The 72,089-nt window shown below is 32.6% G+C and overlaps 5 protein-coding genes across 10 annotated transcripts; all 5 read right to left on the bottom strand.

Moving 5' to 3' along the window:
- Positions 1–5,944: 5,944 nt before the first annotated feature.
- Positions 5,945–6,430, bottom strand: LOC108458810 (zinc finger protein KNUCKLES-like). The gene has a single exon (XM_017758208.1). It carries the CDS (start codon positions 6,428–6,430, stop codon positions 5,945–5,947), a length of 486 nt encoding a protein of 161 aa, XP_017613697.1.
- A 16,109-nt stretch (positions 6,431–22,539) lies between these two features.
- LOC108460532 (uncharacterized) lies at positions 22,540–29,311 on the bottom strand. 4 transcript variants are annotated; one of them, XM_017760046.2, is made up of 7 exons: positions 29,139–29,311; positions 28,741–29,050; positions 26,288–28,009; positions 25,920–26,171; positions 25,439–25,519; positions 22,963–23,481; positions 22,540–22,854 (listed from the first exon to the last, which is right to left on the bottom strand). In XM_017760046.2, the coding sequence occupies exons 3-7, from the start codon at positions 27,578–27,580 to the stop codon at positions 22,798–22,800; spliced, it is 2,202 nt and encodes a 733-aa protein (XP_017615535.1). In that variant the 5' UTR covers positions 27,581–28,009; positions 28,741–29,050; positions 29,139–29,311; the 3' UTR covers positions 22,540–22,797. The 4 variants fall into 4 exon arrangements, with proteins under 4 accessions (XP_017615535.1, XP_017615536.1, XP_052883015.1 ...); XM_017760047.2 differs by having other exon boundaries at positions 28,320–29,050; XM_053027055.1 differs by lacking the exon at positions 28,741–29,050.
- Positions 29,312–31,064: 1,753 nt separating this feature from the next.
- Positions 31,065–33,653, bottom strand: LOC108458287 (probable inactive shikimate kinase like 1, chloroplastic). The gene is made up of 10 exons (XM_017757633.2): positions 33,401–33,653; positions 32,985–33,025; positions 32,657–32,711; positions 32,483–32,555; positions 32,303–32,390; positions 32,039–32,121; positions 31,810–31,936; positions 31,612–31,690; positions 31,462–31,526; positions 31,065–31,359 (listed from the first exon to the last, which is right to left on the bottom strand). The coding sequence occupies exons 1-10, from the start codon at positions 33,585–33,587 to the stop codon at positions 31,291–31,293; spliced, it is 867 nt and encodes a 288-aa protein (XP_017613122.1). The 5' UTR covers positions 33,588–33,653; the 3' UTR covers positions 31,065–31,290.
- A 2,027-nt stretch (positions 33,654–35,680) lies between these two features.
- Positions 35,681–41,495, bottom strand: LOC108460936 (uncharacterized protein At2g33490-like). Its single transcript, XM_017760643.2, has 11 exons — positions 41,021–41,495; positions 40,301–40,373; positions 39,808–39,882; positions 39,115–39,176; positions 38,928–38,996; positions 38,753–38,781; positions 38,468–38,675; positions 38,128–38,349; positions 37,657–37,710; positions 36,543–37,506; positions 35,681–36,295 (listed from the first exon to the last, which is right to left on the bottom strand). The coding sequence occupies exons 1-11, from the start codon at positions 41,132–41,134 to the stop codon at positions 36,285–36,287; spliced, it is 1,881 nt and encodes a 626-aa protein (XP_017616132.1). The 5' UTR covers positions 41,135–41,495; the 3' UTR covers positions 35,681–36,284.
- A 28,954-nt stretch (positions 41,496–70,449) lies between these two features.
- Positions 70,450–72,072, bottom strand: LOC128291679 (uncharacterized). 3 transcript variants are annotated; one of them, XM_053026876.1, is made up of 3 exons: positions 71,613–72,072; positions 71,340–71,383; positions 70,450–70,557 (listed from the first exon to the last, which is right to left on the bottom strand). In XM_053026876.1, the coding sequence occupies exons 1-3, from the start codon at positions 71,935–71,937 to the stop codon at positions 70,489–70,491; spliced, it is 438 nt and encodes a 145-aa protein (XP_052882836.1). In that variant the 5' UTR covers positions 71,938–72,072; the 3' UTR covers positions 70,450–70,488. The 3 variants fall into 3 exon arrangements, with proteins under 3 accessions (XP_052882836.1, XP_052882838.1, XP_052882837.1); XM_053026878.1 differs by having other exon boundaries at positions 70,515–70,557; positions 71,340–71,378; XM_053026877.1 differs by lacking the exon at positions 71,340–71,383 and having other exon boundaries at positions 70,515–70,557; positions 71,613–72,071.
- Between the last annotated feature and the right edge of the window lie 17 nt (positions 72,073–72,089).

The following is a 72,089-nucleotide window of genomic DNA, read 5'->3' on the forward strand; positions in this document are numbered from 1 at the left end:
TGAGATAACAGTAGGCCACCGCGAGATAGCCTAATGGGAGACCAATTACCAACATTAATGGCATTGCGGATACTATGACCTAACCACTCCATACAAAGAATAAATAAATAAGGAGATAAAGGACATCCCTGACGAACTCCTCTAGCTGGTCGAAATTTTTAGGTTGGGACGCCATTCCACAAGACCTGCATAGTAGAGCTAGAAATTGCAGACATAATAACATTACGTAAAAAAACAGGAATACTTACAGCTTGGAGCGACGCCTCAATGAAATCCCAACGTACTCTGTCAAAGGCTTTCTCCAAGTCAATTTTAATGGTCATCCATTTCTTGTTTTTCTGTGTACCCTCATTGAGTGAATGACTTCTTGGGCAATGATGATGTTATCAGTGATGTTCCTTCCTGTGACAAAATCAGCTTGCTCTGGAGCGAGAAGCCTCGAAAAGACCACTTTGAATCTATTGGCAATGATCTTCATGACTAGCTTATAAAAGACCGAACATAAGCTAATTGGTCAGAACTGAGAGAACTCCACAGGATTTTGGATTTTGGGAATAAGCACAATAAGAGAATTATTCAAATCTAAATCAATTGTTTTCCCTTTGAAGACCTCCTTAACCCATGTGTAAACCAAAGTGCTAACATGATCCCATTGACTCTGATAGAACAAGGCATGGAAACTGTCACTCCCTGGAGCCTTTAAGGGTGCCATATCAAAAAGAGCTACTTTAATTTCCTCATCCAAAACTGGTCTGTTAAGAAAATTAAAATCTTCATCTTTAAGGCACGGGAAGGTAACAGGTGGAAAAACTCTCCTAGGCCCAGGATTCTCGCCGTATAATTTGGAGAAGTTAACTGCTTCAAGCTTCAAATGATTATCGTCCATGACCCATTCTCCCAAGCTATTCTTCAAAGTAGTAATTTTATCCTGTTTGCGTCTCCTCAGCGTACGTGAGTGGAAGAATTTTTTGTTGCGGTCACCCAAAACTAACAAGTCACAACGCGCTTTTTACCTCCAAAGAATTTCTTCATGATGAAGCACATTTTCTAATTCCTTCTCTCACATCCATCTCTCTTTGCTTAAGAGACTCCGAGTTAGATCTATCCCGTTCAGACTCAATAAGTTCTAGTTTACGAGTCAAGAGCTTTTTACGAGTGAAGATGTGACCATAAACCTCTTTGTTCCAAATCTTAACCTGATCAGTAAATTCGGAATGAAGGGATGACATACTCATAGGCGTCTTCCAATTCTCTTTGACAACATTCGAAAATGATAGATGTTCAATCCAACCAGCTAAAAATTTGAACGGACGTCCTTTCAAAGAATGAACTTCAGGTAAAAGAGACAATTTAAGAGGCCTGTGATCAGATTTAAGTCGAGGTAAATGTGTCACCATTGAGTTCAAAAATTTCGTATTCCATGCAATATTACAAATATCTCTGTCCAATCTCTCAACAATCCCCTCTCTTTGCCAAGTGAACTGGGACCCTTGAAAACCCAGATCATAGAGTTGGGCGAAATCCATAAAATTACCAAAGAAATGACACATTTTGCCTATAACAGGTCCACCTTTTTTCTTACTAGGGGAAATGATGGCATTAAAGTCACCTATCGCCACCCACGGTGACCCATTCATAGGAATAAAATTTTGCAAAATCTCCCATAAATGCCTTCTCTTCTGACTATTAGGACTGCCATACACGAAGGAGATAAGAAAAGGCTGCCAAAGATATCCATCAGAAACTTTGGCTAAAACAAATTGGGGATGGCTTTGGAGCACCTCCACATTTACCGAATCGTTCCAACCAATCCAAATGCCTCCAGAAAAACCGACCACTTCCACACGGTGAGAATTATTAAAGCCAAACTTAACAATAACCAAATCCGCTTTCTCATCACTAACCCGAGTTTCTAGAAGACTTATCAAATCTGGTTTATGCTCTCGATTATATTCTCGAAAGACTCTAATAAATTTAGAACTTGTACAACCCTGACAATTCTAAGAAAAAATAGTAAAATTCATAAAAAATAAAAAGGGAGAAAGAACTAACCTCTTAAGGGCAACCGATAGCCTAGAGATTGTCAGATTTAACTTCTGGATTATCTGAAGAAATTCCAGCTTGCACACTAATGAGCTCTGCTATAGAACCCATAGCTTCAGGGAGAGAGACTCATGAATTACTGGTAGGTTTAAATTTCCCTCCACGTCCACGAATGGATTTAATAAGAGGTTTCCCACTATGACTATTTCCTTTCCTACTTTCACCAACATGTCTTTTAGGAATAATTTGAGGATTCACACGCACCTTTGGTTTAGATATAATATATAATTTCTCTTGAAAAGTGACAGCAGTGTGCTTTTTAGAATCAAGTGCATTAGAAATAGGCCCCACTTTTACCTCAAGATGATTATCGAAAGTGGGATTTACGTGAAGAGAGGTGCCCAAGTCCTTAGAAAAGGAAATAGAAGCCATTGGGTCTTTAAGCACAAAACCCGCTGCACCCTCCAAGCCCAAACTATTAGAAATTAAAGTCTGGCCCGAAGTCAGCTACTTTTCAAAGCACTCCAGCGAAAGCCCAGATTCTCTATGCGAATGGCCCGACCCCGGATTAGGCTCAAGGCTGCTAGGCGCCCGACTGCTATCCTTATGAGTATGGCCCAATGCCGAACTAGGCCTAACGCTACCAAACGCCTGGTCTACAGCCCGCGGTGAAGCGCAAGCCCCCACTCCTAACTTCTGACCCGTGCTACTATCTTTAATAAGCATGGATGTTAGACGTGGCTCAAAATTACCCACGTGGCCCCACAGGCTTTCACTCAAATTATCCTCAGCCACCTGTCCAGACCCAAGCTCCGTTTCTTTGCCTTTTAATTTTTTAAGGAAGTCCTCTTTTGAAAACCTAACTGTTCCAAGTTCCTTAGATGGCTCCCCTAAAATCGGCAAAATGGACTAAGAATCCATGGAAGATAAAGCTTCAAATCTGGTACTTTCCAAATTTCCTTCCACAAATCTTGTCTTGTTTGCGCCTTGACTTGTGCTCAACCACCATCCATGGGCCAAAGGGATCACCCACCGTCGGCAGAGCATCACCAGTCTTCGTCAGAGCAGATTCGTTATTCAGAGGGTCCTTATGATTTCCTTCTCCGTCATGACTGTTAGTACCTGCCAAAGAAGAAGGGCATAAATTTATAGGGTGTCTATATTTACCACACGAGAAGCATACCTCAAGTAAAGCCTCGAATTCCACACGTTGCAGTCGTCCATTAACAAGAACTTGGGAAGTGAGGGGTTTTCTTAAATCAACAAAGACAGCCATTCTGGCGAATTGTCCTCTTTCGCGGTTGTTGGTTTTGATGTCAAATTTCACAACTCTTCCGATCAAGCTACCAATCTCCTCTAAGATCTTCTTTTGATACAGGAACCCCGATAAGCCTGGGAATCGGATCCAAGCAAGCACACTGTAGGGAAAGGGTCTTGATAGGTCAAAATCCACTGTCCATGGTTGAACAGTGAGATAGTGTCCAAACACTATCCAAGGGCCTTGGGTCAGCACCGCGTCATAATCAACCCTACACTGAAATCGAACGAGGTAGTATCCGTTTGCAACATCCATTAGACGAAAAGGTTGTGCAGGCTTCCAGAGGCTAGTTATACGATTAAGTAGAGCCCCATAACCTATGTTGTGCCCAAGCAACTTGACCACCACAGTGAGTTCCATTCCTTTTATCAGAATTTTGTTGATGCGTTCCGAGAAGTCAATGGCAGGTATACCGTTAAGATTAGATCTACGAATATCACCATCAACAAACTCTAAATCCAAATTAGCGTCCCCATCAAAAGTGTTTGAGGTCGCCTCGTGCAAGAGTTTGTCCTTCCATGAAACTCCGTTCGCCGGAGACGAGTCAACCAACATATTAGTCACAGAGTCATCACTTCCATCTTTGAAACATACCTTTTTGGTAGTACAATCAGTGAGAGAGTCATCCCCTACGCTAGTCCGGACATCGGACAGAGATTCAACGTCATTCATCCTAATCCTATTTTGAAATTTATTACTTTTAAAAATTTGAATCTTTGACTTCTGTCAAAGATAGAGCTACTTAGCAAATATGGTTTAATGTGAAATGAATTGTTGAAATTATAAATAATAAATATATTCACTATCTATTATTATAATAAATAATATAATAATTATTATAATAATTAATTGGCTTGGTTATAAATTGTACCAGTAATAAATTACAAGTCAAAATAGAGTATTAGGGATCAATAATGCAAATACAAAAAAATGTGTTGACGGGTTATTTTAGGATGTTTACGGGAGCGAAGCTAGAAAATTTTTTTAGGGGGTGAAATTAAATTGTAATTTTTACAATAGTAAAAATGTAATTGTTAAAAGGATTAAATAAAAAATTTATCATTTTTAAGAGGGCCAAAGTGCAATTTTACCTTTACTAATTTAAAATTTTAAAATTTTTAAAAGGTCTAAATGAAAAATTTTCCATTTTAGGGGACTAGGCCCTGACCCTTTGAATTCATACTGGATGTTTAATAATTTAAATTTTGTAATTAAAGTAATAATACATTAATAATAATAAATCATATTTAAAGCTTAATTTTAAATACAATATATATTAAATATTAAATATAATTAAAAATATTTTACAACTTAAAAACTAATATAAAACTCTATGTTTATTAATTGAATGAGAGAAGTGATTGATACCAAACTAAAATGTGGAAACCAAAGTGCTCCATCAGAGGCTGAGATGCATGGCCTACCTAGTGAAAGCAAAAAAAAAAAAGGGGGATAACGATCCCTATATATAGAAATTATTATTAGTTAATGGAAACATATATAATAAATTAAGTTATCATTTCAAAGGCATTGGATGAAATAGTATATGATGTAGGGGTAATGTTAGTATGGAATTTATTTCATTACTTGTACCATGAACTGTGCAGATTTTAATAAACACCCCAAATGTATGTACCTCCAATTATGTACACCATCAATATGGATCATGTATGTCAGTCCATAACCAGTGTATTCCAACAAAATTTTCCCAATCGTTGTTAATTTCAATTGTAGCTTAAATTATAATTTGACCAACTTCCAATATAAACAAGTTTGGCTATACGTACATTTTTATATGTGCATGAATTGTGTTTAAAGTTTTCATATCCCACATTTGTCTCTTATACTGAAATCACTGATCTACGGATCCATCTCTCAATCTATCAAAATAAATACTAGTAATGTGGCAAAAACTATCCAACTCATCCATTTTCATGTTCGATCAAGACGTTCCATAACAATGATGATCGTGATTGATATATATGTATGCCAGCCTAAAATGAAAAGTAGTACAGTTGAAAATAAGGAGGGGCATAGCAGTCTCATTGTAAGAGCCTGCTGGATAGAGCTAGCAATGAAAATGGAAATTAATGGCAAAAATATACATAATTTACAAACTCGTGACAAACAGTTTGGAACTTTGGATGGGTCCTAATAACTCTACAGCCAGCAGATGAATCCAGAAATGAAAGATCTGGCAATTATGATGAAGCATGGCTGCATGGGATAGTAATTAACATGTAAGTGCTGCAAGTTTAAGTTACCATTAAAAGAGGACTAAAACATATCAACATCACAACTTAAAACTCAAGAAAACATGATTTAAAATATCCATTTAGCAAAATAGTACCAAAACTTAAACCAAAAAAACATTGAACATTGAACTCAACACCCCATAGAGCTAGAACTCTTAAAACCCTTCTAACCCTAACAAGCAACAACCCTCAAAACCCCTTTTTTGTTTCACCACGGGTGCTTACAACTAAATTAGCCTAGCTGGTCGATCATGAGAAATCAATCAACAGCTAACAGTGTCACCTGTTAAGAGATAAAAAAAAAAAAAAGAAGCAAGAAAGTAGCTCTTTATAAACGGAGAGTGAGGTCAACATCTACTGTAGAGTCATAAGCATCACTGGTGGGAGAAGAAGCAGCACTGAATCCCTGATGAGGAACGAAGCCGGCAGGGGGGAGGTGGGGCTGGAAGGGCTGGAGCCACTGGTCGAGGTATGGGCCTTGTTGTGCAGCCGGGTGGTGATCCATGGGTGGTTCAGTAGGGTAGGTGGAGAAAGCTGGGCTAATCTGATGATGATGATGATGATGATGGAGGGTGGTGCATTGTTGGGTCTGATCCTGATCAGTAGGGAACTTCCTACGAGAAGCGGCTCGTTCACGCTTGTGGGCATTTTGGTGGCCACCAAGAGCTTGTGAAGTGTAGAACTTTCTGGGACAGTAAAGGCATTGGAAAAGCCTAGGAGGAGCAGATGGGGAAGGTCTTTGGGGGTGTTTCTTGGTGGGCCTTGAAGCTGAAGAAGGCTGGTTGAAGAAGTTGTACATTGAGGGGTCTGCCATTGAAGTTTTTGAGAAAAATCTCAAAGAAAACAGAAGAATAGGATGAAAGAGGAGGTTATACCATCCATGAGTTTTAGGTTTTATACGGGGCTTTAACTTTTTTTTGTTCCTATTCATCTGTAAAAGGCTTGCAGGAATTTGATGATTGGTACTGAATTATAGGACAAATTTACCCCTCTGGTTACCTCATCATTTCTTGATGCATGCAAAACATACATTTTCAATAGTGCGAATTGTGTGCATACAATACACAATCTCTAAAGCCTTAGAAATTAACTATATGGTTCTGTTTCAAGTCCTCAACTCATTCCATAATTGTTAAAGATTTAGAACTCAATAGATGTGATGTGTGATATATTTGTTGATGGATATAACCTTTTACATCACTTGTTTTTGGCTTTTTTTCTCATCCTTGATTGATTGATTGCCTAACACCCCATAAACTAGAATCTAATGTGTTCCTTCTCTCACATTTAAGCATTAGTTAAAAAACCATCCTTATTTAGATATTTTGGGTATTATTCTATATATAAAAGTATTGGTCGAATACAAAGAACATATACTTTTGTTAAAAATATTTAGTAGGTCACATTTCCTTTACTACTAATATGATTTATACGTAGTAGATGTTATGGTTTTCAATCAAGTCAATAATACAATATAGTTAATGTTTCAGGCTTTCAGTTGGAGCTGCTACAATGCCACACTTCATTCCTCATCCTTTTGTCCAATCAATAACAACAACAAACAAGCAATATATGTATATAGTACCTGACCTCACTGTACCATTCCCATTCCCATGCCCATTTTTCATTTTTGAAAAGAAAAAAAAGGGAATATGGGCAGAATGGGAATAAAGGACAGCAAGGCGCCCCTCTCTCGCTCTCTCTCTCCAGCTCTTGTTATATGCATGTCAGGGGGCGACTGTCTGTTCTGTGACTGAATGCACTCCCGCGCTCTCTCTTGTTAGTTTCTGTAAACAGCTCAGCATATTAGGCAAAGGTGGGGGACACGTATCGAGGGTACATACGATTGGTGGAAACTCAATTACCCAATCATCAAACCGTGATAGAGAGGGATTGATTCCCTGAATTATGGGATTTTATTAATGGCCTTAGGCCTTAACCTCGAGTGAGTTATTAATGACACACTTTCAGAATATACGGGTTTAGGGGTAGTGATGATGACTGATGAGAGAGGCTGAGTGACCGATAAACTGAACCTCATCCATCACCAAATTAAGTACCCCCCCTCCCCCCGGCCAAGTAGGGTTAAAAGGGGACTGGGGTTTCCCTGAAAAGGGTTGGTTTAGGGGTAGCCTAGCTTCGTGAGTAAGTTAAAAGGTTATGATGTTGCTGGAGTTGTGTGTTACTTTAGAAAATTAATGATGGCACAGTGATGTCAGTTGAGTGATGATTATTGATCCTTTTAGTTTTTAATTCCATTTGTTAGTTTGTTTTGTTGCCACACCCATTTGGACTCGTCTCAAACTTCAACTACAACAATTTGAGAAAACCTTAACAAAAAGAAATCAAACAAACCCATAGAGTCCCCCAATTTTATTTCTAAAATATTAACTTAAGGTTGGATACATAACAATCCCTGAACATCATCTTGGAGAAAACTATGTAAACAAACATAAAAGTAAATCAAAAACAGAAAGTGCCTCTATAGGCAAAGATGACAGGTAATTACTAGGGGCAAGCATTCAATCAAATTGAGTGAAAAAATTTAAATTAATTGAGTTAACGAGTTTTATTTTATCATCCTAATTCGATTTGTATTTTTTTCAAATCAAGTCGAGTGAAATGAAATTCGAATCTAATCAAATTGAGTGAAATTGTTCAAGTTAAATTAAAAAATAGACATGTCAAATTAAAATCTTGTTACAATATAACCAATTCTATGTTAGAGCATATAAATTTAAAACTATATATATTTGAAAAAATTTTCAAAGCAAAATAATAAAAATAAGATATATTACTATAATAAACTTTAATAATTAATTAATTTATTTAGGTCCTCAAAATTATTGTTTTAGAACATTTTAAAATTTTAACTTTATTTATATATTATTTAGAATTTTTAAATTATTATAATTTTTAAAAATATAAATTTTGAATTTTTATAAATATTTTGAATTTTAAAATTATTTAGAACTTTTTTTTGTAATTTTTGTTGAGAGACAGACCAATTTGCTCATTTTCAAAATTGACAGGAACTAAAAGGGTATTTATACCAATTTTTTATTTGAATTATTGAATTGTAAAATTCAACTTGAATCGAATTCAAAACTCGAATATTCGATTAACTCAAAATTCTAATTTTTTTCGATTTTTTGAATCGAATCGAGTTTTGCTCATCCCTAAAAATTACTATCCAGATAAGCTAAAACATTCGCATACTTTTTCCCTTCCCGAAAGATATGTCTCCAATGACTAGAATTCATAGAAAATAGGAGTATTTTGCATTCATCTTAATTGTTAAGCCATAAATTTAAAATTTAAGAATTCGGAGAGAACCTAATTTATCTAAATTTGAAATTGACAAGAACGTATGAGGTATTTAAACAAATGAGAATCAAGTCTCAATTTATTTAGTTCTAAATTACAACAGGCATAAGGGATAATTGAACCAAAAAAACTTTTTTTTTTTTTTTTTTGTTTTTAGGGAGGGGGCTCTCAGCCTCCATTTAGTTACACTCTAAGTTCCATACAAATTTTGTCGCACAATTTTTTAATTGTCCAAATAGAGAATCCTAATTATGTACTGATTAAGATCCTCGATATCATTAGGAGTATTGATGGAGTTGAACTCGATATCAATTATTATCAAATTTGCATGTATTCATTTTTTTTTTCAATTCGTTGTAAACTTTAGCCTTAATAAATATTAAAAATAAATTTGACATCTGATGTCGAGTTTTTGTGTAGTTCATAGTCATAATTTTGTTACAGTTTACAATAAACCCAACTATAATAAATTTCACAGTTGTCGAGTTAGAGGTTTTATGCATTTTAACAATTTATCTACACCTACTTATAATAAATATAAATCGACATTGACCATCGATGACTTATAGCCAATTGAAATTTTTATTGAGCTTATAAATACTTCTCAAACCAAACCTCAAGTTGACTCCCATCATTGTTGACTTCTTAAGCCTGGAAATTACCCTCAAAACCTCTAGATTTTCAACTCGAAATTGATATATAATGGCTCTATTGAGAGAAGTGAACCATATAGTCCAAGTAGTTGTCAAAATGGCACTTTTTTAAAACTTTTTTTTGATAAAAAAATTTATAATTTACTACTCGAGTAATTATTTTTTTGTTAAAAATATGTCATAGGTCTCTATACTCTTCACAAATTTAGAATTTAGTTCTTGTACTGTTTAGTTCTAAGAATTTAGTCCCTCTACTTTACAAATTTCACAATTTAAGTCCTATTATTAATACTATTAAATTTGTTGGTATGACATTTTGAAATAATAAAAATTACTCACTTGACATTCATGTAACTAAGAAATATTATTGTAATGAATGTAAATTTAACAATAATTTTAATAGTTTTAACAGTTGAACTTGAATTTTGAAATCTAAAAATAAATGAACTAAACTTCTAGAATTAAAAGTATAGGAACTAAATTCCGAATTTACAAAGAGCACAAGGACTTGTAGCGTATTTTAACTTTATTTTTTATATTTAATTTTAGTTTTAGGGTATTTATGTTGAATTTAGAATTTTTTTAGTGATAGATATCTTTGCCTGCGTGCGAGGTTAAGGAAAGAGGACACTCGACTTAGGGCTTGTCTAGTAATAGCGGGATTTTTAAAGGTCACTAAAATACATCCTATTCTGTTGTGAACACTGTTGACCATATCATGGTGGAGAAGTGGAGACAGAAGACACTAAATTTCCACTTCTCATGCAATGAAGTGATGATCATGTTGGAAGATGTAGCCTTGATTATAGGCATTCCAATTGAAGGGTTCGTCGTCACTAAGGTGGTCAATTTTGAGATGGAGCCGAAAATGTGCTTTTTCGGTCATTAATCAAATGCCAAGAAAGATATTAACGTTGATTGATATCAAAGCGGTCCACAATAGATAGGTATGCTTCACCTCAAAAGTAAGATACCACAATTAAGGTAGAATACAAAGAAGTAATCCAAACAGCATTGCAACCTGAGGGTGGGGTGAAAATAGTAAAGACAAACCAAGATAAAAACGCCAAAGCGCGTGGACCTTTCTGGTAGGCTTGAGTAGATAGACCTCATGGGTAGAATATCAATGTATGCACCGAAATTATGGCGTGTTCATAAGCTAGGATGAAATCGAAAATAGTTAAGCATGGAAAGAGTTGGAAGAAGAAAGAATACAGAAGGAGAATTGAGAAAAGAATGGTGGGAATCCGCAAGGATGATAAATCAGTTAGAACCTACCAAAGGTAGCCAAAAGGGCCATAAGCCGACCAAGTAAAAATCGCCCAGCGATCACTCTGTCAATAAAGGCAGGCAAGCATTGAACTGAAGTCTGATATCCTAGGTAAACCAAGGTCGTAAAAATAAAATAGAGAGTATTATGTTAGTTCTTTTATATTTGAAACCCCCTGCAATATTGGGTATATTTTAGTGTAATGCAATACAAGAACTCACCAAGTTCATTGGACTTACTCAAGTGTTGACCAATGATTTACAGGATGCGTAGGACAAAGAACTCGATGAGGGACCAAGCCAAACCGTATTGGATCAAGGATCATTAACAGTAAAGTGTCATGCACACAAGAAGGGGTACCTTCAGATGCTTCACTTAAGGGTCAAATACATTGTATATAAGGAGTTCTTTAAAATCCAAAATTTTGAGATAGCCAACTTTTTATTTAAATTTAAGGTTTCTGTTGTAAAAATAATTATTGATAAGTAATAAAGTCTTTCTTGAACATAGTTAAGTTTAAAATTTGTGAATCAGAATGGGTTCATTTGTGGCACCCCATACCTAAATCTAATAATCAGGTCAGAACTCTAAAAGGGCCCCTGTGTCTTGGCCAAACCAACGGTAAGTTATAATGAAAAACACTAGATAAGTGTTTGAGATGTACCTTTTTCGTTGCATTTACTCGATCTGACAGGCCAATTTACATTACTACTTTGCGTCCAAAGTCTAATGCACAACTCACATCTCTCAAAGGTTATAGCCTCACTTATAAATCAACAAGTTTCATATCATTTCGTCGCCCCTCTAGCATTTCCAAAAGGAACCCTATATCACTCTGACCTACCGAGTCAATGTTTTTTCTACCATAAACACATTTGGCTAGCTGAATTACCGATAGTACCTTAGTTTCACCTTTCTTATCACGATTCACTAACACCACGCCTTGTAATTGATGAGTATCCAAGATATATATGTAATCGAAAAAGGAACCAACAAAGTATTAATCTGATCAAGAAAATTTAAACCAAACATGAAGTTGTTATCATCTAAATAAATTACCTCAAAATCTTCCTTGCCTTTTCATTTGTCGGTTTGTAGCTCTACTCCTTGTGCTACTCTCACAGTTAGGACCTCTTCAAATTTTACCTTCTTGATCCTCTTAGTCAATCTGCTAATTGAGAGACCAAGTTTACCCATAACCTTCTTCGATATGAATAGATCAAATGCCCTCGTATCAACAAGAGCACTTCTCATTAGGCTTGTGATGTTGATGGCCATAAACATCAAATCTTTCTGCTTGCAATCCCTCCTCATTTTAGAAAAAATTGAGTACCATTGATCCAAGATTTAAAGTCTCACTCTCTAACTTTGTTTCATCCTTTTTAGTGATTAGGACAACTTTGATGACTCTAACAGTCCCTCATCCTATACGTGTCACAACATAAAAAGCATTTCACAAGCTTTTTTCCTTTTTTTACCCCTCTTAGCTTCAATCTCACACATGATCAAACCAAGCTTCATGGGCATTTTTTCTTGTTCATCATCCCCTTTGATAGCAAAAAACATAGATCATTTCAGACAACCCCTTACCATATGCAAACCACCACATAAAAGCATCCTATCTTGCTCTTCTTTTCTTTCGGGTTGTTAGGTTCCCCTTCCCATTTCATAGTTTCTCATTGCCACCATTTTTTGTTGTCATACTCAACTTATTCTTCTCCATCTTCCCTACCATTTCTCGTTGTCACACCCCAAATCTGGCAGATCCAAGATTCAGACATGTAGTAGTGAAATAATCTGTTTGGTGAAATGTAATCTGCCCAATTATTTCCTTTGGTGAATGTGTGTAGACTTATAGTAATCGTCGTGTAAGTAAGTGAAGGTTTCTATTTCAAACTATTCTGATATTAACAGAGAAATATTTTACTAAGAAAAATGGTATTTATGGTATGAATTATAGCCAAATGTATAGCACACCCTGTTTGTCTTAGTATTGTGTTGGTTAGATTATAAAGTGGCCTTGTTAGGAACCAACTAGATTGACTAGTCTAATATCTATTATGTAGAATTCTCATTTATATTTCTCTCAGAATTTGTAGGCCATTAAGGAAGAAATTTTTTGAATTAAGTGACACTTTTTGAGTTCCACTAGACGGGGTTGGGTTATATATATATGAGTGAGAAGGGTTCTGAGAAAGGTTATTCTTTTTCTCCAAAATATTACTCTTTGATTCTTTTTCTTAAATCTTATTGTATCTCTTTCTCATTAAATTGGAAGTAAAGGTTCTTGGTTTAATCAGTGGTCATTCCATCTCCAAATAAGTATTACAACTCTGCATGCTAAGTTCTGAAAGGGCAAATCTATAAAGGTATATGAACAATAAGTTTTAAGTACAAGGCTTTGCATGTGGGTTGTCAATGATTGGGATAATAGTAATTTGTATGTGAATTAGTTTTAGTAGTGATCCTATGTTCTTGAAGCAATTGTTGTTGCTGGTTCGAGAAGGATGTTTGAGTCTAAAACTTTAATCTATAGTAGGTGAGTATCAGGTGAGTCTCTATCCTGACTCTTGTATGTGTACTATTCAAATAAAATAATATTTAAATGACGATGATATCTCTACTAATTGGTAAGTATAAGAAGTATAGTAAAAATGATTTATGTGTTATGATTATATGTATGAAGTTCTATTAGAATAGAATGTTGATGGGTAAGTATGTAGGTATAGGTTGATTAAGAAGTAGTATGAATCAATTAGATGTGTGAATGAATCCTGGTAAGTGAATGTTGTGTAAATGTCCCTCTATGATACCTCTAGTAGGGCAATTATATTGCTAACTAGATTAGCAACCACGATATGAAAACAAGTGTAAGACCATAAGGTTGAGACCCATAGCATCGTATGATATGAAAACACTCATGATGTATATGAAGATTGGACTGACAAGTCACAGTACATGGAAATGTGTAAATCCATGTGGCTGAGACCCATGGCAAGATATGACAATATGGATGTTTATGGTGTAGCCTTTAATGATGTGTAGATCGAACTGGCAATTCACGATACATAAAATTTTTGTATAAGTCAATGAGGGAGCAACCCATGACACCTTCTGTGAAAGTCTGTCGGGATAGCAAACATGTGAATTCTATATATTTCCCTTGTGGTGTATTCTGTTTGACCATTGTGGCATACTCTGCTAAGTCTATATAGTAGAATGTAATTATCTGCCCATATGGTAAGTTCTTAATAAATTCTGATGGTTTTGTGATAGATGCTGCTATGATAAGGTTATGATACATCCAAAGCTAATTTGGTTTATTAGATCTATGATATAATTGAATAAGCTTTAAGAGAAGTTCTTAAAAAAAAATGTGTATATGTATGTTTATAAAGGGTACCTATCATGGTAATATATGAATGTTAGCGTATTCATAGTCATGAAAGACATAAGAAATTGTCTATTTAAGTTCATTTACATTATATTTAGTGATAAAATATGAGTATTTGGTATTTTCTATATGAGAATAATATTATGTCTTACTCGGAATCTTATGGAATCTGAGTTGTTTAACATATTGAGTAGATTTTTATTTTGTAACAAAGATGTAAATAATCATTCTAAACAATCTAGATAATCCATTATCAGTATAAGCATGTATTGAGTTTGAATTAGAGAATGATTTGCGTTGGTAAACTGATGGTATTCAATTTTGCGTGGGAATCTACCAGTAAACTATGTCTTCGAACAATTATTTTAGAATATCAATGCAAGTTATCTGAATAGAGAAGAAGATGTAGAACTGTTTGGTAAGATCTGAAGTCAGTCAATGAGTTAAGTTAATGATGATTCATTAAGGATGGTAAGTAGCACATAGGTATATATGTGTGTGTGTGTGTGTTTGTGTGTCTGTCTGAAGATGTAAGGTGTCTGCCAAAAACAGATTAGGTAATCTAATTTAGAATAATGATGCAAGTTATCTGAATGGAGAAGAAGATGTAGAACTGTTTGGTAAGATCTGAAGTCAGCCAATGAGTTAAGTTAATGATGATTCATTAAGGATGGTAAGTATCACATAGGTATATATATGTGTGTATGTGTTTGTGTGTCTGTCCGAAGATGTAAGGTATCTGTCAAAGACAAATTAGGTAATCTAAATATCAGGATGAAGAGTTCAGCGTGAAAGGTTTAAAGGTATAGTATATTTCAAACTCATTAAGTTCATGTGACTTATAAGTGTTATGTTTATGTTGTAGAAATGATTTTCACTAGGAGGGACAAGCTAGGAGTACGCCAAGAGAGCGATGAATGAGGATATTATGCATACAGTGGACATCTTTAGATAGTGGCGTATTGTAGGCTTACGCCCTATTAGTCTATTCATTTAAAACTATATATATTGTAATAAGTTATTATAGATATGAGGTATTATTTTTAAATACATTTCTTGGTTTATTTAATAAATGAGATTTTTGATAAAATGATAAGAAATTTATTTTGAGTCAAGTGTATAAGAAAGTTGTTAAGAAATTGAGTGAAAAGTGTAGTAACACCCAAGTCTGAACCCTGTGAATCAAGACAAGTTGAGGGCATTAGACCCTTCTTCTTAGGATTGGAAGACTTGAACTTGTCTTTCTTCAAAACAAGCTCGATTAAGGACTCTGCCACAATCATAGCTTTGTACAATTCTTGGATCCCTTGAAGTTCCAATCCTATTTCACCCACGTCTTCAACCCATCCATGAATTAGAAAAATACTTCTTTCTCGCTCAGATCAGTGATTTGAAGCATCAGTTCACTAAACTCCTTCATATATTCTCAAATTGTGCCTTATTACGAAATCAATGCAACTTAGATCGAGCATCATTTTCATCATATTAGAGGTAAAATTAATTATTGAACTCTTTTGGAACTTCTTCCAAGTCCCAATTATGGCCTGACCAAGCCTTTCATCTGTGGACCTACACTTTCACCATAAAATTATACAATCAGTAAAATATCAAGAAACAATAATTACCTTAGCATTATCATCCTTGATGCCCATGGCACAAAAGTATTGCTCCATCTTCCACAAAAAGTTTCCCACTTCCCTTATGAACCTTGTCCCCTTAAAATTATTCGGTTTAGGGACATTTATATCGTGGTTCAATATTGCACCCAATACTCCTTTACCCAGGGTGGCTCAACACACAACAAGCTTTCCCTCGAGCTCCTCAATTATTGTGCTCAAAGCTCTCACCGTGGCTATTGTTTCCTCCTTCAAAGCCATCACCATGATCTTGAAAGTATCATCCCTCACTATCAGCTTATTCATAAGAAATTGAGCATCCCTTGCATCTCTTCCACATTGGAACCAAAAGACTCCAACACGTTTTCCCTAAGTTGCTCTTCCATTGAGTCCAACTCTACAGTGCATCCCTTGACTACCTTGAGTGTTTCCCTCATATTCCTCATGGATTCCTCAAGAATGACAACTCAATTTTCCATAGCCAGCAGCATGTCCCTCGATTGACTAGTTTTCCTGAACCTCCCGTAGGTCTCTATAAGCTCAATTTGTTTGTCTACTCCTTTCATCATCTCGATCAACAGCTTTGAAACCTTAGTTCGGATACCAATTGTCATAGGGCTAGAACTTTCGTCTCGCAATCCATGTGGCATATGGCCATTTCTTAGGTTCAAATCCGCCTGAGTCAACCTAACTTTCGCAAACTAAGGATTCTCAATAGAAATTCTCTCCAGGCAACAAAGCTAAAGTGGAAGTAACTCAAAATGAAAGAGCAATGAAAGGATAGAAAAGCCACAATAAAGCAAAAGCATGCCAAGTGTTTGAGTGAACGCGTTTAATAGTATTTAATTACTATGAATGATTATAATTGAATGATTACAAATGAGGGAGAATACCTTTATTTATAATTAAGTTCCCTAAAACCAACGGTACAGATTAAGTTACATCGATGGTCAAGATTATAGCTTATCTACAATTGATATTCTTAAGGGATTGACTCAACCATTTAATATTACAAAATCAAATCTTACCAAATTACGTATCTTTTAAGATTACTTTTCATTTTTACCAAGGTAGCCCTAATTTTTCTTAAGTGCTTTATTGGGCCACCAAGGCTTCAAGTAGACGGGTTTCTCTGCATGTTCTACGAATCGTGCCAATTCAAGTGGGTAAAATGAGCCCTATTTAATCAATTGACCTCCACAAGCTTTGATCCGCAGCCCATGACACTAGACTCTTAACAATGTGACTAATCAAAAAACAAAGTGATTAAACGATGTTGCACCCTCGTTCAAATGTGGTCATAGATATGGATGTCGTTTATAATAGCATTCCCCTCTGATCCATTTATATGCAATGCATGTACAAGTCTCAAGATTTATCTTTACACTATTGCCTTATAGAATTAAAAAAGTTGTAGATTTAGGGTGAATTTGGATAACACCACATTATCAAAACTTGACACTGATCCAAATCAATATTTGATAGATATGCAGTTGAAGAGGTTAGTTACTTAGCCGTTCAAATACTTAACAAATCTAGGTCATACAACCTCACTAGGATAATGTCTTGCCTAAACTTCCAATCAAGACAGATCCACACAATACTCAAAGGATATATCAGAAAGAGTTCCTAACACCACCAATCAATCCATCATGCCCTTGAACTAACAAAAGCCTTATTTAGTCCCTTCAAGTTGATTCCAACAGAACCACTTAGATAACATCTGCCACTCTACCACCTGCACTTGATTAGAAAACTCAATGGTTGAGACCCATGCCAAGCTAGCTCCCTTTATAAATACCCCTTTTCAAAATTGGGGTGTGCAAAATTCGAGTAAAATTGCAAAAATTCGTTTAATCGGCTGAATTCGGTTAATCGGTCGGTTAACCAAATTAATTTGATCAGCGGTCAATTAATAATTTTTTGGATTTTTGGTTAATAGTTAATTCGGTTTGAAACCGATCGGTTAACCAAATTTTTCCGTTTAACCGAAAAAATTAATAAATAAAATTATAATATATAAATAGCCCACAATCCACTTAAAACCAATATATTATAAACCCAATATAAACTCAATCTAATATATGTAAACCCAAGTACCCAACCTAACCCAATCGAACCCAACCTAATCATAAAAATTACAAATAATTTAATAAATAACAATAAAAATCCTAAAACTAAAACTAAAAGTCTAAACCTAAAACACACGATAGAAATAAAAAAAATCCCTAACTAAGACCCTAACCCTCAAAATTCAAAATCCCTAATTGAAATCTCCCAAAATCTCTCTATTGCCACTACCAGTCACCTTCGTGAACCGTCTAGCGTCTACTAGTCACACCTCCGGCGTCTACCAGGTCACCATCATCGGCGAGTTGAGGTAGGATTTTCCTTTCATGCTTGTAGTTGTTGTCAAGTTTGTAAGTCTGCTTAAGAAGAACATATCTCCTGGGTTACTCTATTATTTCCTAAAAAATAAAAAAGAGAGTTACAAGAGTAGAAGTGTGCCGGTGGGCGATGGTTGTTAATGATGGATTATGGGGACGGAGAATGAGTGAACCAGATTGACAGTAGAAGATGAGATAAGCTTTGGGGAGAAGAAAAAATAGCAAATGGGATGGTTTATGGAAAGCTGCTGGTTTTGGGAACTGCTGGATTATGAGAGTGCTTGAGTCATTTTTTTTTTACTAGTCAATGCTATTGTTCTTATTTCGACAAGGCCATGCTCAAGGATTCTACTCCATTGCCCACCCTTCTGTTTTGCATCAGGTGCTTGTTGAATTAAGTTTTGCCATGATAGGTACTATTTAAGAGTTTTTGAAGTTTGGATTTCTTCAGCCACTTATTCTTTGAGCATTTAAGGTTGGGTTATTTGTTCCAAAGATATGTTATATAGAGAACATCTACAGACTACACTAAATGTTATTTTTTGTTATTTTTGAAAGAATATTGTTTTAGAAAATTATTTTATTATTTTAAAATAAATTTTACTTCTTTTTTTAGTACAATTTTCATCATTTTCATATTATTAATATCAAGTTTTCCATATTTCACATAAAAATAATTCAAATAAAAATGTTTGTTTTTTCAAACAAAATTAAATTGATGAAATGTATTAATAAAGGTCATGGATAGAAATAAAATATTGATAAAATGTTAAAATGATAAATGTAAAATTTACGAGCAATGCATGAACATGAAATATAAATAAAGACAATGAATGGTTACTTCTACTTCAAAAAAAAAAAAAAGAAAAAAAGAAAGGTTCCTTAAAATAAAAAGAAAATGAATGGTTAATGCAATGGATGAAAATTAAACATTGATTGAAGAGTTATGGATCATTTACTTCTACTCAAGCATTAGTCCTCTTTTTAATAAAAAATTGTTCATCATTAGGTATTATTATTATTTTTCTAAAATTTTCTTATTATCAAGTATATTAATTTAGTTTATTATTCCACACCATGATTTTTCTTAAGTCCAACTTTTAAAGTTTGTCTAGTTAATCTACTTGTGCGAACGATGAATTAATCAACAAGAAGTTATTAGACATGGATAAAAGCATCTTTCAACTTGGAGATTTGATCAAGAAGCATGTAGGAAAATATTAGCACAAATGATTGTGATTGATGAATTACCTTTCAAGTTTGTTGAGAGTAAAGGCTTTAAGAAATTTATGTTCGTGACATGTCATAGGTTTCATATTCCTTCACAAACTACTATGACTAGGGATGTTTATCAATTGTATTTAGATGAAAGGGTCAAGATAAAACAACTTTTGAGAAGTTCTTGTTCTAGAGTTTGCTTAACTACTGACACATGGACTTCTTTACAAATAATAAACTATTTGTGTATCATTACTCACTTTATTGATAACGATTGGAAATTGAATAAAAAGATTTTAAACTTTTGTCCAATTTCTAGTCATAAGGGTGAGTACATTGGGATGGTGGTTGATAAATGCTTGTTGAATTGGGGGATTGATAAGTTATTTACTGTTATTGTTGATGATGCAAGTTCAAATGATGTTGCTATTGGTTATTTGGGAAAAAAATTTAACCCTTGAGGGGGTTTAGTTCAAAATGGTAAATATATTCATATGAGATGCATGACACACATTGTGAATTTGATTTTTGTTGAAAGTTTAAAGGAAATGAATAAATTTGTTGAACATGTTAGGGGGTTGTTAGATATGTGAGACAAATCTCAAGCTAGATTGCAAAAGTTTAAGGAATGTGTTGTGGTGGAAAAGATAAAGTGCAAAAAGATGTTGTGTCTTGATGTTTGTACTATATAGAACTCGACCTACTTAATGTTAGACACTGCTCAGAACTTTGAAAGAGCTTTTGAGAGATTTGAGGAGCAATATACAAACTTTAGTACTGAACTTGAAAATAGAGAGGGTTGGCCTAGTGTGGATGATTAGGCTAGGGTTTGAAACTTAAGAGATTTCTTGGAACACTTTTATGAAGTCACTTTGCATATAGCTGGCACTTCATATGTCACGTCTAATAATTTTTTTGACAAGCTTTCTGAAATTGATATTTTTTTGCGAGATGCTCAGTTAAATAGTAATGTTGATTTCAATGTTATGGCCATCAAGATGAAAGAGAAGTATGATAAGTATTGGGGGTGATATTGATAAGATGAATTGGCTTATGTTTGTTGCTTGTGTTTTAGATCCTATACAAAAAATAAAGTATCTTGAATTTGCACTAAGTGAAATGTTTAGTTCTGAAAAAACTTGTGAAATGATGCAAAAATTGAAGGAATTTTTGTATGAATTGTTTGACGAGTATAAGCCTAGACTTTATAGTACTTGTAGCCAATCGAGTGTGTCAACACATGTTCTCTCAGTGAACCACAACAAAAAATGAAAAGGCGAATGCAAGCTTTGTATAAAAAGCGTGAGTTGGAAAATAGTGGTGAGGATAAAACATCTGAATTGGATAAATATCTAGCTAAGGCTAATGAGGATTTTGTTGAAGATTTTGATATTTTATTGTGGTGAAAAGTGAATAGCCCTAGATTTCCCACTCTTTCAAAAATGGCCAAAGATGTGTTAGCTTTACCGATTTCTACGGTTGCTTCGAAGTTTGCATTTAGCACTGAGGGATATGTGATTGATCAATATAGGAGTTCTTTAACTCCTAAAACTGTACAAGCTCTTGTGTGTACTCAAGATTGGATTCAAAAATTATCATCACAAGAAGACATCAAAAAGATTGAAGAACAAATCCAAGAGCTTGACAAGATTGAAAGTGGTATATTTATTGTTTTATTTTAATAGTTTCAATTTTTTTACCATGTCACTCCTACTTATTTAATCGATTCAATGTTTAGACTTCTCTTGGAATGCATTAGAGCTTATTTTAAATTCATAAGCTTTCGTGAGTTAAAGGTATGCTCTTGTTAACTTACAACCTATTCATTTGTTTATATTATTTGATTTTTTTAAATGCATATATTTCTATTATATGCTTATTTTTTGCACATAATTTTTGTAGGTGTAATGCAAATGGAGATCTTTTGAAGAGAAGAAATGGATACAAATGGAGAATATTAAAGACTCACATTTCAATTATGTTTTAATTTCAAGACTTATGGAGTGTTTTTAATTATGTAGTGATTCAATACTTTAATTCGATTAATTTAGTTAAATTTTTATTCTTTTAACCAAAAACAAAAAAATATATAATTTTCGATTAATTCGGTTAACCGACTGAATTAACCGAAAAATTTCGGTCCAGTTAATGGTTAAGAGTTTTAAAGGGCCAATTAATTCGGTTAATAGTATTTCGGGTCGGTTAACCGGTTGAACACCCCTATTCAACATTAGGGTAGGCACAAGAGTGAAGTCAAGAATTTTGTTTTAAAAGGCCGAGTTAAAATTAAAAAATTTTGGAGGAGTCAAAGCTAAAAGTATAGTGCTAAAAATACTTAAATTAAATTATTTATTTTTAAAGGGCTAAAACTTGAATTTTTTATCTAATTAAAGACTTAAAATAAATTTTTACCTTTTGGAGAGCCTAAAATAACAATTATACCATTCAACTAAGGAATCCAAAACCCTTACTTGCCTCCTTAGCGATCCCCCCGGATAAGCATATAAAGAACACACCCAACCTACATGGGCAACTTTTGTTAAAACACATCCTCAACATTATTAACTCAATCTCCAGTGGCTCTCTACACAATACAGAATGTGAATTATCTTTATTATAATGACTCTTTACACCTTTCACAATATGTACCACCATGTTGTCCAACCATTACACCTTCCACGGTGTATACCACCATATTATCCAACCATTTACAAGTCAATTTCACGTTTAATCACAAATTAAATTTCACATTCCACATTTGAACAATGATAATCAATGAGACCAAATCCTGCAAAAACCTGTAATCAACGTCGTGAGGAATTACCAATGTAGCCACGTTTAGAATGATAAAATTGTTATATATTAACACTATATCCTTCTCCAAATTTGTAAAGATATCGGAGTTTCCCCTGGCTGGTTTGCACCAACTGGGTTCTTTTTTGGTTTATCCTTTCCAACTTATATCCAATGAATCCCATACACTTCTTTAACCCTTCAGATGTAAAAATTGGCTAAATAAGAAAGAATAAGCCCTGTTTCCCTATCAGCTTAAGCGGCATTGTTTCTTCAAAGACCTAAGGAACTTGGGATTTTTTTAATTCAGATAAAGGGAAACTTACCAAGTTTTGAACAGCGCTAAGAAGAGGCCACTTTAACAATGTTTAACCCATCAAATTATTACAGAATAAAGGGTATATACAGGTTGATGAGGGTTAGTGCCATTTCGAGGTGAGATGACTGAAATGAAACATACAGTAACTATTTATGTACAAAGTCAGCAAAAGAAAGCTTGCTTTTTGGGTGTAAATTAGATGATTCAGTTGCTGATATCGAAGTATCTTGGATCTTCTGGATAATGGTATTCCACGCTCAACTGCGATTACACAACAACCTTATTAGAACACATATGGCATAGTATAAACACACGTGAGTAGAGTTAAACGTGTATATATATACACGAACAAATGGTAGATTGCATTACCTTGCCCTCATCAGCATCTGAATGGCGTTGAGGGAACACAACCCTCAAGTCGTTGTATAAATAGAATCTCCGATCCCCATCCTTTTCAATGCCAGTCTTTTGAGGAACTGACCCCGGATCAGACTTACATCTCAGAAATGACTTGGGACCTTTTTTGGGAGAAGGGCATAGAAATCTGAGATGAAGAGCATATCGAAGTGAACCAACGCTATTGGTGTGTTCATTGACCTTAGCGCAACCATGGGAAAGTTTCCGGTCAGATTTCTGACATGCATCGGTGCAGGCGTAATCCTTGCATTGGTCATTGTTGCAACCAGTCAGTTGTGTTGATTCCAGTAATTCCAAGTCTTCACTGCCTTTAATTCCACTACTTTCCTTCTCGTGTCTGTTGTGGCATAAAGGAGAATTTTCGTGAGAGGTTAGTCTCACCTTATCTTGGACTTTCGTGTCAAAACTTGGTTTCAGCTCTGCAGAATTTGGAGCAGAAGATGCTAGAGTAATCTTCTGGCGCACAAATGTCTACAATGATTTGAACAAGCTCAAGAGCTTAAACTTAGAAACTTCATAAAACTAAAATGCACGTGCAAATGTGAAGGCAAAGGATTATAAGAATGACACCAAACTGCAGTGATTTGAGACACTTAAGGTTTTCATTTGGATAGCACTCAATTATGAAAGTGTGAGCAGAAAGAATGTGAAGGCAAAGGATAGGGATGAAAAAGTGAGCAAGGAGTTGGAAATAGCCATTGAATCTATCTCTGAAGGTGATTTTAGAGACTTAAAGAAAATGATGGATGAGGATGTGATTCAACATGGGAGCTGGGGAAAAGATTGGGCTGTGCGGCTAGTTTTTATGATGGTGAAGTGATCCAAAGAATTCAGGAAACTGAACGGCAGAGGTAACCTATCTTTTCTAGTTTGTACTTTTTTAATGCTGATTTAGTGTAGAAGATTGTGTTGTTGGCTCTCTGTGAGTGTTAAAATAGTCTGTAGGTGTTGAGTTTTTCATTTGGGGATTGGGTTTCCGTTCGGGAGTGGCTTGTTGTATTAGGTGCGGTGAGTTGGTTGTTTGATAATGAAGATTGTTTGCTGGAATGATAGTGGTTTATAAGGGGGTTCAAAACAATTAATGGTAAGGGAACTGATGCTTAAATTGAATGTTGGGATGCTAATTTTACATGAAGCTATAATGTAGTGCATTACGGAGATTTTTATTAAACAATTGTGGGGAATGGATGGTTTTAATTGGGAGTTTGCAGCAGCTACTGGGAAAGCTGGCGAGCCACTAGTATGGGATAGAAATTTCTCTCTGCTCAAATAGAATTGTAAAGAACAGAATTATATTTCTACAAGGGACTTTTATGATTTCGGGGTTTATGGTTGGTTTGGTTAGGTGCATTGATTTCTGAGGATTATGTTTATTTGGCAGCGTGAGAGTTGCGGTTTTGGAGCTGGATTGTGTGTCACATCTTTGCTCTTAGGCAACTAAGCATCGTTTAGCAAAAAAAAATTCCTCGAATTTTTGGGATTTCCTAGGGCTGGATGCTGGTTCAGAATCATGCATGTATTACGCTTAAGGGGAATTGAGTCATTGAGATAAGTTCATCCTGATGGTGGGGAATCTGTTGTGGAAATTTTAAGCAGGAATGTGAGTGGGTTAGGTAGTAGTTCAAAATGTGCTTTGTTAAAGAAGCTCATGCTTTAGCTAAATGAGGTGATAGTGTTGAGTTAACCTCATGGGTTGACATGTGTGGTCCCTGAGGTTGCTTAGGAATGGAATGGTGCCTAAAACCAACTCCTTGAATGCTGAGGAAGCCCTCTTCTTAGTGAAATTAACAGATCTGTAGTAAATCAAAGTTGCTTATGAATACGGTGATTTCTCATAGCATTTATGGGGATTGAATATTGGGAAGTGTACTGTGTTGAGCAATAGGCTACAAAAATCTTTTAAGATCAGTGGGAGGTGATGATGTCTTGAGATAAAAAGAAGATATGACAGACAACAAGGTGGATAAGAGTTACAAACTTTTTGCATGGTGCTATTTGTAGTCATTGGTTTTATGCATGATGCAATTTTCTGGTAGGTGTGTTGGTTTTGACTTAAGTGAGTTCATCTAGGATGATGAGATTTTTGTTTGTGTTATCAGTGTTCTGGTATGATCCCTGTTGCAGTCACTTGTAATGTCTTCAAGTTCTTTTATCATTAATGAAATCAACGATTTAGCAAAAAAAAAAGAAAAAGGAAGCATATGTCTAGAGAACAAATAGCCATCCCATTATAGCAACTTAATACCAAAAGTAAACCAAAACTCAATCTTTTCTTTTGCATTTTAGTCAACCATATTTAGAATTAAGATAATTACTGAAGTGCAAAGATATAGTAAGAAAGATTTTATGTCACTAGTGAAGCATTCAAAGCAAAGCAAGTCTCAAATGGCTAAAGAAAAACAGATGTGCAGATTACAATTAATATTACCTTGGTACCAGCTGGCATGTCACTCAGATCATAGTTGCAGAGAAAAGTGTGAAGAGGTGTTTTCTCTGGATTGCTAAGAACCTGTAGATGAATCCACCAAGAACAAATGAAATTCATTTCTGAGAATTCTAGACAGGATGAGGATCTCATAAAGATTCTAAAGCTAATTGCAGTTTAAGAAAAAACAAAGAGCAGGCCACTACATTAGCCAACTCCCTCATAGGATATCAACCTGCACTGAACAAGGTCCCACATATAAATCACAACTAGAGGGGAGCAAGAGCCTGAGACAAAAGGTTATAGAAGCGTGCTACAAAAGCTCAAACACAGACTACCAATCAGTAGAAAACTTTTTGTTAATTGGAATGATCATATTTAGGTTTAAAGAGATGGTATAATGTAATAGAACTCAAACAAAGCTTAATTGATAACATCAAGATACTTGGAAGAATCCAACCAGATTCTGGTAAGAAACATTTACCAACTGTATGCGCCCTTTCATAGGAATACGCAACCGGCTTCTTACAGGCTGCGAATCATCAATGCTAAGGCCTCTTTTCTGCTTCTGATCTCGGCACTTATTTGATGATGAATTCCTTGAAAGATCAATGGATGCATAATACAGTAAAAAACAATCTCCATCCACACTGGTTACAGAAAACGGAAGTTTCTGAGATTGTGGAGAGAAGGCCCCTCCAGTTATGCTCAGAACAGCTAGAAAACCATCAATCCTCTATGCATACAAGAAATAAGTAGCAAACAAATGAGTAATACAGACATCTGTGGACAAATAATTTCCTACAAAAACCCAGAATGGAACAGCATAATCAAACTCACTTTACAACTAACCTGATTGAGTTTTCCAGAAAAGAACCTTCCAGACAATAGTGACTCCTCAAATGAACCAACCAAGGACCTCCTAACAGGATGCCCACTAAAACCTTTGATAAATCTCTTATATGGAGATGTAGGGGCTGATTCTTGCCACAGAGGCCAGCTTAATCTAGCAGAACTTTCAAGAGAAGAAGTGGAAAATTCTTTGTGCAAAAAACTAGTATCTTCGAATGATCTGCTTGTAATTTCAAACTCCTCTTCTTCAGGGGCAAATATACTACCAGAGTCAAACCTTTCAACTGATTGTTCTATATCTTTTAGGGTTGAAGAACAATCATCCATTTCCTTTTTAAGATTCATCCATCCTCCTGCAGCTGTAATCCTTTCACTGAACTTTGGACCAAGTGGTGATAAAGTAACAGGAGGTGAGGTTGCCATTTGGGAAGATATAGATATTGCTCCAGTCTGGGACCGTAACAGACTTGGTTCTTGGAATTGATCAACCCCAGGTGAATACGAAAAAGTACAAGATAGGTGTGGTTCTTTGTTTCCCAGTAAAGGGCCATCCGTGAAAAATACAGATGCAGTTCCACCCTTTTCATATGGTATGTCTCCATGTCCTAAGCAGCTTGGCAAGGACCAGGATGATGCTGTGGATTTCATTTGGCTGCCAATATTTGCTTTTTTGTTGTCTTGTAAAACAGGAACCCTATGCTTGTCAGCTAAGGGAGATAAGTTTCCTTGATTGCTACTGTAGCTAATGTCCAAAGGGTCACTGCTAATTTGATCAGAGAAAAGCATGCTATTTAATGGTGACAACAATCGCTTCCTGACTAATGACCCGGCAGATTCCGTTTCATTATCTCTGACACCAAGAACAGAAGAAGAATGAACCTGATCACTAGAAATGCCCTCCACTAGCTTACTTGTTCCAAGTGATTCAAAACCCACAATCCTAGAAACAGCATTTTGGATTTTCTGCGCACTTTTAGGAGTTGCATACGGCCCAACCACGCTGGCAGAGCCAACCTTCAGCCCATGAACATTCGATGAGGCATTTGTTTCCCCGCCATGTTTAAAAGTTTCATCTGAAAACCTTGAAAGCTCCAAAGAAGTTTTCCTTTGAAAATCTCCCAGGGAAGGACAGAAAGAATTCCCAATAGTCTGGCCCAAACTTCCTTTCTGCATTCCATCTAAATCACAGGCGCTGCTACCTGCAAACCGCGGTGGGCTTCGCAAGAATGCAGCCCTGGATGCAGCTTCACCTTCCTCAGCACTATCATCTGAGGAAACTTGTGGCAACCCCATTGCTAAAATTGCAGAAAATGTTGTACTAAGTTATCCAAATGGGGCTAAATTACAAGCTACTCACCCTCTTCCTCTGTCACTCGTGTTTGCTTTTATTACTTTTACACAATTCGATATATTCTAATCAGTTCTAGTTGTTCAAATTCATCTAGATTATAACTGTGAATGGAATCCAATTCTCCTAATTCTAATGTCTCCTACTTCTAACAATGTTCCCGATGAGCAATGGAATGGTTCCAAGAAGTACTATGTGTCTACCAATGGCATCCACATTTCAGCTGCAATTCGCTTACAAGCCTCCATTGAGAAAGCCAAACACAAACTAACTATCCAACGATAATGACTAGCACAGATCTTCTGGCCTCCATACCAGCAAGCACCAAAGCACAGGGAGTTCATGTTGCTATCAAAAGTAATCACCGTGAATGCCTGCGGGAAAATTCCAATAAAGAAATTAGCTGAACCAGGGGAAATTAGAAAAAATATATATATCAGATTTCATCTCAAAAAGCATTGAGCATGGTGCTGACCAAGCTGGACTCCATCTAATGCCAAATCTAATCCACCATAGCCTAAATTCTTCGATTTAACAACAGAATTCCATAAAAAAGATATACAAGCCGATGCGTACTAAGAGATAAATACAAAGTCACTTTTTCCTTTAAAAGCTCCTTCAATCAACAAGAAACAAAACCATATTTTAAAAACCAGAATAAGAGCAAGACGGCAATGGAAGTACCTCAAAATCAAGGCAAATTCCTATCAACCATGGATCCAAAGGAGAAACGAACTTGAAAACGAAAACCCAGAATTCGTTTTCAACCAAAATATTAAAAACTAACAAATGAAAGACAAAAAAGAGCCCCTGATGGCCTATATTGTTCCTTGTAACAATCAAAAACACTAATACAAAGGCAAAAAAAGAGAGAGCGTACACCCTAAAAAGAGGTTGCTTTCACGGCACACATTCACCAGCCTCGGCCAGAAGCAAGGCTTATTAAGTTAAAACCATCAGCGTAGAGAGATGAATTCACCAAGTAAAATAAAGAAATAATTAATTAATTTTGAACAAAACCCAAGCTTGATCAGCATAATTAAGAATTAGAAAAAGGCAAAAGACACACAAACATTGAACAGATTAAAGTGATTAATGGACGCACCAGTAAAAGAAAGTTGGGATGAAATACGCTGCTAAACAAATCATTTGAATGATCGGCCCATAAATATATACGGCTATATCTACCAAATTACAATGGAAGGCTAAATAGGAAGATTGGATTCTCTATTATTATGATGATTAACAAAGATCGAAACTTTAAAGGTAAAATTAAATTTAAAAAAAAAAAAAGAAAAGGGAACTTAAATGTGAAAATTTTCTTCGTTTGCGTCTTTTAGGGGTAGGGAGAGAAAAGGAGAGAGAAGAAATGTTGAGAATGTGAGTGAGAGGATGGAAGACACTGATCCCTCTCCCTGTTTATAATTCCAAAAATATGAAAAAGTAAATAAAATATAAAAATGAAAATGAAAACAATGATCTTGAAAGTTAAATGGAAATTACCCTCATCCTCCTCTTTACGTATGCCGCCATTTTTGCTTTCTTGTTTTAGTATTTTTCCTTTGTTACTGCAAGTGAAATTAACCTCTCTTTGTTAAAGCATTTACAATTTACTCACCCTAGTTCAATGTTTTAAGAATTGGATACTGAGTGTTTCTGTTTGGAAAAATCAATTCTTGAATAGTTTTATTTTTTAATAATTTATTTAATTTAAACTAAAACTCAAAAATTGATGGCTCAATTAATGGTCCAATTCTAAAAAGATTGAATTTAATTCTTTTTTTTTAATTTAAAAATATAAATCAGATTGTTATCCCCATAAAAGTTTCCTATTAAATTTAAGTTTATTACTATATCATTTTACCTTTATTTCAAAATGCTATATCAATAGAATTTTTATTAAGAATTTCATATAAAATTTTAATATCGAAATTGAATGTATTTAAGTAGTAAATGGAAAGACAAAATCCCTGCGTAGCAAGTAAGAGTCTGAATTGGCATCTTTTTTATATTATTAAAATTGAAGTCGGATGTTTTTCCATTTTTTCAAATTTTAACCTTTCTTTTTCCTAGTCTATTTGGGAATTTCCCGTTTGTTTTTTCTTTCCTTTGTTACTTTGGCAATTTATAATTTTCTGTAACTTGTGGTAAAGTTTTGACTTCTTTGTGACAAAATAACAGAATAGCTTAGATATTGAAGCACAAATATGAGATTAGTACTTTTTTATATGTAGATTGAATTCAAGGTTGTTCAGCTGCGAAGGTGGGTGGGAGGTTCATCATAAAGCCAGTTGAAAGTTGTAAAAACCAAGTTGGCAATGGTAACATGAACTGAAAGCCAAAAGACCCAACAACCAGGTACCCAACCCTACCCACAACTCCATTATCAATTTTGACATCTCAATTTCCATAGCATGCCTGCTTCTACTCTACTTCGTCATCCCCTCTAACATTGGGTCCGCATGCATGTTTATATGTATGAATTTATCTTTTGTCTCTGGTTTTTTACCAAATACTATTACCACGTTGCACTGAGAAAAAAACAATAGAATTCTGTGTATAAAAGGTGCAGAGGCACATACACCAGACATCTGTCGTCAATGTCTGTGAGTTTTAGGTTAAAGGCTGTAGCAGAGGAGACAGGATGTCATTTGTTTATTAAATTAAAGTTAGTACATGTAATCCTAATATGCCATTTCTAACTCTAAATATTATATATCGCTAAAGGTACCATGGTGGCAAGTCAAATTATATTTTACCCCCTACACTCAAAAAAATAATAAATTAGTCCATGTACATTAGATTAAAGATTCACATGGCACAACACATGGCACTATCTAATTATTTTGTAGGCCATGTCAATTTTAAATAGTACAAATAAATGAAATTTTTAACAGAAAAGACTAATTTGCTCTTTGATCTAACGTGAGTGATTAATTTGCCTTTTTTTAAGTAGAGGGGGCAAAATGCAATCTAACTCCTAGTACAGGACCTCCATGATATATCTAATCAGAATAACAGATATTAAAAGTTGAGAAAAAAACAGGCTGCAAATAGTTGAGTGCTTATTGAGACTAAACTGATGCTTTTTAGGCATTCTCACATCGTGTAAACCTACCTAAAGCTTCATTACTCAATTCATTACTTTCTTATAAATTTATCATCTCACTAGAAATGAAAAGGATAGATAGTGAGAAAAGGGGTAAAGAGAAAAGACATTTAAAAAGAAGCATATGTAGACATTTATGGCACAGGTAGGTACCCATTATTTGGTAACAGGTAGGAACTGCGGAAGTCTAATGTTAATGCTAATGGTTCTAATGCATGCCCATCAACACTTGCAAAAGGTATTATGTTTATGACCATCATTTTGACTTCTTAAAACATCTTTTTCCATCTCTCTTCCAAAGATTAGCTTCAATCAAGTGGTAGCTCAGTAATGCAAAACATGCATTTCACCTTTTAATTACTCAATCTTGCTGCAATGTTCAGAATTCAGATACATCTATCATATTGAAAAGTGTGGTAAAGTGAATAGATCACCTTAGCGTCTTCTAAACTACTTTAAACAAGATAAAAAGTATATATGAAGAGTACCAAACCAAAGAAGAATACAGCAGCAATATCAGCATGGGCTAAACCTATTCCCTGTTGGCTAAAACGGTCTAGCTGCAGCCTCCATCATCTTTTTCACTCTTGTAAGTCTCTCTATTTCCTTGAGAACCTGAAAATATCATAGAGAATTCCTTTATTTGAACCTACAGAAATTTCCTATTTATTAATTCCAAATGAAGGGGAGACAAGTTTTGGAACTATGCTTCTCCACCTCCATAGTAATGTCTTCTGTTGTCACTGCATCCATGTCCTCGTAACCTAGCTGATATGCTACTTCTGCTTAAGAAGAAGCAATTTGAAGTTAAAACCAACAATATATGGTTTATTCTCGTAACAAGAAACAAAATTCATGTGGATGTACTTTGCAACGAAACGGTTGCATCAGCAGTGGCATATCCTCTTCTCATGTCTTCATAAAGAGCCATTAGCTGTGACAAAACCTATCATAAATTAAGAATTGTCAGATATCACCAAGATGAAGAGCAGACTCTTTTAAGTACAATTGCGAGAAAGAATGGGAAGGTGGTCATGCAATTAAAAATGAAATCAACAGCAATACCTCTGAATAAGATCCAGAGATAGTTATTTCTGATGACAAAAGGAGACTCTTGTTTCCAATTATTCCCTTGGCTACCATTTCCAAGGGCACATCAATCCATATCGAGATGCCATGCCTTAGGAGTGCCCTATTTATAAGCAAGATAAAGTTGGTTAAAACAGTGAGAGAGGCAGAGAACTAATACAAACTGAGAGAGACAACTGATTCAACTGGGCAAACATCACCATACAAATTTGTTGAATTTTGAACTGCACCATCCCCAGCACAAACTACTAATCTACCCATTGATGATAACTGTTTCAATACTTCAGTCTGCAACAATATTTAGACCGACTATAAGCAAGACAATTTATGTATTACTCAATGCTCTTGGGAATTGTACTAAAGAAAGACTCGGTAGATTTAAAAATTATGTACCGTTCTTATTAAATGACAAATTAGCATTGTTAATCAACATACAGTAATGCCAAAGAAGTAAAATAAATAAAAACACCTCAGACTCCCTGAATCCCTTCTCATCACTCTCCTTTAAGGATATGGCGGCAGATTCACCCCCAGCAGCTTCTGAGACCAAAGCATCACTATAGATAGAAGAACACAGAAACAAGCTAAGCCAATATATCTTGAACAATAAAAGCTATTCCTAAGACTCAGTGACATGAAAATACAATACCTGTCAAAGTAATAATATCGAAACAAATCTGCTAGCAACATCCCCAAACTGGATTTAACGGAGTTGTTCATCCCTTTTATGTCAAATAAACAATCACCAAACATGTATTAGAACCATATGGGAATTGATTAAGGAGTTCAAACTCATTCTCCGCATCGAGAAGAAGATGCTTACCCACAAGAAATATAGAAGTTCCTCTCAGATCAGCAGATACATCCGTTGCTTTCTTCTGAATTAGACTGAACAGTTAAAGTGAGAACTTCAAACCACAAGAAAATTATCATATTATATTTATATATTTTTTTTTAAAAATTCAAGCTTTGAACGTGAGCTACTAATTTGGTGCCATTCATACATGTCTTTTTTTCCTTGAAAGGAGTTGGCTTTTAGTTTTATCCAAGTTCCAACTCAATTTCGTTCAAAGTGAAGTGTAAGTGAAAGAAGAATGGCTACTTTCTTTAAATTACTTTCCCTGTCTTTCTTTAAATAAGTGAAATCTGACCTTCAAAGCGATGGAGAGATCGACACTAGCGACATTAGTTGCTGAAACACAAGACAGCCAAAAACAAAAAAATAAAAAAGTGACGACCAACGAAGTATGGAAATCTAATTCCATTTCATTACCAAAAGGCAACTATTCATATAGAATCTCACGTATATAACGGCAAATGAATAAGAACCAAATTAAAAATTAGTAAACAAAGTATCCAAATTGAAATTAACCCACAATCTAGCTCGAATTGTACCACACGAAGCTCAACTATTCATATGCAATCTCGCATCCAGCAATAGTTCCATAAACTTAACAAAAGCTACCGAAAGACAATAAAATTTCAAAACCAAGACAATTTATGGAAATGGGTTACTAAAAGGTAAAGTGAAAAGACAAATTTTCTTAATAGAGAAGATTGAACTCACAGGAAGTTGTGTCATCAGAGACAGAGCAGTTGGTGGGGAAAGATTTTGGAGGAAGAGAGGGAGAAAAGGATAGAGAAGTGCGGAGGCGGAATGGGGTCGAGAAAGATCGGGGGAATTTAGAAGGAGAGAGATGAGCGGTGAATGGGGGATTAGTGAAAGAAGAGCGAAGAATAGTTGTCATCTCCATGGAAGGAAGTTCAGTAATCTGCTCTGCCGTTTTTTGGAGCTTTATCCATTCACATAGACTCCTAATGATTTTCCCTTTTTAATTTAAAATAAAAATAATTTTTAAGGTAAAGTAACTAATTAGTCACTGAACTTTTTGCCTGTCTCTATTTTGGTTACCAAATTATGAAAATTTTCAATTTGATTACTAAACTATCCAAATTTGTTATTTTTAGCCATTGTGATGTTAAGTCTGCAACTCAAAGATAATGTGGCCATTATAAACTACATGAATGGTCACTCAACTATCGGAGCGCTTATATTTTGGTTACTCAACTATAAAAAAAATTCAATTTAGTCAATAAAATTTTCGAAATTAGATTTTTTTAATCACCATGTCATTAATTGATAACAAAGTTTGTTGTGAACTTTTTTTATTGGCTTAATTACAAATTTTACCACTCAATATTTATAAGTTATATCGATTTAATTCTAATTCTTAAAAAATCAATAAATATAGCCTTAAACATTCTTACTAATATTTGGTGCTAGAAAACTTTATAATAATATTTTATTTAACACCAGTAAGATTTGAGCTTTTTCAGCATCGAGAACGACTGATTAAAAATATATATAAAAAAAAGATTACAAAATAAAAGTTTTATGACGACTTATGATCCTTCTAGTGTCAAAAACTAAAAACTTTATTGTTTAATTTAAAGTGTTAAAAAAAATTATATTGACAACTTATGATCTTACTGGCATAGAAAATTGGAAACTTTTAAGTTTACATGCGCTAAATAATACCAGCTAAGAGCATAAAAGAATATACTGAGAGAGAGAGAGAGAAAAGGCTAATAATTAAGATTAAATTGACAACTTTTGTAAATATTTAAGGCTAAATTTATTTCATAAAATGTATGAATATTGAAGGCTAATTTTTTTATTAGACAAATAAAATGAAAGACCATGCCAAATTACTTAACAACATGGTGACCTAATTCTGACAACTTTAGTAACTAAATAAAAACTTTTTTTTTATTTGGGTCACCAAAACAGAAATTCTCATAGTTGAGTGACCATATGTAGCTTATAATGGACATGCCATTCAGTCTCGTACTTAATGACACAATGACTAAAAAAAATTCGGGTATTTAGAGATCAAATTGAAAAATTTCATAGTTCGGTAACCAAAATAGAAAGACGTTAAAAGTTAAATAACTAATTAGGTAGTTTACCCTTTTATTAAAAATTTATAAGGTTAAACTATGAAAATAGTTATTCATATTTGGTTTAAATGACGTTTTAGTTATTGAACTTTAATTTGTTACGAAATTCTCACTAATGTTATCTACTTGTAATATTTTGGTTAATAATAATGCAACAATAAGTTGACGTAACACGTTAAATTTGATTGTTTGAAACACTATTTGAAATTTTGAAACCCTGTTTGAAAATTTGATTTAAAATAAATTCGCTATAGAACGATGCCAAGTTAGAAACAATTAAATTACCAATTGCACAAGGTTATATATTTACAAATTTTTAAAATTCTTATATCCTTTTTGGTATATAAAAAAGGATTGGGTTAGATAAAAGGTAGCAGTTTTTATGAATATAAGAGTATGCCATACAAAAATTATAATTCAATATCATTAGATGCAAACTGAGTAAAACCATATAGAAAGCAAAGGAAAATGATAGAGCTAGGTGACATACCAAAAGAGAGGAAATACAAAGCCAACACACATAAAGTCCTAAGCATGTCACTCCATCGATGGTAGCACTGGAGGTGTAAATTGAGCCATAAGTCGAGCCCTCCAAGGCCATGATCCGGGGCATCATGTCAACATTTCCATAGTGGCAATGGCGTCAAGTAGTGTCGAGTGATCAATTTTTTTTTTATTACAACTTTCTATTTAGTTATAACCAATTAATTTTTCATAAAATTAATTTACTGAATGATCTCAAAGTTATTATATCTCTAAATTAAATATTAATTTTAACTGAAATCAAATGTAATTTTTTATAAAAGAAATTAAGTATATTTAATTTTATAACAATTTAAGATGAAATTAAATTTCATTATTTTGTAATTAAAAATAAAGAATTGAGTTAAATAGAGAACACATAGATAATAATAATGATATAGTTGTGTTCAAACAAATCCTAAAGAGAAACCTAAGAGGGGATATAGGAGGTATGTGTAATTTACCCTAGTTATTAAAAGGCTAAATCAGATGCTTAAAAACTCTATCCAAGCTCAAAGAAGTGAACTAAGCTTGAAGTTGGCAATGGCCATTTATGTATCAACTGAGTTGGCTCGGCTCCATTACATTCTAACTTCTAAACCTATATACACAATCCAAACACCAGTAGCTCCCAGTTTCCACTTACCAGGGCAAAATCCTTTTAACATCTTGGTCGTGGCAACGTATCAAATACAATCGCCAAATCCCTTTTCAACTTTTGAATTTTGATGCGTACATCAAAGTAAAAATGTACAAAAAATAAAGAAATCCTGATGTGAAGAATATACGTGATGATGCTACACAAATCTTCAGCCCTTCAGTTCCCATCATTTGCTGACAAAGTTTGAGATGTGAAACCAAACATACTACTAACGTCTTAATTTACAGCCGATCCCTACTTCAACTTTCTGGATGTCCAGACTTTGGAAAAATTCAACAAATGCGGATATGAATCAGATTCAGGTTTCTCAGCTCCCACCTGCATACAGTTGATGATGATTTCACTTCAATTTTGCAATTGCATCCACTAAGTCCATAGATAAACTGACATATTAGTAGAAGATGCTGATGGTCTCCATCAAGATAATATATATATATATAAAACCTTTTCCTAAATCCCACCCGAGCATAAAAGATGACAGATAATCTTTGATAGATATAATACTAAACAAAAACGGACAATATTGACAACTAGATAAAGAGTAATGGAAGGGAGCTCCAATCACCTCTCATTTGGCCACCATGAGATGGCACTTCAGAAACATCTTGTAGTGGCTTGATGTTTACAATGGAAATGGGCGTCAATGGAGGGGATGGAACTTGTGGAGCCTCCAAAAGCCTGGAAACGTGAATCGCCATTGCTCTTTGATTGCTAGAGGGTATAGAGAAACTTCGAGGGACAACCGAAGGTGGAGCTGGAAGAGGAGAAGCTCCACTTGATGCCAATGAAGGAATAGTACTTGCAGAATGCTCTTGATTTCTTAAGACTAGAGGAGCAGAGTGGCCAACCGAGGCAGAAGGTTTTGCAGGTTTAGCAGCTGAACTAACAGGAGGGGGCCTCGGAAGCTCATGAAGCTCATTTATTCTGGGTGAAGAAACAAGGGGAGGTGATGCACTTGGGGATACTTTTGGAGGTGATAATGGTTGAGGAACTGGCAAATGAGAAAATACTGCTGAAGCTATATGGGGAAGTTCAGCAGAAGGAATAGGCCTTGATGATGCTTGTTTACTGGTTAATGGACCGGATGCAGCTTTCTTTTTTATTCTTTTGGCTTCAGTGGAACTATCAGGATGGGCAGGTACTACTTGTCCTTCAGACAAAGGAGGGGGTAGTTGTGTAAAAGTATTACTATTATTACTCTCCTTCAGGACTGATTCAGATTTTTCTGATAGTTGACCATCACCAGACTCCAGTGGGGAAGAATGCCACAAATTATATGGACGTCCAGCTACATTTGTCGTTCTTGTGTGGGTAAATGAGCTAACTGTTCTTGCAGGGACTGCAGACTTGGAATCATTTGGTGTTGGAAGCACATAAGTGTTAGACTTCCTTGTAGACGACTGCAACATCTGTTTTACTCTTTCAGCAGGATCAAGCTTCCTTTCAGGAAATATGGGAGCTGAATGGCTACCCACTCTATGCTCCCTACTTGAGACCTGAATATCCCCATGATTTCTCTCTGGATTTACCTACAGGCAGCCAGTAACAAAACATATATTTTAAAAACTACATACTGCAAGCAGCCCAGCTAAAAAATAAATTAAGAAAATTCATAAAGCTAAGAGCATACGTTGTTTTACAAAATAGGGCCAAAAATCACAATGTGAACGGAGATTTACCTCTTCATTTTCCATGTAAGAAGTTTGGGGGAAAGAAAGACTTACTTCATCTTCCTGGAGAATAAACCACCATATTTAGGAACAAACAGGAGGCAACACACACAAACAGATCAGAGTAAAAGTTCAAATGTATAACTGTCACACAAATAATAAATTTTTTTTTGGTGAATTACAAATAATAATTATATTATCCCCTCTGTTGGAAGTAGAATGAATTTAACCATTAAACTGGACAAAACCAACTGTGGTTTGTTTGGAATTCTAGCAGAGAAAAACAATCTTACCAATAATTAAAAAATGGATTTTTTTTCTTTTTGAAAAAAAAGGCAGAAGTGAAATAAGAAAGGATCAAATCCATAAGTTTTGGACCTAATATGACCAAGCATAAATGTTTGAGGATCAACTCTCACTTACAAATTGACAATAACATTGAAATGAATTAAGAAATATAAAATGGCACAAAAATCTTACCTCTATTGATGACACAGAAGCAACATCAACCCCTTTCTCATTTGCTCTGTAGTCAAAACTTAATTCCCCTTCTTTGTTTGGGTCGTAAGCAATCTCACCATCTTCCTCATCATCATCTTCAAGGCCAGAGAACTCATAATCAATGTGTTGTTGTTCTGTAACCTGCCTAAGGTGAGGCTCAATTGCCTCAAGTGATTTAAGTCCTTTCTTAAAGAAATTCAACTGCAATCACAAGGGAAAGAAAAGGAGAAAGAAAGAAAAAAGGGAAGCAGCTTATAAGCATTGAACTTAAGGCAGAAGCCACTGACATTTGAAACATTCAGAAACTAATGAGGAAAACCTGTGCTGCATGGTGACGAGCAGCTTGTGTTAGAAGACTTCTAGATTGCCCTTGCTTCAGAGATTTCAATCGGAAAACACAAAGGGTTGCCACTTCATCATATTCATCCCGAGCTATTTGCAATTGCCGCAAACTGAAAGTTTCACCTTTCCCGCCTTTTGACCTTCCTTTTTCTTTTTGTTGTGTCACCATGTACTCATAGACACTTCTGAAGATCATGAACCAAATTCAGAAAAGGTTTACTGTAACCTAAGCAAAATAAGCATATAGAGAAAACTGATGGACCTTTTTTCATCACACTGCCGCTTCATATCCTGCACAGCAAACAAGAGAAATACCAATAAGCATTGACAGTTTTGAGGTAATATGTATGAAGGAAAAATAAATATCTTCACCATGTAGGAAATGATTAACTTCTATTTCTAGATTAGAAATAAAGGAGAAAACCAAATAAACAAACCTCGACAGTCCTAAGCTCATTGAGAAGTGACTCTGATGGGTTTGTAATTGTCAGCACTATATGCGAGCGCTGAAGCACAAAGAGAATCAAGAAAGGTTCAAATAAAGAACTATTCCGAAAACACAACATATAAAACAATGGTGGAAAAGTTTATGGTGTTCAATTTAAAAAAAAGATTGACACTCACATAGTTATCCACAAGTTTCTGGAGTTCAAACTGTAAGTTCCCCAACATTAACAAAATTCTACCTGCAAATAAATGCGATGTCATTACAGCACAACCCATCAAGTCACAATAACATGGACCAGGGACACCATCTTCAGACACTCCATTGCCATTCCACCAAAAAGAAAAAAGGTAACAGCTGATAGCCTAGTCTGTGAGCCAATATTTACTTGTTGACATCTTACACTAATGCACGAGAAGCATTTATTGAAGAAAAATCAAACATTAAAAACAATGAAATAGGAATGATAATTTTAACTTAAGTCACCTAGGTTAAGACATGGAATAAGGCACATCACTGTATGCAACCCCCAGTAAACGAATGCTAAGTTCAAGGAGAAAATCTCTCATGAATGTCTAGTCCACATGCAAGTTCGCCTAGCGTATCTAAAAATACAAGTACATAATAATTATCTCAAGGTGAGGCAAGAGCAAGAAATGACATAGCTTAAGTTGGCTAAGAAGTTACTTGAACCAATTGGCAGAGTTAAATTGCTAATGAATTCTGCAGCCTTACTCAAAATAGGAATATAACAGATGGACTAATAAAGTCAGTAATGTAGTTTAGCTTTCCAGGGCTTAAAATTCCAGGTTAGATCTTGCATGACATGCCTATTAATATCTAATAGTGCAAGAAACAAAGCCTCTACTTACGGCTTTCTTCATCATCAGGTAGCACTCTTTTTTCCCGCAGACAGGAGCCCATTTCTTGCAGTGACTCTGAGAATTCTGAAAGTAGAAATTTCATCGAAGTTAGATTTACATAAAGTTTAATTTTCTTTGATATTCACTGAAATCTAAGTCTAACACCTGAGCAAAGGCCCCCAAGTTAGTGCTAGAGCATATAAACAAGAAATTCTTAGTGAGATAATATGTGCCTATAGATTCATACTGATCCCACTTCCGCAAGCCTGAACATAACAGGAATCATAGATACACAAGCCAATTATGTAATATTCTTGATAAAAACCTAATCATGTTATTTCTGTGACCAGTAGTTTCTTCAAAAGCCACCAGCCGCTTAGGCTGGAAAAGCACCATACAACATGTGTTTGGCATATTGGTCCAAGTATTTAGAAATATCAGGGCAACGAAACACATTGATACCTAAAAATGGATATGACAATATAGCACACAGCATTTTTACCATAAGCACTGTTTGCCGTTGCTGCAGCTGCAGAAAGTAAGCTATCATAGCAAGTTCTCATATCTTGCATTTCCTGTAAATGCATTCAAATGAAGCAAAAGAAAAATAAATCCAATTATAATCTTTCAAACAGACCAAGACAGCCTCCAAGAAGCAGTGGTCACTGAGGAGGATGTCGTAAGCAGCTCAATATCAATATAAATGCACATGCAGAAAAAAGCTTATGAGTTTCTTTCACACCGGCATCTAGAATTCCATATTTCTTTCCACTAAATTATTGAAAATTATCATATTAAAACCATCTAATAAGTTCCCCATGAAATACTTAACCCCGATTTAGATCCTCTCCAATCCTCAAGCACTTCAAATTTCTAAACATTGGAATAAGCCTTTAGGTTCATTTGATATTTCCTAATGTGAATAAAGAATAAAAAAAAAATGAGAATTCAGAATCTCTCAAACCTAATGAACCAAAATAACTCCCATTCTCCCAAAGCAAAAGCTCTCCAAATATGTATTTCTATCAGAAACTACAGAATTAGAAACTCGTCCACTCAACTCAGCTAGGTCCAACCGATTCAACTACAGCTCGAATCATTGGAAATCATTTGTCCACTTAAAAATTGGAAACAAGAGAAGCGGATTCAATTTCCAATTAAATCAATCAGCATTTAATTAAAATCAAAGCTCAAACATAAATTCTTTAAAAAAAAAAAGTACCTGAGCTGCTTGAGCAAGTTCATCTAAATGAGCAGAAGACAAAATATCTAATTTATCCTTGTTATCGTTCTTGTGAAGCGCAAATCTTCGAAGTTTACCAAATGAAGACTTCATTTCCACAAAAAAAAAAAAAAAGAAAAGAAATAACCTAACGCAAAGAGAAAATACAAAAAGGGAGAAAAATAAAAGAAAGAAGAGAGAAAATCCGAGAGCTCTTTCTTTTCCTCTTTTCTGGAGAATCCAAAATTCCTGCGAGAAAATGAAAATGAAAAGCGAAGAAATTTATTTTTTTTAGCGTATTGCAGCTCTGAAAAATCTGAGCTACAGAGAGTGTGAAGATGGTTAATTCGATTATTTCAACGGCATTGAAAGTGAAGCGTTTTCTTTTTTGATTTTCTTTTTGTTATTTTTTTTGTTGGTCAAAAAGACTGACTGTAAATAAACGAAAGAGAATAGAAAGACGGAACCGAAAACGAATATGAATTGAAAGACCAAAGCGCTGAACCTCTAGTTCCAATCTCATCCTTCTAGTTTACAATAATTTATAATTTAGTCCCTTTCTTTTGGATATATTAACCCTTTCCTTAAATCACCCATAAAAATTCAGTGTATCATTTTAAAATTTCAAAGAATAAATGAAACTCATTTTTTAATTTTTGTAGAATTAATTCAAAATTAGCAAAAATAAAGGGGAAAAAAAGGATAATTTCTAGAAATGAGACATGTTGTTGAGTAAGGGAGTGATATCATCACTACATCAAAGCAAAGCAAAGGAATCAAAGTGGTGGAGTGTAGATTAAGATTGTAGGCGTAGCGGTGGAGGGGATCAACCAGAGGTGAATCGAGTTTGACGTGGCGCAACTTGATTGGTTGATTTGGTGGGCACGTGGATTATTCAAACAGTAAGAAACGGTCAAAGTCAAATATTGATGACAAGATAATAATAAGCTGTTCATGATATGACCAAAAGTGGGTGGGTCAAATCTTCACCCTTGCAATTAACCCATCTTCTTTGAATTGACCTCTCTTCAATATCAAATTTTACAATTTAATCACACCATTCGATTACGTAGTATAAGTACAGGTAATTACGGCACGTTTAATAAACGCATTATCCACATCTCCTTTCACATTTTTGCGCACTACCCCAATTAATAAATTACATCTAAAAAAATTTTAAGAGCTTAGAAAATGAAGTATTTATAATGAAAATTTTAAATTACTTAAACATTTAATTAATTTATTTTAGTCAGAATTTTTTTTAACCACGTTAAAAGGTGGAAAATTTTATTTTTTTGAGCCCCTTCTAGCCCAAGGCAGTTGCATTCTCAAACAATCTTAGGGCCGAGCTTGATTACTTAGCCTCCAATTTTATAAAAAAATTATTTTAACACTCTATTTAATTTTTCGTCTCTTTTAATTTTTAAATTTGTATAGTTTGCCAATTCACCCCAAAATAAGTAAAAAAAAATTAATGCCTATTAACTTTGTTGATGTGGCGTGGCATACACGTATATGCCAAATCAAAACTTAATTACTTTTTAAATATTTAAATATTTTTAAATTTTTATTTTTAAATGTGGCAAACACATGGACTACCACTTGAATCACACATCAGCAAATTTAACAAACGTTAATTTTTCTATTTATTTTAAAGTGATTTGACAAATAATACAAGTTTAAGGGTTAAAAAGATAAAAAATTTAAATTGAAGGTTAAAACGACTGTTTCTTATACAATTGGAGGACCAAATAAGCTCTTATTTCCTTTAATAAAACAAAAAATACAAAATTTAATGTAATACACCAAAAGCCTATATTTAAAAGTATTATTGTTAAAAAAGTATTAAGATGATTAAAATAAAATTAATATACATAATTTACCTTATTTTATATCGTATAACTAGTTTTCTTTCTCACACAATACAAAAAATAAATGTATGTATAAAATCATTTCAAATATAATATATGTATATTATTTTGAGTATATTATATGTATAAAGATTAATATTAAATAAATAAAATATATTGATATGAAACTCTAATTATAAACATACATATTTTATGTCTAATCTTACTTTAGTGTATATATATAATATGAATAATTTAAATAAAATGGGGTATATATTTACGTATAATTGGAAATGTTTAATAATAAATATAAGTATATAATTACTTTTTGGTATTTTTGAATTATATACAATATTGACATTAAATATTTTTAAAAATAGAAATCACATAAATCATTTGCCACATATATTTAAATAGATTTTTTAACATTATTAAATATTTTGAATTATATGATTAAAAGTAATGTTGGATTCTAGTTATAATTATAATTTTTATTAATGTGAAAGTAACTGTAAAATCCAAAATTAAGTGTATTTTAATAATTGTAATATTTTAAATCCATAAATTGATTAAGTAGAATATTTAAAATATTATTTATTATACCAAATAAATAAGTGAATTTTTTGAATTAATTATAATTTTATTTGAATATAAATTGGGAAAACATAAAATAATATCAAATATAAATATATTTAACTTTAATGATGTACTATTTTTATTAATTTTTAATCTTTCTAATAATGCAAGTTTAAGTGAAAAAAAAGTTTTTCAGTGTCATTTTGTTAGATCCATTCGGTAGTTTCATTTTTGTAAAAAGTACATTAACACATTGAAATTGAGTTGAATTCTTATTTAGTTTATTAATACAATTTATTATTTTTGTTAAAAAATTCAAAGTATTTAAAGCATAATAGACAAAGCATTATTTTCTTTATGAATAAAGAGATAATGTAATAAATTTCTTAAAATTATTTGTGTAGGGAATTAATCTATATATACAACAAACAAGTAAATATAATAAAATCGAAAAGATTAAATATATAAATTTTACGTGGAAAAACTCCTCAAAATAGGATAAAAAAACATGGACAAAAGGAGATTTCACTATAATAAAGGAGAGTACAAAAGATGAAGAGAATCAAAGGAAAACCCGAAGCCCTAAAATAAAAACCCTTCAAAACAAAGAATAAAATTTTCTCAATCTAAAAATTTTTGTTGTATGAAACCTAGAGTAACTAAAGCTTATTTATAGGCTGAAATTCATAACATATATGACTACAACATCTTTACGTTAATCAAAGTTTAAGTGGGAAACTAAAAACAGAGTTTAACTAGGAGAAAAAAATCGAGAAAACTTGGACCGCACTTCGCCACTTCATTCGTGGCTTGATGTGTCATTGGGGCGAGAAGGATAGCCGCGTCGTCAGGACAAAGCTTTGTTGCTCATCGGGACGAGATAACCATCGCATCGTCAAAGTAAAAGAGTGTTGCTCATCGAGACATCACGTATTGTTTGGTCAAAATAAGAGGCATTCTCCCACAAATCTCCACATTGACTCATATTTAGACTAACTCTTTGCCAAGCTCTATTATAGGCCTAATCGGATCTTCGTCGAATATTTACCAAGTCCAAACACTGCTCGAACGTTGAATTTGGAAGACTTTTTATCAACATGTCTATTGGATTGTGTTTTGTGCCAATTTTGAGAATTTGAACATCTCTCTGAATGATCACCTTTCGAATAAAATGATAACAAATATCGATGTGTTTTGTCATTTCATGTTGCATTTGATTTTTGGTGAGATGTATAGTACTTTGACTATCACAATATACGATAGTTGCCCCTTTGTTGCTTACCAGTTCGCTAAATAAGCCTCTTAACCAAATTGCTTCCTTTACATCTTCAGTGATTGCCATGTACTTTACTTTTGTAGTCCATAAAGCCATTGTGGCTTGAAGAGTAGCTTTCCAACTGATAGCATAATTTCTAAAAGCAAATAGATAACAAGTGAGAGATCTTTTTTCGATCTAAGTTTCATGCATAATTAGAATCAACATATTCGACTAAACCCTTTTTGATTTCTTCTAAACTCTAAGCACATGTTAGAAGTACCCCAAAAATATCTAAAAATCCACTTAACTGTATGCCAGTATAACTTACTAGGATTGGCCATGTATCGACTAACAACACCAACAGCATGTGAAATATCGGAACGAATGCATACCATTGCATACACCAAACTTCTGACTACGTTTGAGTAAGGTACTTTTGACATGTACATTTCATCTTCCTCATTTTGTGGGGAACCTGAAATCGAGAGTTTAAATTGTGCAGCTAAAGTAGTACTTACTGGTTTTGAATCTTGCATCTCAAATCACTCAAGTATTTTTATGATATACCTTTATTGCAATAAAAATAATTTCCCATAATGTCTTATCTCTCGAAATTTCCATCCCCCAAATTTTTTTTTCCTGCACCTAAATCCTTCATCTCGAACTTAGAGTTAAGCATGATTTTAAAACGATCAATTTCAGATGGATTCTTTGTAACAATCAACATATCATTAACATAAATCAACAAATATATAAAAGAAACATCATCAAGACAATATAGGTAAACACAACTATCATACTTACTTTGAGAAAAACCAATATTCAACATGAAAGAGTCGAACTTTTATACCACTGCTGAGGAGACAACTTCAAACCATACAAAGACTTTTGCAAGAGACAAACATGATTTTCTTTACCTTCAAATCTGAAACCTTTCGATTGTTGCATGTAGATGTCCTCCTTAATGTCACCGTAAAGGAAAGCAGTTTTCACATCTAACTACTCTGATTCAAGATTGTTTGATGCCACAAGAGCCAAAAGCGCCCGAATAGACGTATGTCTCACAGCAAGAGAGAAAATGATAAGCCATAAAATTAACATGTTTTTAATCCCATTCTTGATTACGTTTCTGGATGATTTATTATATGAATTAGTGAATTTGATCCTCCTAATCTTTTAAATTCATGTTTCTATACTTAGGTGAGCATAAGGGAGCAAAAGGACCGAAAAACGAGCCAAAATTGGGCAAAAGGAGCTGTTTCCAGGATCCACACGGCCTAGGCATTTCCACACGAGCTGGCTACACGCCCATATGAGCCACATGGGCTGGTCACACGCCTATGTGCCCGTCCATGTCAATTTCGCACCCTGCTTCCCTGTTACGCGAAAAAACTCAATTTTTAGGGTTTCTGAGCATTCTAAAGTCTATAAATATACACTAAAAGAGGACCTAAAGGGGGCACACAGAGTAGAACGCAGAAATTACTTAAAGAACGTCAACGGACTCAACTCAGAAGCAGGATCTCCTTCAAGACTGAAGATCTCCATTCAATTTCTTTAGAAATTTTTGGGTTTCTTTATGTTTTGTTGTTTTCCTATTTTTGAGATGTTTGGATAATTTAATTTGTGTTTTAAACACTAAAATCATTGTGACATAATTTTAGATGAAATTTAATTAACCAATGTTATTGCTTTTTTACTTTGGGAACATTAGGAATGTGGTAAAATAATGTTTGCAAAAAGAAAAGAGTGCGTGAATTTAGGGATGTTGTTATTCGTAATACAATATATTTAATACTGTTGAAGTTATTTTACAAAAATTAAGATTTTAATTCGATTTAGGGAAAATAGTATTAAAATATATATAAGTTTTGATTGCAAATTAATTATATAACTCAAAGAATCATGAATAAAGATTAAATTTTATAATTTTATAATTTATATTTTAGATTAAGATAATTTAAATTAAACAAAATGATTTTTTAACATTTTGGATTACTTGCAAGCCGGTGATGAGATATTTTTATTGGTATTCAACGTATAATATTATTGCCCTCTAATAAGGAGTTGGTAAATAGAATTTTGGGCATTTTTAATTAATTTAGGTATAAATAGAAAATTGGATAATTAAACTCTCTAATTATAGTATTTGGTAAATAGCGGTTTGTAAGAGCTTGTTGAATTAAAACTTCGAAAATAAAAAAAACGTAGGGATGGATAACTTTTTCACAACTGATTAGGAATGACATATCTAACAATACTTGCTCAAAAATTACTCATTTTACCACATGCTCTCAAATCTAATGAGATATGTATCTATTGCTTTTAATATTTATGTATTTTTAATTTATTTGTGTAAAATAATTTCTTATACAACTTTAGATTAATTGAAACTTGCTACTTGAAAATTTTATTTGGAGTGTGACATAATTATTACTAATTTACCTACTAAGAACATGACATAATTATCACTAACAATATAGTTTACACTATTAATATTTATCAATTTTCACAAGATTAATATTTGCAAATAAGGAACTTAAAAATATTGTTTATTTAAATTTTCAAAATATTCACTAATTAATTTTCATAATGGATGTCCTAATTTCTTGATAATAATGTTTTATTTCAATAATTTCACTCAATATATACTAAAGTATTATAAACAAATAAATAATTAATAATAAAATATCAGCTTTCAATTATCAATCAATTGCCAAACATGATTTGTTTATATTTTTTATTTGTAAAAAAATTCTTTAAGGTAAATGTATATGAATGTCGTGAAGCCTTTAAATGAATGTAATTTAAGAATATTTATAATTAAAAATACACAATTACATCTACAAATTAGTTAAAAATTATGGAAATTAAATATTATTATTTTAAGAAATTAAATTTGAGTTTTAACTAATATTGTGATTAAAGTATAGCATTACAGTAAACCATCAGTTTTTTTTTAAATTGTAAATCATGGCTATTTAAAATATCATAGAAAGAAACTTTGTGTTGGTTTGATGGTCAGCATATTTATCGTTCTAGATGTGATCTAGGTTTGAATCGCACTAATTACATTATTATTAGGACTTTACTTTCCTCTTATAATTCAACAAAAGAATATATTATAGAAATATTTTCATTCCTCATTAATAATGTCACTTTTCTTTTTTTCTCAAAAGAAAGTACTCAAATTAATTATAAAACCTAAATGCTCCCCTTCAACGGGGAGACCTCGTATAAACATAAATCATAAGATTTGTAATGCGTTAGTTTAGCCATTATGTTAACATCTTAATTGTTTTCTCTGAATATGTGTTGAATATTCCATTGTTCAAATCATACCAACAATTGGTAAATTCTCTTGATTAAGACAGAAATTGACAATTTATAATAACATATCTTATAACCCATTAAATAGTGTTTTTCTCTTTCATTATTGGTCCGCATTTCCTAATTATATGATGAGAAATGTAAACATTCTAAGTATGCCAGGTAAGATCAATGACCAAATTTGTATACCGTGCTCGTTCGAAAATTACTTGAACAATTTATAAATTTCAAGTCAAAATGTTCACATAAGATGATTTAGGATTTTAAGCAATCTTACCAATGCAATACATATGATACTTTTATAACAAAGACATCAAAATATGCTGAAATAAAATAAAATTTCAAAATTATACATTAATTTTAGTTTAATGTGTAATTTTATTTGATCAAATTTTCATAAATTATTAATATAATTATTGATATAATATATTTTTATATATCGTATACATATATAATTATGTTTATCTAATATAAAAATAAATTAATGTATTTATTTATTTAAATGTATATAATTGAATCAAAATTTAAGTTTCATTTACAGGTTTGAACCACAATCAAAGTTACATAGGTATAATTACATCAAACCAAAATTCATATATTAAATTACACATTGAATAAAAATTCATGTATGATTTTGAGATTATAAAATTAATGTAGTTGTATATGTTATGGTAATTTTTATATAATTTGTGCGTTTTAATTTTTTTGGTATTTTTCATGTCCATTATATGATCTATTTTCAGGGTATGTGTTGCCCTCCCAATAATGTTATTTTTAATGTTCAAACATGTGTCTTCCCTTGAAAATGTAATATATGTTATATTTTGATGCTCTATCTATTATATCATATTTAACAAATTTTAACCAAAGCTTTAACCTTTATTTGATAAACCATCGAAAAGATTAAATCAACTAAAATTAATATTTTTAGTGATTTATTTTGTTAAGAATATTTGACAATTTATAATAACAAACAAATGATAGAATTTTTGTTGAATGAAAAAATTGGAAAGCAATAATAAGATAATATATTAATTTTATAAAATATATCAAATATATTTTATAATTTAAATTTAATACTTAATTTTTAATTTATTAATTAATACTTAAATCCTAAGTTAAAATGTGCTGCCCACACGAAAATTTTTAAATAATAATATTTTGAAAGAAACATAAATTAAAATTTAAGAATAAAAAATTTTTAAATGAATGATTTTGGTTTGTTGTTGTCATTTAAATGTGTAGATAAAAAGAAAAAAATGGTGGATTCTTTTATAGTTTATCTTTAATTGCATTTAATATTATAAGCTTTGTTTTACGTTTTTCTTTAACATTTAATGAACTTATTATTGGAAAATTTAGCCAATTGAATCTTAACTCAATTGGAATGAGCATTGTTGTCAATGTAGGAGGACATATGTAACAACCCATAATTTGGGGTTAGAAGTTTTGAGGTTTGTAGTTAGGGTCAATGAATTGGTTGAGCTATTGAATTTATTTTCGCAATTTAGTATTAGAATGAGCCTGTTGGTTTGGTGGTTGAATAAGTGTTAATTTATCATTAGGTCTTGGGTTCAAGTCCTTATGTGTGTTATTTTAGTTTTGGTTCAAATCTAGTTTTGTTTTAAAGATTAATTATTAAGTTAGGGTCAATGAGTAGGTCGAGCAGTTAAAATTATTTTCTCAATTTAGTGCTAGAATGAGCCTACTGGTTCAGTGGTTGAATGAGTGTTAGTCTATCATTGGGTCTCAAGTTTGAGTCCTCATGTGTGTTATTTTAGTTTCGGTTTAAGTCTAGTTTTGTTTTAAAGGTTAATTATTTATTTACTTTTAATTTGAAAATAGGAGGCGTTTCCTTAAAAATTTCCACATCCTATTTTCTACTCACATTAGTTTTTCTTTTTCCCCTTTCTCCCTCACACGTTGTTTTCCTTTTTCTTTATATTACTTTCTTCTTTTCCACTTCAGGTTTTTGGTTGATTTTTTCCATTTTATGTTTGTTATTTTCAAATTAATTTTGGGTTTTATCATCGCATCGTTGGTTGTTGGTCATAAGGGTTCTTCACGTTGTCAAGTGCTAATTTGGGTAAGTATGTTTGTTGATTTCTTACTATTTGGTTCTTGGTTAGATTGATTTTCTTAAAGGTTAGTACTTTTGTAAATCGGGTGTTTCAGATTGGTTGATTTGAGTTATTTCGGCGATCGTTGGTGCTTCTAGGAACATCAAGCAGGTGTGTTTCTGAACTATATTTTGTGGGTTGATTTATTGATCGAAATTCTCGTTTTCAGTCTAATTGGGTTTGGTTTCGTAACCACATTGGTGGATACATGGGCATGTGTCTCCTCTACACGGGCGTGTGCAGCTTGCACACGGGTTTGTAGACCACCACACCGGCGTGTAAACCTCCATACGGCTGGAACACATGGTCGTATGGCTCTGTTTCGTAGATTTTTGTTCTATGCTGTAATTTGACTCGTTTGGTTTTTCTGTATGTTTCAACCCTCGGTTAGGCCTTTGTAAATATGATGGGACTCTGTTTTTCGCTTAGATATGAGTGTGTACTTACGATTACAGGATTTAAGTTAATTGTTTGTTCATGTGCTTAAATGTTTTGATAAATGATGTTAAGGTATTTTGTTATCATTACATATTAATTGTGATACAGGTAAAACTGATTCTGAAATTGACCAGCTGAATATGAAATTTTGTATTTGTGAGACTGTTTGTGTTTGGTGTGCATTCATACATTAGCATAAAACTGGGGTTTTTGGTTGCGAAGAGAAGGAAGACTTATTTGACAGTTTTAATCGCAGTACTTTTGTACAACGGTTTACCGCATTATTATTTATATATGCTAGCTCAACTGCATATTGTTATTTCAGTGGCTTAGTTCCATATTGTGGTGTGTAGGGTCGATGAGCCTATTATGGTTCTATATAGTGTACAGGGTGGACGGGCCTTCTATAGCCTTTATGTGGTGTGTAGGGTGGATGAAGGCAATGTTTGGTTGGTGGGGTGGGATCTTTAACTTGTTGCATTCGTTTTGCATCTGAAAATAAGTCTGTTTGTGTGAACATTGGGTATGGTTAAAGTGTTATAATGTGTTCTGATTATAACATATGGTTGGGACGCCGTTTCTATGGTTTAATATGATTTGGGAATAATTTGTTTTTGAATTACTGGTTTGAGTTTTCGTAAGTGATTTTCATACATATATTGTTCTGAAACATTGTTGTGTTACTCCGTCTTTTACCGTCTATTGTGTCTCAGACTCACACTAAGCTCGCGTAGCTCATCCATTTAGTTTTTCCCTTTTAGGTAAATTCCGTGTTTCGAAGCTGGACTCAGTGACCGGAGGTCTCAGATGGATAAGTTTGAATTAAACAAATAAAGTGTTTCTCCAATTCTTGAATTAATAAACTATTTTAGACTGTAAGTACTTATAGAAAATATGGTATGAATTTTATTTTAGACACTAATAAAGTGTTATTTGGACTTAACTTTAGAAACTATGAATTTTATACTTAACCTAAATTTACAAAGTTCTTACGTGGTTTTTACAAAAATGAAACTGATATGAATTTTTGAAATAGTGATGTTTTTAAACATGCAAATTTGAAATTGTACAAGAAACATTAAATTGTTTAATTTGAATTATTTTTGAATGCTTTTGACGTCAATCAAATAATGTTTCAAAACTTAGCTGAGTACTAGTTAATTTCCAAAAGGTGAGGCAAACAAAATGTTTTCTCAGATTGAATTAAAGTTTTTGTTTCTGCCACTTTTGATGGCCAATGTAACCTTCGGGATTCGGTCTAAACTTCTAGGCTGGGTTTTGGAGTGTTACAACTTGAGTTCGAGTGTGTTGAAGCACATTGTCGTCCTATTTATGGGTTGGGGAGGGGCTATGGGTAATTCTAGATATTATGTAAAAAAAAATAGATATGATCAGAACCTATGAGGAGATTGTGTTAAAAAGTCATTGAGTTTCTAACCATTGGACTAACGATTAAAAAATATTAATTGGTTTAAAAGAATTAAAAAAAACCCTAACGACTATCCAAACCCTAACCCTATATAAACCCTTAACCTTATCATTTTTTTTCATTCAATTTCATCCATCTTAATTCTAATTTTCATTCTCAGCATCTTTTTTCTCTCAAATTCTATCTCACTCTCTAAATAAATTCAAAAATATTTTCTTTTCAGTTACCAATTATTAGTAATTCCGTGCCTTTATTCGATTTTCATCATCTCAAAGATCTCAAATAAAGTAAGGTAATTTATTTTTTTAAATGTGTTTAATTTTTTTAATAAGTTTAACGATATTTTTTTATGTAACACCCCGATACCAACCCAGTTGTCGGGTGTGAGCTATAAGGTGTCATATTTGTTGACAGAGCAACTACGATCAATCTTTATTCGATTTATACTAGTAAATGATTAAATTTCAAACAATACACGCATAAGATATGATATACATTCGTTTCTGGGTCATATATGAGCTTACAAAAGCTCTATTGTTAACCCAAGGTCAAATTAGGACGAATTTGTAATGTTTTCAAATTTTAGTGTTGACATCACAACTTCAAATTTTGGAGTTGACATCACAACTTTAAGGGTTCCTCGTCGCAACACCACTGTAACAGTTTATATTTCAATCGTGTCGGAAACAGTGGTTTCAATGCCACAAATTCGACGAGTAAGTTCGTAAATATTATTATTTAATGTTTACGAGTCAAATATGGTATTAAAATAAATTTTGAATTAGCAATTTATGCTATTTGAATGAATAATTAGGTTCAAGTGATATGTCCCAAAAGTCAAATGGTTTTAGAAAATGAGGTATCAGGACCTCGTTTCTATAAACTGAGCCGTAAATATTTTATTAAATATTTATAGAGTGTCATTAAGATTGAATTAAAGTTTCGTTAAGAAATTTTTATGTTTAAATGGTTAATTAGGTGAAAAGGACTAAATCATAAGTGGTGTAAAATTTGAATTCTTTAGTTAAAAGGGCTTACGTGGTAAATATACCATTTAGTGAAGTAGTGGATGTGTATGGACAAGGTATTAATGAAATTTTGATTGTTAGTAAGGTTAAAATAGTAATTTAGTCAGTAAATTAAAACAAAAATAAATTAAAACATGTCTTCACCTTTTATTTTGGTCTTCAACCGATTGAAAGGGGGAGGAAAACTCCATTGATGGTAGCTAGGGTTCGGCCAACTCTTCTCCATGCATGCTTGTGATTTTGAGGTCAGTTTTTAGTAATTTTTACGTTTTTGAAATCGTTGCAACTTAATCTAGCAAACCCAGGGGTCAATTTGTTAAATTTTCAAATGTTAGGGAATGTTCCATTAATGAATTTGAAATGTTCTTGAAAGTTTATGGTAGAATCTTAAGCTTGGTTGCTAGATAGGGCTATTTTGTAAAGTATTTTTTGGTAATTTTAATGTTTAAGGACTAAAATGTGAAATTAGTAAAAGAACAAGGACTTGTTGTAAAATAATAGAAAATGTGGGCTGTAATAGGGTTCCAATTAATTTGGCTAAACATGAAATTGAACAAAAATGGTTAATTTGCATGTTTTGGGCTTAGGGACTAAATTGTATAAAAGTAAAATATTGGGGGCAATTTTGTAAAAATGCCAAAAAAGACTTAATTGCATAAAATGAATTGATTTTTATGTTAGAATTAGTGAATTTAATGAAATTTTATTTTAGATCAAGAACGAGTGGAAAATCGAGGAAAAGAGAAAATTACTAAATAACCCCAGTACTTAGTCATTGTTGCAATTTAGTCTGGTAACTTCGTATGAACTGTAATCACTTAAATGTTATTTAAATTGAATTTTTATTATGTTGTTTTGATGTAAATGAATCAAAATATAAATGTATCAAAGTTATGATGAATTGACGGATATCGAGTCCCAGTTGAACCTTAGGAATTCTTAGGATACAAATGACATGTCATTAGGGATTTCATGTTTCGGGTGCTAGTCTTAAATGTCTTACCGATGGCTGAGGTCCTGCATTTGTTGCAGATTCTCCATAGCTCATGTGAGCAGCATCGTGTAACTTATATTCTAACCCACAACTCTTGTGAGCAAGCCCATTTCACAGCTCGTGTGAACAATAATGTAAATGAAATGTTACGGTTATATGTAAAGGCACACTTCATGTGAGTTTTCTCGAATATTTGATGTAATTTTAGATGGTTCAGTAGGTAAGGAAATGAATGGAATGATAACTACCTCAATGGAAAGGTTCATGACTTTAAAAAGGTTGGACGCGTATGTAATGTATCTTATGAAATCTATTTATGTTATAAATGAATTTATATGATTTTTCAATGAATCTATTAACATGTGGGCTTGATGATGCTTGAACATGCTTATATTAAACTCATGGTATTGGAAATGGTTTGAAAGCAAATGGAATGAATCATGATTGTATAGTAACGATGATGAATTAAATGTTATGTGTATATATGGTTGATTTCATATGTACCATGAACAAGTATACTAACTTGTGAGTTTGATGGCGTTATATAGACTTTTATTAAGCTTACGACATTGGTAAATGTTTATGCTTATTCTATAAATTTCATTATTGAGATGGTAAGTTACGTTTTAAGTTTATACAAGCTTACTAAGCATTCACTTACATAGTTTCCTTTTATTGTTTTATAGATTATCGAAAGCTCGATTTGGTTAGAAGCTCATCGGAGACCTATCACACTATCCAGCATTTAGTTTAGTAATTTTTGACTAATTTGGCTAAGGTTTGTAATGGCATGTATAGGGTGATTTGTAATGGTATTATGGTGTATGTGGTAATGGTGTTTTGGCTTGTATAAGCTTTGGAAAACTATTGATTTCGTACACTTTGATGCCTTACCAAGTTAGGTTGTTTTGGTAATTTTAAAGTGCTTGTTTATATGGTTCTCTTGGCATGTTGATGATGATTTGAAAATGTTTACTTGTGACATGTTTTACTCTATATTTGAACTAGGTTATTGTGTATGGAAATGACAATATTAACATGTGTAGGTTGTTGTGTAGTGGTATTTAATGAATATGTTAATGTAAGTTTTGGTAAATTTAAGCTTTGAAGTTATGATTGATTTGGTGAACTATAGTCCCATACCTAACTATGTCATTTTGGTCACTTTTAAGTACATGTATATAAGGTTTCTTTGGTATGTTTGCAATGGCTTGATAAGGGTTAAACTGTGGTATGTTTTGGTAAGTAATTGAACCAAGTTATTATGCTTATAATAAGGTAATGTTAACTTATGTTAGCATGTTATGTTTCGGCATATTTGTAGTGCCCTTGAATGGCATATTGGTTAGGTAAATTAGGATGCTTGAAGTGTTTTGTTTATCCAAGTTTGAATGGTGTTTGAACCCCTTGAATGTGTGCACAAATGGTTTAAATAGTTATGCATGAAATGATTTTGAAATGGCTTAATTTTAGGTAAATTTTGGGTTCACAAGGCTAGAGACATGGGTGTATGACTCAGCCGTGTGAGGCACATGGCCTGGCGACATGACCGTGTGTCATCTGAGAATTTCTTAAGGTTCCAAGTCAGAGAGTTACATGGCCTAACACATGGCCTGGCACACGGGCGTGTGACACGGCCGTGTGACCCTACTCAGTGAGTTACATGGGTGAAGATACTAGCTGAGACACAACCGTATGTCCCTTGTTCGAAAGTTACACGGCCTGGCCACATAGCTACGTGACCCCTGTTTTGCAAATTTTGCATCTTTTTCCTAAACTTTCCAAACTATTTCAAATTGGTTTCGAATTGTTTCTAAGTTATTTTTAAGGCCTCGAGGGATTGATTTAGGGACAATATGCATGTGTATGAATGGTTTATGATGTGATTAAATTATTGAATGATATAATGTTTAAATGTTTCAGATTGTACGATAATGCTTAATAACCCTAATCCAGCAACGGAGACAAGTTAGGGGTGTTATAGCTACTTATTGACTTGGCTTTGTCGCAATAACCATTGCTCGACTTCTTGGCTTAGTATATGAATTAGATCTCACCGGGACGACAAATACTCGACGTCATGATGTGACATACTGTTTCTAAATGGTACCAATTTGACACCAAACCTTCAACTATCAAATCATCCAAATTAACTTTCATAACACATTTTCAGCCAATTTACACCATTCTTATGACTCAACCATTAATTATAATACCTTATTCAATGATACACCAATGCCATATTACATTTCTTCATTTTCATACAATATATAAGTCAATTACCTAATTTAATTCATTCAAACCTTTGACATATATACATAATGGAGTAGGCCATGAACAATTCAACATTTTATACAATTCAAACTATGCATTATACTCAAGTACATATTACATATGACCACATCTATATACCAAATTCTAATTCAAATGTTCACAAAATTGACTTAACCTAGATAAATATTGAATAACGAACAAAAAGAGACTTTACAAACATTGATGAGTTTGGGATTTCTAATTGGATGCTGGAGTCACTACTCGAGACCTCGAGATGTACCTAAACCTGAGTACGAGAAACAAACTGTACACAAAGCAATAAAGTTCAATGGTATTCCCATTATTCAAGCAAATATGGTACAGGTTAAATCATTTGCACATATATATTCATCCAATTAATATTCCATTCATACCTAGTTTTCAATTCATATATCAATTAGCTTATGCAACAAAAGTACCAACACTACTATATGAATCAATATATACATGTTTCAATTAACCAATTACTGAATGTACTATATTAATGTATTAGCATGATTGATATTCACATTTCTATTGAATTCATAACATATGATCATATTAGCATACCATTTCCAAATTGAATTGATTGATTCATCATGTTTTCAAATTATCCCTTCGGGCTCATATATCTAGTTCAGATGATCTTTCACATGCTATCAATATTCATATATTGTAACTTATATTTGTATCACCAATCACATTATGAACTCAATTTATATACAATTTATCAAAATTTACATATCATACCCCTATTAACCTAACTCGGACTAAATAGGTTACATAGCTACCAACAAACTCACCAAATTTGGCACATAGTGCCTCATTAGAACGTCTGAAGTAAATAGATTGTGCCCAGCGCTCATTGATTTAACCGAAGTAAAGATTGTGCCCAGGAATCATTAGAACCTTCAAAGGAAAACGCACCCAACACTCATCAACATATAGTCAAAGTAACTCGTACTTAGTCTATCCTATGGCATGCCAACTGTATCCGATTCTGCCTAAATAACTAATAGGGTAACCAATTTTCCAATTCATCATATAACTCAATTTACATTTCATCATTTTCAATTCATCAACCCATTCATCATTTAATTACATAAAATAACATAATTCAACCCAATTCAATGCCAATATCACATATTCATCAAGTTACGTTAGTTTCTATTCTATTCAATTTAGTCATCTATTTAGATAATCAATCTCATTCATAGCAATTCTATTCAATAATCATTTTAAACTCACCTAAATGTTATATTATGCAAAATGTCACAAATATGAAACAATTAAATCATTATTGACTCATAAAAATACAAATCAATATCTTGCGTCACTCGTTGTCAGCTTTCGCTTTTCCTTTCCCTCTCGATAGCCCTGCATTGTCTTTAGCTGCGAATAATAATTCAACAATACACAATTTCAAATTCTGTATCAAATCACATTCAATTACAAGGCCAAATATATTTTACAATTTATTCAATTTAGTCTCTAACCCCGACACTAGCATAAATTTCGATCTAGAGCTTCAGATTAAAATCTGATTTCACATATATTCATTAGAGACCTCTTACTTTCTATTCCTACTAAAATTTCATAATAATTTTTCATTTTATTCAACTAGGTTCCTAATGTACAAAATTAACAATTAAGCTTTACAATTAAGTTTATAAACTAAGCTTAAAATCTATCAAATTCACATCAAATTCATCCATTTTTCAACAATGGCATCTTTCAAAAATTTTAACAGTTTTACAAATTGGTAATTTAGGTAGCTAAACCAAGCTCTCGTGATTCAATTTCCATAAAAATAAAAGAAAAATGGTTAGGGACTTACTTGAAATTGGATGGCCAAATGTTTGAAACCTAAAACCTTATTTTTTTTCTTTTATTCTTTGGCTTTAATGGCTTGGGGAAAAAGATGACAACATCTTCAGCTAAATTTTGGCTTTTATATTATGATTATTTCATTAATTAAATTTAATTAGCTTAGTTCATCTACTTTAATCAAATTTAATCATGTTTAAGCTAAGTTAATGACATCCAACATCATTATCCACTATCAACTCTTCAAAAGTGGTTTATTAGTCATTTTGGTCCTTTGAATAATTTCTATTTAAGTACCCGAGCATTTTCCTAATTAAAAGTTTATAGCGATTAAACTTTTATAATTTAGTCATTGGGCCATAATTAACTATAATATCGGCTAAATTACTTATCCAAATTTCAATTCATCTATACACTAACTATAACACCCCTAACCCGTAACCGTCACCGGAATAGGTTAAAAGGCATTACTGGACTCATAACACAGATCAAAACCATTAAATATCAAATATCCTTTCAGTTCAATAAACATAGATCATTCATATTCAACTTGAAATTAAAACTATTGTACAAAGTCTAAAACATGCTTTTAGGATCAATTCGTTAACATATGAAAGTTTCAGAACTTATAAAAATTTTCAACTTTTAAAAGTGTCACACGCCCATGTGAACAGGCCGTGTGCCTCACACAGTCTTAGACACGCCTGTGTGTCTAAGCCGTGGCAAAACAGGGCATAGCTACTGACTTGCCCACACGGCCACAAGACACGCCCGTGTACCTTGGCCGTGGTAAAGCCAAACTCAGGCCACACGGCTAGCCACATGCCGGTGTGCTTTGGCCATGTTCGGGCCTGACTTAAAATTGTAGGGTACCCTAGGGGACACACGACCGTGCAACATAGTCGTGTGTCGTACACGGTTGAGACACACGATGCCGGTGTGCTTAAGCCGTGGCAAAACAGGGCATAGCTACTGACTTGCCCACACTGCCACAAGACACGCCCGTGTGCCTTGGCCGTGGTAAAGCCAAACTCAGGCCACACGGCTAGCCACATGCCGGTGTGCTTTGGCCATGTTCGGGCCTGACTTAAAATTGTAGGGTACCCTAGGGGACACACGACCGTGCAACATAGTCGTGTGTCGTACACGGCTGAGACACACGCCCGTGTCTCTACCCGTGTGGAAAAAAATAGGCCATTTGAATAACCAATTTGCCACCCCAAAATGGGTCAACCTACAAGCAAAGAAACAAGCATATATGCATCACCATTTCAACCAATATCTATACCAAATCATACATAATTCATGCTAAAACATTACCAATCATTTCCATTCTCAATTCATCACTCAATCTCAGACTAAACTTACCAAAACTGACTTACTGTAACATACCACAATTGCATATTAACATCACATACCATAATCCATTATCAATTATGAGTTTAAACACCAATTAGCCAAATCACATGGCTAAGTATATACATCACAAAACATGATCCCACAACCACTAGCCTATACATGCCATACTTCAAAATATATAATTTCAAAATACCAAAATGAGGTTCGATAGTGTGGTGACGATCCTGGATGATCCCCGAGCTTGCAGTAGCTCCGATATCTATAAAACAATGCAAACACACACAAAGTAAGCTTTCAAAAGCTTAGTAAGCTCGTACCAAAAATCATCAATACATAAGTATTTATAAATTCTCAAATCATCTATCAAATCTATACCAACACAATCCACATGTTCATACCAAATCAATGAGCTTCACATACATAGTATCATCTACCACATAGATATCGTACATACCTAAATCTTCCCGTACTTATTTACTTTCATTGTCACTTTTCGTTTAAATATTTTAACACTTTCCGTAAATTATTCGTGCTTTGAACATCCGCACACTTAGTGCTGCAACAGTTAGCCGAAGCTAGAACGATTCCGCACACTTAGTGACATCTCAATTAACCGAAGCTAAGTCGGTATCGCACACTTAGTGCCTCATATAGCCAAAGCTAGTTTAAATCGCACACTTAGTGCCAATTACCATCAGTTTATCATCATATTCATCCAAACCAAACATATATACAATGTATATATAATCAAATCATCAAAATGTACTTAACATCATGTTTTAAGTATGAACTTACCTCGTACTCGAAATTTGTCGACTCGGATTGTTTACTCTATAATCTTCGACTTCCCTCAGTCTAAGTCCGAATTCCTCTTTTCTTGATCTATATTTATTCAAAATTAACCCATTTGTTCGCCAATTCATTCAAAACAATCCATAGACACATATTTAGGGTATTTTGCAAACTAGCCCTCACATTTTCACGTTTCGACACTTTAGTCCCTAATTCACAAATTCACAAAATACACATAATTTGCTTATACATAAGCTTAACCGAATTTTCATAGCTCTTATACAAGTCCATACATTTCATTTATTTTACATTGTAGTCCCTCAAATTAACATTTTTACAATTTAGCTCAAATTACTCAAATTCATCAAAAATCCAAAAACAAAACATGTAAACCCAACATTAGGCTTTCATATTTCAACATATAACATCACCAAGCTCATGAATTCATCCATGGAACATTTCCAAATCATCAACAATTTCATGAATTTAAGCATGGGCTAGCTAGAGCACTTAACAACGATCACAAAAACGTAGAAATGATCAAAAACTGAACAAAAATCATATCTTAATCAAGATTTTCCTTAGCCGAACCCTAACTACCCTTTTCTTTTCTTTTACTTTGTATTTTTGGTGGATGAACATGAAAAATGAGCTTTTTTTAAGCTTTATTTTAGTTTAACATATCTTTAATAACCAAATACCAATTTTACCCTTAGCTATTTCATTATAATTCCACTAAGTATTGTCCATATTTGTCCATTCATTAAACCAATGGTCTACTATCCACATAAGGACCTCTCATTTATAAATCCAAGTCAAATAGGCACTTTTAACAAGTAGCAAGCAAATTTTACATTTTATGCGATTAAGTCCTTTTATCAAATTAAGCATACAACCAATTAAATTTTCAGGCGAAACTTTCACACATCTTAATTCACATATCTTAAGCACGGAAAATAATATTTAAATATTTTTCTGACTCGAATATGTGGTCCCGAAACCACTATTCTGACTAGGGTCTAAACCAGACTGTTACACTAACTCTATAAATATTCCATTTAATATTAACGAATTCTATTTACAAAAACGAGGTTCCAAAATAGCCTTTCTTGACACCATTTGAAACCAGGTCGTTACAATTCTCCCCCTTAAGAAATTTCATAAGATAGATTAGATTGAACTTCATTTTCTTCTACTGGAATAACATGGGATGGGTTAGACCAATATCATCGAAGCATGGATACATAGAATATGTCATTAATCTTTTGTAATTCCGACGGTAGGGTTAGGCGATATGCAATCGGTCAAACTCTTTTAACGATTTCATACAGCCTGATAAATCTGAGACTCAATTTTCCCTTGTGACCAAAACGTAGGATCTTTTTCCATAGAGATACCTTCAGGAATACCTTATTACTCATGGAATACTAATTTTTTTTCCATTTTAGGTCAACATACGACTTCTGCCTATCGGAAGTCGCTTTCAGTCTATCTTAGATCAACTTTACTATATCTTATGCTTCCTAAATAAACTCTAGCCTGATTATCTTCTTTTCACTCAATTCCAACCAGCATAAGGGTATTCTACACGACTGGACGTATAATGCTTCATAAGGAGCCATCTAAATACTCAATTGGAAACTATTATTATGCACAAATTCGACTAACGATAAATAATGTTTCCAACCCAATTTGAAATCAATAGCGTAGGCTTGCAACATATCTTCCAACACGTGAATGACCCACTCTGATTGGCCATAAGATTGAGGATGGAATGCAATGCTAAAATTCAACTTCATACCTAATAATTCATGCAACTGCTTCTACACTAGGGCTTGAATTAGGAAATTGTTCCCATATTGGGGCTTGAACTTTTTTTTTCTCAGTTAATCCTTGACCTTGGCAATTGTTCCCATATTGGGGCATGAACTTAGCAATTGTTCTTACATTGGGGCTTGAACTTTAGGGTTTTCAAGGAAGTATCAAAGACTAAGACAAAAAAAAAAATTTATGCCCTAATGTGGAAACAATTGCTATGTTTAGGACCTAACTTAATAAAAAAAAAGTTTAGGCCTTAAAGTGAGAACAATTGCCAAGTTCACGGACTAATTTGGATAAAAAAAAGTTTAGGCCCCAATGTGAGAACAATTGTCAAGTTTAGAGCCTAATTTGGATAAAAGAAAGTTCAAGCTTCAATGTGAGAACATTTGTCAAGTTAAAAGGCTAACTTAGACAAAAAATATGTTTAGGTCAATATGAGAATAGCTACCAACTTCAAGCCCAAAATATGATTGAACTCAAAATTTATTTGTTTAAATTTAAATATATTTCAATTTATAATTTTAATTATATTTGTAACTTTTTAAAAAAAATCTTGTGTGTTTGTAATTTTTAAAATTCTTTTTAAAAATTTCGCTTTTGTGAATATAGATAATAGTTAAATTCAAATATTTTAAACACTATCTGTATTGGATTTAGCAAGGATACATATATTTATCTTAACATATTCATTATTTAATTTCACTTTAATTATTGATAATTGATTCGTATTTAGATATTCATTATCTACTTTACTTTTAAAGTTTTTGCTTATTAAATTTAGATATTTGACTACTTTGAATATTGACGAATATATACTTTATTTAATTTAAATAATAATACTTGTGTTTATTTAGTTAAAATAGATTGTTGATTGAGTCTTAGCTCGATTGATATTGATATTGTTGTCAATGCAAGAGTATGTGGATTTGAATACGTCGAAACATATTATCCTCCTATTTAAGGGTTAGGAAAGGCTATGGATAATTCTAAACATTGTATCAAAAAGAGCAGATATGATAATAACCTATCTTGAGATTAATACTAAAAAATTAATAAATAAATTCTAATTTAAAGAAAATATAAAAAATTAACATACAAATATAAAAAATTTATAGATATGCGACTTTATGTTAATAATTAAATTTATATTTTTGTCTTCTTTGCAATTTCAAAACACCTTTTTTTTTAATTCAAAACATTGTATTTGTACTTTCAATTTATTATTTGTATACTTGTAATTATTATGACTTGTATTGGTAGAACTTTACAAAATTATAATTTTTACGAGTAAAATAATTATTTTGTTATGAATATTTTATTAAGTAGATCCATCATTATCAAGATAAAATTTTGATGTACTTTAAATTCTAATAGTTATTAGAATTAGATCTCTACTTCTTTTATACATCTTATGCCTATAAATAGAAACTATGATGCAGCATTATAATTACCCTTTTTGATCAATAAAGTATATTCTCTATTGCTTTCCTATTTTCTTTGTTCTTTATCCTCCCCAACTCTCTTTATTTTATAACACGTTGTCAGCACGATTTTTGCTCAAAGTGATAGTTCCTTTTATCGACGATCAAATTTATCCTCCATGATTTTCAATTTCTTTGATAAAAAGATGCAAAGTTTTTACAGGAAGTTTCTTTTATTTAATATTTCATATCTAATTATTATTTTTCATTCTTCTTTCATTATATGTTATCATTATCTTGATTAACTTATTTTACTTTTTGTTCTTAAGGATGGTGAAAGATTTGAAACTGTTATCTATATGAAATCAAGAATATTTTCGAACTATCTCATACTTTCTAGTGATGACGATGATGTTAAAGATCTTCGGTGTATTTTACTATGTTTTATTTATTGTTTATTATAATTGGAGACTAATCATGACAACATGCATAGATAGATTTTAATTTGAAATCTCACACATGTTTGCGATGGTAATTATGAAATAAAGAATCTATTGGGATATTTATAAGTCCATCCTACTAGATTTATTGCATTCCACAAGTGAATATAAATATAAAGAAAATAAAAGATATAATTATGGACCACTAAAAGTGAGAATATAATAATAAATAAGAGAACAATTAGAGTTCTCAAGATAACTCTTCAAAGGGTAAAGATAACTTATATTATCAATGCGATATGAAAGATTATTAGACACATGTGGAATATACCCAAATATTTTGTTTCATTAATATTCTTTGAGAATGTGTTAATAAATTCTATCATTATAGATAGAAAGTATTTATCTAATTTTGTACTAAAAAATATTATTTCAATATTTGATAATACAAAATTGGTCGAAAGCTCTAGAAGAGCTAATATATTAATATCTTGTGATGATTAATCCATTGGTTTTAAAAGATATTTATAATGGATCTCATATTAAGATTGTGAATGAGGAATATATTATATTTCATATGAATAAATAAAGGGATTGAGTTACTAATTTATAATCTTTGTGACATTCTTGTCATCATTCCTATTAAAGGGTTGAAAGCAAAATATTTGACTGTAAAAGTTCTACTAATGAGCAATAGAATATGATAATTCTACCTAAAGCTTATTATGGTTTGATGCACCTAAAGTTGCAAGTTTTTTTTTTTTTAAAATTGTGAGTATAACTCTACAATATTCAGAAAAATTAAGTTCTTAATTAAAATTACGCGGTAAAATATTGCTGATGAGAACTTGCAAGAGAGAAAACTTATGTATGAAAAGTCTTTGGTTATGTACCTATTGTACATTTGGAAAATAAGATCCACTCTCAAAGTTTGCTATTAATAGATTTTTGGGTATTTGAAGATTTTGGCATTTTCCTTAAAGTGAATATTGTATATAATTATTTGTAAATTATATTTATTAATTTGGTGGCATTATAGACTTCACATTGATTTAGATATTTCCAGTAGTAAATGTCACAATAGTACTTATATGTGGATACAAATTAAAAGAATGATAATAAAATTATCAATTTGTTACAATTTAGTACAATTGAAACACATGTTAAAGTAAACCAGAAGTTTACTAATACAAATGTGTTTATTACTTGGCATGACCAGTTAGACCATCCTGGATCGTATAATTGAGAATTAATATGGACATTCAATTAAAAAACCAGAAGATTCTTTAATTTAAAGAATTCTCATTTATTGTTTGTTCTCAATGAAAATTGATTATTAGAAACTCACTAGCTAAAGTTGAGATTTAATGTCTTGCTTTTTTGAAATGAATATGGGCCCATTCATCCACCATGTCGATGGTTTTGATATTATATGATTTTGGTAGATGCATCCACAAAATAATCACATGCGTTATCAACTCGCAACCTGTCGTTTGCGAGATTACTTGTTTAAATGATTAATTTCAGATTATGCAATTAAAACAATTCATCTTGCTAATGTTGGTGAGTTTACATCCCAAGTTTTCAATGATTATTACATGTCAATTGGGATAAAAGTTGAACATCTTATAGCTAATGTTCACACACAAAATGATTTAGCCGAATTGTTTATCAAATGCCTCCAACTAATAATTAAATCATTACTTATGAGAACTAAACTTTCTATTTCAGTATGAGATTATGTTGATTTATATGTTGTACGCATCAAGCCAATAAGTTATAAATACTCTCATTACAATTGGTTTTTGGTTAATAGCCAAATATTCCTCATCTTTGAATTTTTGTATGTGCGTATATGTTCCAATTGCTCCACCATAGTGCACAAAGATGAGTGAATCCTCGAAGAAAGTGGGGAATATATATTAATGATAAGTTTCTTTGTATTATTAGATGTTTTGAATGCATTGGAGATTCAATTATGACATTATTTGTGATTACAATTTTGATTCGATAGTTTTCCCGACATTAGGGGAAGAGAAATAATAACTTGTAATAAGTTAGGGGGAGAGTAATTTGAACCAGAAGTTCAATAAGGATAACTTATTACAAGTTAACTATTAGATTTATTTATAAACTTAATGAGAATAACCAAGTGTTATATAGATTGATCGGTTTCAAAGATGAAAAATTCTTCTAGATGGTCATATAGTGGAGGTGGGTGCTCTAGAAGAGACCCAAGACATAACTAATAAGTAAAACTCCAGAAGAGATTCAAGTACCTGAAACTGAACTTTAAAATAATAAAAATAAGAGATCTCGATAAGTTATGTCAATTCGAGAAAATGTGGAACCGAATAATAAAAGTGGTTGACAATGATTTTGCATGCAATATTATTATTGAAATAATGAAATAAAAGGAGGATCTTGAATAAATCAATTGAAAAATATAGATATAGAATAAATTGATCAAAATAGAAAGACGCAACCCAAGTACAATTAAATTCGCTGAGTTTTTGGACCAGTAGTCCAAATATCTAAATGTATAAAGCTAGTAAAGGTGCAATTGAAGTAGTTTTGCAAAAGCGGAATAAAATACGAAGTTTTTCGCTAAGTACTGGTATTGATTATGAAAATATAATATTTTTTGTGGTGGATGCATTAACCTTTAAATATATTATTAAATTGACAATTCATAAAAGATTTAAATTATGTCTAATGGTTATTGTTACAACCTTTATAAATCACTATATAGTAAAATTTATATTAAAATTCTTAAAGGATTTAGAATGCTAGAAGCATATTGAAATTCTTAGGAAATTAGTAATTTATATGAATTGAAATAATTTGGACATATATGGTAAATTTGAGTAGTTGAAGGAGGATTATAAAATGATCCAAAATACCTATTTGTGTTTTATATAAGAATCATAATTAAAATTTGTTATGATTATTGTTGAATCTCCTGAAGAGATCAAAATATATTTCCCCAAATTTCTCTCACTCGTGACTTTTAAAAGAATGGTAATATAAATGCTTATCAATACATTCAAATAGTCGTTTGAAAAACTAGTATTTAAGATTGAATACGTAGAATATGATAAAATATGTGATGTTTTCATGAGGGGGAGTAAATACGCGTTGTACTCTTTTTCCCTTAACGAGGTTTTGTCGCATTGGGTTTTCCTGGTAAGGTTTTTAATGAGGCAACATATTATGTGTATTATAAATTGTGTACTCTTTTTCCTTTATTAGGTTTTTATCCCACAGAGTTTTTCCTAATAAGGTTTTAACGAGGCACATTATCTACCAATAGACATCCAAGAGGGAGTGCTATGAATATCTTATTAAGTGGATGTCCATCATGATCAAGATAACGTTTTGATGTACTTTAAATTCTAATAGTTATTAGAATTAGATCTCTACTTCTTTTATACACTTCTTATGTCTATAAATAGAGACTACGATGAATCATTGTAATCACCCTTTTGATCAATAAAGTATATTCTATATTGCATATTTTTTGTTCTCTATTTTCTACATCTCTCTTTATTTTATAATATATTTTATATTATTGCCTTTTTTATTAAATTTCTATCACTATAGATAATGATATATATGTTTAAAAAAAAACTATCAAACACCTAAATATCTTAAAACTCTCTCGCTAAGACTAAGAAAGAAGTAGCAACAAATTTGGACACAATCAAATTTTCCATTTACCATTTCATCTATTAGTGCATGTATCTTTTACTCAATATTAAGTGCATGCATTCAAAAAAAAAAGTCAAATTCAAAATTTTCTCCTCCAAAAGTAAAAAGATATCGACTTTAATTTAATATGTAATTTGATATATGAACTTTGATTTGGTGCAATTATATATATATATATATATATATATGAAACTTTGATTATAATTCAAATATATAAATGAAACTTTCATTTTAATTCAATTATACACGTTTAATGCTACCTTTGATAGGAGTACATATGATTTAATATATGAGTTAGCAATAAACAAATCTAATTAGTAATATTTAATCACTATCATAACTTATTTTTACAAGAGTTTTATTTATCTTTCTAATTTAAAATTTAAAATTTACTAACTATTTTATTTTATGTATGACTATCATAATAAATAAAATTTTCCTCATGTATTACAATAGTAACCAAATGAGACATTAAATAAATAAATCAAATTATTTTTATATTAGATAAATATAATTATTTGTGCATGTAATAATATAAATATAAAATGATACTATATAAATAATCGTGTTAATAATTTATAAGAATTTGATTAAATCAAAATTAGTAATGAGTTTATGAAATGTGAAACAACACAAATGGATTTAGTAGAGTGAATGGATGATGTTTCTGATGACATACAACCCAGAAATAATTTAGATAAATCTCCAATTAAAATACGGCTGCCAAATAATTGAAGTTTTAATTAGTCAAACTTGGATCCCCAAATACAAGCAGTGCCTAATAACAATTAATAATTTAATTTTAGATTTTAGATTTCAGACGAAATATTTTATGTATCATCTAATTTTAAAATAAAATGGCTTATATAATATTTACGTGAATGTCACACGTAAGAAATTAATTATTTTTTGAAAATCTAAAGATATATATTTTAATTTTAAAAAGTAAATTAATAAATATTATTTTTTCATCTATTTTAAATTAATTTAACAAATAATATAAATTTAAAGATTAAAAGAGAAAGAAAAATAAATGTAACTTATGCCAAAACTCTACTTGTGATTTAAGTATTTATGTGGCTCAATTGAAACACCGAAAAGGAAAAAGAAAATAAGGATTGATAAAGGCAAAAGGAAGCCGATATATTTTCCCTAGTCAAAGATAAAATTGGAAGAGTGAAGCAGCGGTTTTCAAAGGCCTCTCCTTTTTCTCTCTCTAGGCTAAGGAAAAATCAGGAGAGAGATTTTGTATATATATCAAATTTAATTTAGATTTTAATTATTAATTTTGGATGCTTTTTAAGAGATAAATAATTAATTATAAAAGTATTTTATTTATATGGATATGGATTAAATTCTTAATCATATGATTAAATCACTATATCACTTTTCGTGATTAAAATTAATTATATTATTTTACTAAAAATTAAAATAAATTATATCAAACATGAATAAAGTTTTAAGAGAATTGATAAAGTTAATGCTTTAGACACCAATTAAATTTTTTTAATTAAATTGGTTTCAGTTGATTTGTAACATTAACAATTATATATATAGTTTGTTTTACTAAATAATAAAAAACTATCTAGTTACAACTTAGACAATTAGGGACAAAAACTTCTTTTGGGTAAAAGTATCATTGAGGTCCTTGTACTAAGAGTTAGATTGCATTTTACCCTTTTACTAAAAAAATGGAAAAATTAATTCTTGTATATTAGATTAAAGAGCAAACTAGTCATTTTATTAAAAAATTATCCAATTTTGTTTTTAAAATTAGTCATTATACGGCAAAGATGATGTACATGTGACACGTCATATATCACTGTTTAATTATTTTATCAACCATGCAAATTTTTAACAATACAAATATATAAAATTTTTAACAAAAAAATATTAATTTTCTCTTTAATATAATTTATAAAAAAAAATTTATTCGTTTTTTAATAAAAATAAAATATAATCTATCTTTTAATATAAATAACTCCATCATATTTCTACCCTCCTTTTGTTATACAAGGTTTCCCAAAGGCAAGTGGCAAATGAGCATTTCCAAATTGGCGGGCAAGTTTGGGCCAACAACTTGAATAGCAATTGCAACCATTTGCAAACATGGTTTTTTATAGCATGGAGGGGACAATTAATGCTATCTCATTGAATGCACAGTTAATCCCTGTTTTTGGTACCTTTTTTTCTTCTTGTACTTGTTTATTGTTTACACTTCACAGGCAAAAAAGTCCTCCACTTCATTATGTATCCATCAAACCTAACAGTGACAATTGTACATGTTTGTCTCTTTTAGTTTCTCTGACTATGATGGTTCATACATTTCATTGTCCTCTCTCTTTGATGTATTGCAACTGTTCACACACATTTTTTTTTCAAAGACCAAGAAAAGTGGGTACACTGCACTAACATGAAACCATGTTAGATATAGTGGCAATGGTACTGATCCTTCCCACCATAGGGAAGGAACCAAAGATGTTGAGACTATGTATTCATAAAAGGGGTCTCTATAGTGAATAAATTAATATAAATTTGCATCTGATCAATTACTAAAAAAAAAAAAAAAACACTGAGGTCACATGTCAGTTTTCATGGTCTTTTATGATACAACAAAGAAAAGAATAGGGAAACAATCATGTTCCTCCAAGACCTGAAAACATATCTGTAAATGAAAAAAAAAAAAAAAGGGCAAATGAAGCCCTATATACATAACATGACGGCAGCCTTCAACGTTGTTCTAGTATCTCACCAACAAACCAAACCCTGCAATTTGCACACCTTATGCTCTTAAAATCGTCTTGATTCCTTTTCCTATCTTAGCTCTCCTTCTCACTCGAGTACTTGATCCCTGCTTGTAGAAACGAGTCAAATATTAGGTAAACAATGCAAATTTTACTATGCAGTTTAGTAACCAATTATCGAGGGTTTACGTTAAGGTTTTGAATGTGTTTTCGAATGTAATGAATGGTATTGCGATCAATTGGGGAGAGTCAAAGTCGCAGTATAGCAGTAGCACCACTGTATTGCAGCTGCTATTCAAATCTCTGCCAAATGCCAAAGAAGAGTTTATGGATTGATTCCTAGTTTTCCATTAAGTATGGAAATGAATAGGTGTATGCCTATGGGATAGGTTTAGGATGTTGAAAACTATAGTTTGTAGACGCATGTACAAGAATGGTAAAAATACCATAGAAGTCCTTGTACAAGAAGTTAAATTGCAGTTTGTCTCCTTTACTAAGAAAATACTCAAATTAGTACATGTACATTAGATCAAAGACAAATTAGTTATTTTTTTATAAAAGTTTAATCTATTTGTATTGTTAAAAACTGATACGTCTAATAGAATAATCAAACAATGACATGTGGTGTGCCACATGTACATTATATTGATGTACAAAGACCAATTTATGGATGAAATTTTTAATAGGAGGACCGATTTGATCTTTGATCTAGCATATAAAGACTAGTTTGCTAATTTTTTAAGTAGGGAAGTAAAATACAATCTGAGTCCTACTATAGAAATTATCATGGTACTTTTACTGGACAAGAATTAAAATCAGGGTAGGGTAGTATTGATCATAATATGTACATTTAATTGGATGGTATTTGCTGATTTTTATCATACGGTACCTTGTTACTTTCACCGTGCCCTTCTTGTTTGTCCGTCATCTTCTCTACATTACCATCACATGTACAACCAAAATGACATTAAACCTCTCTTGGTATTTGGTTTTTCAACGGATGTTAAAGCAAGAAACTATATATATGTCTCTTTCAAGCAAAATCCCCAAACTCAATTGGCAATTATAAAGATTACACAAATCTCCTATCCATTGCAAAACACAAACCGAACACAATCAAATAGTTTAATTGGAATGTAAATAAAAAGTGGCATAGGGTTACCTTGGTTGTTGTCATCCTCCAAAGATGAAATGCAGTATACCCTGAAGCTTAGAGACTGAGGTATATATCCATCGTCCTCAAGGCTCTCATCCTTGTTACTACTTTGAAGCCTTCCCTTTTGCATCCCTCCTTTTTCATCGGAATTCGCCTTTTTATGCATACCACGACCCTTTTCATGGCCTTCTCCTTCCCTACCTTCAGGCAATGACTTGGATAATAGGATGTTATCAACCACAGCAGCGTCACTCTTTTTATGAACAATGCTTAATTGACGCCATCCTCCTCCTCCTACTGCGTGGTCAAATTTTGAAACCCCACAACCCATCGAAGGAGGAGAGACATGCAAAGGGAACTCCCAATGCAGTTTTCTCTCAGGGAATGCTAGAATTTTCTTCTCTCTCTTGCTCCCTCTCTATTTTTCCCTCTTTTTTCTTTTGTGTGAAAAAAAAAAAAAACAAAAAACTAGAGGAATAGAAT

This window comes from Gossypium arboreum, chromosome 4 (assembly GCF_025698485.1).
Source record: "Gossypium arboreum isolate Shixiya-1 chromosome 4, ASM2569848v2, whole genome shotgun sequence".
In the NCBI taxonomy this organism is placed as follows: domain Eukaryota; kingdom Viridiplantae; phylum Streptophyta; class Magnoliopsida; order Malvales; family Malvaceae; genus Gossypium; species Gossypium arboreum.

Coding starts and splice junctions, on each gene's coding strand:
- LOC108458810 (XM_017758208.1), bottom strand. CDS start 6,430: ATGGCAGACCCCTCAATGTACAACTTCTTCAACCAGCCTTCTTCAGCT.
- LOC108460532 (XM_053027055.1), bottom strand. CDS start 27,580: ATGGGGTTGCCACAAGTTTCCTCAGATGATAGTGCTGAGGAAGGTGAA. Junction 25,520..25,919: donor TGAAAGGGCGCATACAGTTG/GTAAATGTTTCT, acceptor ATTCATCTACAG/GTTCTTAGCAATCCAGAGAA. Junction 23,482..25,438: donor ACATGCCAGCTGGTACCAAG/GTAATATTAATT, acceptor AAATCATTGTAG/ACATTTGTGCGCCAGAAGAT.
- LOC108458287 (XM_017757633.2), bottom strand. CDS start 33,587: ATGGAGATGACAACTATTCTTCGCTCTTCTTTCACTAATCCCCCATTC. Junction 32,122..32,302: donor AGGGATTCAGGGAGTCTGAG/GTGTTTTTATTT, acceptor ATATTGTTGCAG/ACTGAAGTATTGAAACAGTT. Junction 31,937..32,038: donor GTTCAAAATTCAACAAATTT/GTATGGTGATGT, acceptor GCTTATAAATAG/GGCACTCCTAAGGCATGGCA.
- LOC108460936 (XM_017760643.2), bottom strand. CDS start 41,134: ATGAAGTCTTCATTTGGTAAACTTCGAAGATTTGCGCTTCACAAGAAC. Junction 38,997..39,114: donor AGAAACTTGTGGATAACTAT/GTGAGTGTCAAT, acceptor TTTGTGCTTCAG/CGCTCGCATATAGTGCTGAC. Junction 38,676..38,752: donor CGGCAGTGTGATGAAAAAAG/GTCCATCAGTTT, acceptor CATGATCTTCAG/AAGTGTCTATGAGTACATGG.
- LOC128291679 (XM_053026876.1), bottom strand. CDS start 71,937: ATGGGTTGTGGGGTTTCAAAATTTGACCACGCAGTAGGAGGAGGAGGA. Junction 71,384..71,612: donor GGAGGATGACAACAACCAAG/GTAACCCTATGC, acceptor ATGGTAATGTAG/AGAAGATGACGGACAAACAA. Junction 70,558..71,339: donor GGCACGGTGAAAGTAACAAG/GTACCGTATGAT, acceptor TTCTACAAGCAG/GGATCAAGTACTCGAGTGAG.